Source organism: Schistocerca nitens, chromosome 1 (genome assembly GCF_023898315.1).
Source record: "Schistocerca nitens isolate TAMUIC-IGC-003100 chromosome 1, iqSchNite1.1, whole genome shotgun sequence".
Lineage (NCBI taxonomy): Eukaryota > Metazoa > Arthropoda > Insecta > Orthoptera > Acrididae > Schistocerca > Schistocerca nitens.
This window is the reverse complement of record NC_064614.1, coordinates 1,160,397,762-1,160,469,850: the sequence shown is the minus strand read 5'-3', so window position 1 is coordinate 1,160,469,850 and position 72,089 is coordinate 1,160,397,762.

Below are 72,089 nucleotides of genomic sequence, written 5' to 3'. Positions count from 1 at the left end.
TGCGTGTGATCATTGCTTGTACAGCCCTCTCGCAGTGTCCGGAGCAAGTATGGTGGGTCTGACACACCGGTGTCAATGTGTTATTTTTTCCATTTCCAGGAGTGTATTTCCCTAGCCTTGCACTCTCGAACAGCGCACGGAAAAAACTAACACTTAAGTAGATTAGAGAAGATAAACTTCTTTGGCAACATCACTAATAACAACCTTTGTTCTTGATAACCGGGATTAGCCGAGCGGTCTCAGGCGCTGAAGTCATAGACTGTGCGGCTGGTCCCGGCGGAGGTTCGAGTCCTCCCTCGGGCATTGGTGTGTGTGTTTGTCCTTAGGATAATTTAGGTTAAGTAGTGTGTAAGTTTAGGGACTGATTACCTTAGCAGTTAAGTCCCATAAGAATTCACACACATTTGAACATTTGACCAATCAATGTTTCCACCTTCAGATCTGGAAAGCATTAATACAGTGTAACTATGTACAGGGCATTTTATGTTTATAGAGTGAAAAGACGAATGAAAATTTGTACCAAGTTCGGTAATCGATCCGGATCTCCTTCTTACTAGATAGGTGTGTTACCTACTAAGCACCGGAAGGGAGTGGCAGTGAGAATTTGGATCGAGCAGGGAGGCGTAAGAGGGTAATCCGTGCCGTTGTGTGAATCGCTGTGCGAAAGAGGCTTAGTGGCTAATGCACCTGCCTAGTGAGCAGGAGACTGGGGTTCGATTCCTGGCCTTGGTACAAATTTTCGTTCCCAGCTTGAGGCTGTATACATAAAACCATAAATGTATGAGAGCAATAAAGTTTCTGAAATTGTGTTATTTCTTTTGTGTACAAAGAAACTATAATACACAGTATCAAGTACGATAGGAAAGAAAAAGCAGAAATACAATATGCCTCGACAGATAGGTTATTGCATATTTCTTAAAATAGCTGTAAGAGTACTCTTTCTCATGAAATGGCAGGTACATAACAGTCTAGAAAACTGATGCATCGGCATGTCAAAATTGAAACAATTATATAGTTATTCACCATATACACCTGTCTTATGCCACTCACGACACAGTACATCATTACAGCCGGGGCGCTGCTAGACTTGCAAGTGTAACCAGTAATGGTTAGAAGCTGACAAATGGGCCGACAGGTGTTGCTAGCGTAACACATATATTCTTTCTTAAAATAATGTTCGCAGAACGGACACTGAGGAGATATTGTTCGTAGTTCTTTGGTTCATCAGGGCGTTCAGCTGCTCAACAGTTGCACGTTTATTCGCCCATACACATCTGCACAGCCGTCGTTCACCCTTGTCATATATGGTCCACGGTGTGCCGTAATAACCTCGTCACCGATTTTGGATAGCACCATTTTTCCATGCATGGCATACCTTAACCACAGCGGGGCGGAAACAGTTTACAAATTTGGCCGTTTCGGATATGCTTCCAATGATCATGCACGTTGGACGTCAGATAAATCGCTCCATTTACGTCTTACGACAACATTGCACTGTTTTCCGCATCCCCCGATAAGTTTTATATAGCCTCCACCACTAGTGCAGCTACCTGCCGTCTGTGAGTGGTTATTGCATGTTGGCATCGAACACAGGCGGTGCTCACATTAATGTGACTTCCCAGTGTATCATCTCAACCCAAACACTGACCATTGATTTATACTTCCTCAGAGTGTGGATTCACTAAGGTCATTGTTTGTGGATAGAGCAATTCAACAATATCGTTAGTACACAATTGTATTCGACAAGTGCAGTTGTGGGTTTGGGCAAGTGTTGTATCCGTGTGGTGGCGGCGGCCGCGAGACGTCAGCGAGGACCTGCCGACCACGTGTGCAGCGCCCCACACGGCAAACAGCCGCTCTCTGCCGAGCTGACAGCATCGCAGATGAGTCGCGCCGCCCGGGGGAATTGGCCGCAGCGCCGACGCTCTGCCTCTAATGAGAAGCCTCGAGCCCGTAGCCTGTACAGCCGCTGCAGCGAACGGCGCACCGCCTCTAGGGGGGCCAGCACATCATCTCACTCCATTAGACGCCGGTGTACCCTCTACAGTCCCGGCACACAAGATTTGGCCAATTACAGTGGCAGACAATTGTTGAGGGTCAAACGTATATCCCCCTCAGATACGAAATATAAAAAATTTATAATTTTGGGTTTTCTTGTTTCCATTGGATTATTAGACATACAATGAAACAGAACAATGTGAAAAACAAGTGTTACACACATTAACTGAACATATATGAGGTGGTTTCAGTGGGAGCCACCGTGCATGAAATGTCGCTATCTCTTGCGATAAGGTAAAATGCAGTTCAAAAATGGTTCAAATGCCTCTGAGAATATGGTCATCAATCCCCTAGAACTTAGAACTACTTGAATCTAACTAACCTAGGGACATCACACACGTCCATGCCCGAGGCAGGATTCGAACCTGCGACCGTAGCAGCAGCGGTTCCGGGCTGAAGTGCCTAGAATCGCTCGGCCACAGCGGCCGGCAACATTGATCTGTCTATGTGTGAAACTTGTCAGCGCAAAAGGAGCATTAAGAAAAGGGAGCATGTTTCGAAACCTATACTTCATTCAGAAGTGAACAGTCGTTGCCAAGTTCATCTGATCGACATGCAAACTCAAGAAGAGCGTGGATTTAAATATAATGGTGTATCAGGACCACTAGACAAAATTTGTTTTGTTACGTGCACTGCAAGGCTAGAGAGCAGAGGAAGTGGCACATCATTTAGCAGATATATTTTTAACATTTGGTGCTCCTTGTGTAGACAACGGCAGAGAATTTGTTAATTCTCTCATAAACGATCTGAAATAGTGCAAGACAACACAGATTTTTTTTTTTTTTTTGTTGTTGTAAGACCGATATCACTGTCTTCAGCTAACATATCATCTCCACTTTCACTGCTACTGTCAATCTGAGTCGGCATCAAAAGAAATCTCTCCCAAAAGGAAAGCCAGAAATTCCTGGTCTTTTATTCTGAAGGAGCACATTGTGCGAAACTGGAAATACAACAACCTGTCACAAAAAATGGTTCAAATGGCTCTGATCACTATGGGACTTAACTTCTGAGGTCATCAGTCCCCTATAACTTAGAACTACTTAAACCTAACTAACTTAAGGACATCACACACATCCATGCCCGAGGCAGGATTCGAACCTGCGACCGTAGCGGTCGCGCGGTTCCAGACTGTAGCGCCTAGAACCGCTCGGCCACTCCGGCCGGCACAACCTGTCACAGCTGCTCATGTTGCTCTTAAAACTGCAGTGCTTTCAATAGAAACCACCAAAATAATTATGAAAATAAATATATAAATTTAATTAATATCGCAGTACACAGAGTATAAATTTGAACAATACAGTTAGTCGTGTCTAATCCTTGCACAAAACATGCCTTACAGAGATAAATTTAATCACAATTTGTAAACACTGACAATTGTGCATTGCATACAAAAATGGCTCCTGAATTTGCTTGTCTAACTGCTATGATTCGAAACATATGAAGTTGTTCAAGCTACAGGCTCAACAAGGCAGCATTTACTGGAGACGTAATGGGTGGCTACAGATGTATCTATTATCTACACTCCTGGAAATTGAAATAAGAACACCGTGAATTAATTGTCCCAGGAAGGGGAAACTTTATTGACACATTCCTGGGGTCAGATACATCAGGCCGGCCGAAGTGGCCGTGCGGTTCAAGGCGCTGCAGTCTGGAACCGCGCGACCGCTACGGTCGCAGGTTCGAATCCTGCCTCGGGCATGGATGTTTGTGATGTCCTTAGGTTAGTTAGGTTTAACTAGTTCTATGTTCTAGGGGACTAATGACCTCAGCAGTTGAGTCCCATAGTGCTCAGAGCCATTTGAACCATTTGAACCATTCAGATACATCACATGATCACACTGACAGAACCACAGGCACATAGACACAGGCAACAGAGCATGCACAATGTCGGCACTAGTACAGTGTATATCCACCTTTCGCAGCAATGCAGGCTGCTATTCTCCCATGGAGACGATCGTAGAGATGCTGGATGTAGTCCTGTGGAACGGCTTGCCATGCCATTTCCACCTGGCGCCTCAGTTGGACCAGCGTTCGTGCTGGACGTGCAGACCGCGTGAGACGACGCTTCATCCAGTCCCAAACATGCTCAATGGGGGACAGATCCGGAGATCTTGCTGGCCAGGGTAGTTGACTTACACCTTCTAGAGCACGTTGGGTGGCACGGGATACATGCGGACGTGCATTGTCCTGTTGGAACAGCAAGTTCCCTTGCCGGTCTAGGAATGGTAGAACGACGGGTTCGATGACGGTTTGGATGTACCGTGCACTATTCAGTGTCCCCTCGACGATCACCAGTGGTGTACGGCCAGTGTAGGAGATCGCTCCCCACACCATGATGCCGGGTGTTGGCCCTGTGTGCCTCGGTCGTATGCAGTCCTGATTGTGGCGCTCACCTGCACGGCGCCAAACACGCATACGACCATCATTGGCACCAAGGCAGAAGCGACTCTCATCGCTGAAGACGACACGTCTCCATTCGTCCCTCCATTCACGCCTGTCGCGACACCACTGGAGGCGGGCTGCACGATGTTGGGGCGTGAGCGGAAGACGGCCTAACGGTGTGCGGGACCGTAGCCCAGCTTCATGGAGACGGTTGCGAATGGTCCTCGCCGATACCCCAGGAGCAACAGTGTCCCTAATTTGCTGGGAAGTGGCGGTGTGGTCCCCTACGGCACTGCGTAGGATCCTACGGTCTTGGCGTGCATCCGTGCGTCGCTGCGGTCCGGTCCCAGGTCGACGGGCACGTGCACCTTCCGCCGACCACTGGCGACAACATCGATGTACTGTGGAGACCTCACGCCCCACGTGTTGAGCAATTCGGCGGTACGTCCACCCGGCCTCCCGCATGCCCACTATACGCCCTCGCTCAAAGTCCGTCAACTGCACATACGGTTCACGTCCACGCTGTCGCGGCATGCTACCAGTGTTAAAGACTGCTATGGAACTCCGTATGCCACGGCAAACTGGCTGACACTGACGGCGGCGTTGCACAAATGCTGCGCAGCTAGCGCCATTCGACGGCCAACACCGCGGTTCCTGGTGTGTCCGCTGTGCCGTGCGTGTGATCATTGCTTGTACAGCCCTCTCGCAGTGTCCGGAGAAAGTATGGTGGGTCTGACATACCGGTGTCAATGTGTTCTTTTTTCCATTTCCAGGAGTTTATATGCCACGAAAAAAGTAAAGAAAACCTAGGTGGCAGCCAACGGGACCACATCGTTGGAAAAGGATATCTTGTTACTTGTCACCTTTTTCATAGCAGTTATTGTTAATAACTTAGCGATCTTCTAATTCTCACAACAGCATTAAATAGACTTACACGGTACACCAATTTGAAAACCATGTTCTGCCGTTCCGAAGTTAAGCAATATCCCAATATTCTAATATTCCAAATGAGTCAACCCCAATTTCATACGAGGATTCATTTTCTGGAAGTAACTGAACGCTAAAACGGTCAAACGGGGCCATTTGAATGTTTTGCATCTAATATCTTTCAGGGCCAACAAAAATTGACTGTCAGTATTTCAGATAAATATGAACTGAATTAAAAAAGTGAAATACTGTCATAATCTACTAATTAAAATTGCACGATAATAGTTTGACACAATACTTGAAATATTGAAATTAGAAACTACAAGTAGAATAGCAGTGTACGTTGTGGTTCAGATGGGGAGACACAACACTTCCAGTGATAAAATAATGCTGCAACTGAAAAGTGGTTGTTGCCTAGTAGGCGTTCAGGTCAAGATAACGGTCTTATCTCAAGGTCAGAGGTCTGTAGGCTTACGTCATACATAATATTAATATTCACCCAGATTTTGTGGAATATACTGCGATGTCATTCCTTCTACCAATAGAATAACACACTCGTTTTAAGACATGCGCAATGATCTCACGAACACTAGTAATGTAGGGATGACTTAGCAAGATTTTATGTGCTTAAATATCGTGTTGTGGCATTAACTGAACGTTTAAAGTCTCAGCAATAGTGTACTGTGTGTTGACAATGCACTGCGGAAATTATGACTTCACACACATACACACACACACACACACACACACACACAAGCACATGCACAAACACGTGCACAGATGCACATACATTCTAGTAATGTAGGGATGACGTAGATTCGATATGCAGCAACAGTTTATTTGTTTAAATATCGTGTTGTTCATTCGTTTAAAATTTTAGAGGTTCAGCAATAGCATATTCGATATTAATAATTCGGTACAGAAATAGTTTAGATGGTACTTACATATATCTCAAGCTGGAGATGTAGGTGCATGGAAAATCGGTAAAGCTTCAGAAAATTACCTAAAACTGTGAAATAACAATAAAATTAAAAGAAGATAGGGTTAATTATATGTCTTCTCATTCTGCATGGGCTCAGTTGGTGCTTCCACTACGAGCACATATTTCGAAAGGCAAGTAAAGGTTCTTACTTGATAAATAATTCAGATTCTTTGGATACTTTTGAGCTAACATTGCATACTGATTGGCTGAGCACGTCGTGATGTGAGTGTAATGCGATACTGACGTGACACAATGTTGACATGACGCCAACATCGACGTGATATGAGGAGTAGTGGGAAGAAACTCACGTAACTGGAGTAATAATTCCAATGATCTGAAACAAATCTGATTCTCACCATACGGCACACATAACATTGCTGAAACCAAACACTGAATTGCTTTAGATGTAATAACATATAACTGTGGTGGGGAAGGGGGGGAAGGTAGTTTTGAATCCTCTTTTCTATGGAGATGGGGAGGGAGAGGTGTTTGTTCAGGACGGTGATTCCCTGGGGGGGGGGGGGCGGGGAGGGGAGGGGAGGTGACCTTGCCCACTTACCTCAGGTGTAACCTGATACTCAGGAGAGGGAACCCTGTTTCCTACTCCTGTGTATATCCCTTGAAACACTTTAATTCATAGCATACAATGCAGAATGAGAACACTTAGATACTTCCAACAAATCCTATACATAATTTGAAACCTTATCAAATCTTTTTTCCTACTGACAGCCCACAAAATTAATGAAAACAAAATGGTTGATCGTTTATTACATTTTCGCACTTCATGCTGTAAAAATTCTGCACCAGGCGTGACGTAATTTATTACTTGTTTAATGCGGTCTAGGGCGTGTGGCCACGGTTCGTGCGGCTCCCCCGCCAGAGGTTCGAGTTCTCCCTTGGGCATGTGTGTGGGTGTTGCCCTTATCGTAGGTTAGAAGTGTGTAAGCCTAGGGACCGACGACCTCTGCAATTTCGTCCCACAGCAACTTAAAACAAATAAAAAAAAAAAGATTAATGCTAATTTCGCAACATATTTTGCAGAGAATATTGACATGTACCAGTGGATGTATCTGCATAGTATATCATTATACAACACATATCGTTGTTCAGGGGTTAACCTGTCATGAACACTGAGGTTAGTGAAAAACTGGCAGTTCTTGAAATGTAGCGCAAATTAGCGAGACTATACTCATCCAGTGTTGTTAATAAGGGCGCTTAGAGCCGCCAAACTTTGAACATAATTTCAAGCCTCTTCTAAACCTTTATGTCGTTCACAGCAATACAGAATTATGGAAGGCAGTTCAGTTCTTTAGAGACGCAGGGTGGCTGTTATTGGCACCTCTCTAATCACGAAATATGACTCAGGACATTTAATACCATCAATCGTAATAAACAAGAAATACAAAAATAAAAATAATGTATTTAACCAGTAAGCAGATAATGAAATATGGCAAAATGCAACAAAAATATATTTGACATAATCAATAATTCGTACTAAATAGTTATTTACAAGACTATACTACATGAGAGAGTGTTAAGAATAAACACCGCGGGACTGCTACGGTCGCAGGTTCGAATCCTGCCTCGGGCATGGGTGTGTGTGATGTCCTTAGGTTAGTTAGGTTTAAGTAGTTCTAAGTTCTAGGGGACTTATGACCTAAGATGTTGAGTCCCATAGTGCTCAGAGCCATTTGAACCATTTTTTTAAGAATAAACAATAAACACCGCTAACTCCACACCAGTAACTAAGTCTGTGTTTCTTGTCTTATGATTTAACATAACCAGCTGATGAAATAACAGTTTGATTTACTATTAATATTAAGCTGTTGAGCATCGTCTCAGGAAAGGTGATTATTAGGCTCTTCATCAATAATATTGAGGAAAATTCTGCATAGTTAAAGATAGGTGTCTGAAAAATTAAACTGCTCTAAGTGAATCAATAGTGCGCTTCCGTTTTATCATAATTACAACACCGAAAATAGGAAAATTACCTGCTTGTCACGAACACACAAAAGTCACCGTTTATGGAATTTTGCTGGTATTTAATATTGGTACATTTGATGAACTTTAGTAAATATTTATTTTTAATTAACATCCACTCCCCTAATTTCAGTAACAACGAACCCATACCACAAGGGACATTAAACTACCCTTCTCATTTCTCATTCGCACTCCCTGTCGCCTTCCTTCGCTGCTGTACCGTCTTCGACCTCCATATCGATTTCTCGATAAGAAGAAGCCAGCCGTCTATAGTTTGCTGTCTGGTGCTCCCACCCAGCGACAAAATCGCAAATCATCCGAGCAACATACGGTCTTATTGTGTCTCACAGTATTTTCGTAAGAAATGACTGTGTAACTGCTAAGTGACTAAGACAGGCATTAGGTGACTGTCCGACGTTTTATTATTGTAATAAGAAACTGGTTCCTTACGATGACTCAGAAGAGTGGAAAACAGTACCTGTGATTGAAGCAGTTCTGAATAAAGTGTTTTCCCGAACAGCATTAACGCCCCCCCCCACTCAGTGGTGCAGTGTTTTCCGTGAGTGTCCAGTGTTGTTCGTCCCCCTTTCTAAGTGCTGCGAACAGAAACCAGGTTGTCACCACGTTTTTTTCAACTGCGCCTGTCTAATTATTATGTGTTTTAATCAACATCGGCCACCCTTTGTTTTTTATATTTTCTTCGCAACTTTTGAACATGTTCGTTTTAAGCAGTCATCGTTTTATCATCTGCTTTTATTGTTAAATCTCCACATTATATTTTTTAACTTTATCTGTAGGCTGCAGAGCGGCGTATTACCCTGCTTCCAGTCCGCCTAATACAACAATGAAAAAAAAACAGCATTTATGTTGCACGAATGTTTCGTCTACCCTGAAGCTACCATTAGTCGCACAAAATGGAAATTCTGTCCAAGTTGCCCTTAATCCGTGGGGAGTGACTCAACGACGACATTCTTCTCTACGCAGCAGTGTCATCAGAAAATAGTTTCAAATTGCAGCTCATGCTATCTGATCATTTATGTAGATGAACACGTTTGATCCTATAACAGTTCACTGTTCGTGGTAAAATTGCAATCTTAATTTTTGAAAGCGGTAAAGAAAGAGTAACCTCATAAATAAAATACAAAAGTCTTTGGTGTACTAGTGTACTAATTTATTTTATATTATGTTTTTACATTCCTTCAATATTACCTCCCTGTTCCAACATGTGGAAAGCGTTGCTATTCCAGTAATGCTCATTTGTCAGTTGGCTCTGCTAACAGCCACTGATGGTCCCGCTACAGAACGCAAACGATGTTCTCGCATAGGATGTTTCGATTTTGAGATAAAATCGAGGTTAGTTGGATTCTTTTCCGGTTTATAGGAGACATGAAGAAATTCTCTCCAGTCGAATTCATATTGTTTTTCAGTTACGACTTTTTCTATGTGTGTGAGAGAGTTATGGGTAGGTTGGTTGGTTGATCTGTTGAAGGTGACCAAACAGCCAGGTCGTGGGATTAGGGTAGGAGGTCGGCCGTGACCTTTCAAAGGAACGAATCCCAGTATTTCTCTGAATCGATTTAAAGAAATCACGGAAAACCTAAATCACGATGGCCGGACGTGGGTTTGAACAGTCGTCCTTCCGACTGCGAATCCAGTGTGCTAACCACTGCGCCACCCCGCTCGGTAGTTATGGATTAACAGAGTCTCAGTCTCGATCATTTTTCTCCAAACACTTTACATGAAATCACAAAAAAAGAACTGTGGTACAGCGATGGTATTCTTTTAAAGAATAGTGCCGAATCTTCATTTCAGGAAAATCATCGATGTCAAGACTTTTTCTTCGTGTGTTCAGCCATCGTGCAAATATTTTTGTCTTGATTAAATGATTTGTAATACGCTGATAACGTCCCAATGTTCTTAGAAAGATCCACGGTAAGTGCACGAAGATACTCTATCAGTAATTCATATTTCCAAGTGCGTCGCCCTTCCTGATTTTTACTAGTCATTTCAGCTCAGACTGCCAGCACTACATCGATTAAATTCATTTTCAAATTTATGTTAAAGCGCTGAGGATGTCTGTCATTTGAGTCTTATTCGCTGGCTCGTTGCAGATGTATAACGTAACTATTATTTATTCGATTTGTTATCTAAATTACCTTTGCGTCTGTGAAAATATTTTCATACAAGATGAAATGTCTGCAGTCTGAAAAACGTACAACACTCAACAACCCTACAGCGAAAGACGTACATTACGCAAGGAGACACAAGTCCTGACATCGGCCGTAGTCCGGCATTCAAAATGAATTCAGCAGCGACAAATGAAAACTTGCGTCGGACAGGGACTCGAAACCGGATTTATCGCTTTACGTGAGAGGTCGCCTTAAACGCTTCGGCTATCCGATCAAGCATCTGGTCGCACACTACTTTTCTAGCGCTTCTGTCCACCGTACTCCTTGCTCGCAGCCTTCCGCTGGTTCTAGGAAGGAGTTCGAGAGAGAGAGGCATGCGCATGAAAATCTTCTTAATGACCGTCAAGGCGAATATATTTACACACTGAAGCGCCAAACAAACTGGTATAGGCATGATTATTCAAATACAGAGATATGTAAACAGGCAGAAAACGGCGCTGCGGTAGGCAATGTCTGTATCAGACAACAAATGCCTGGAGCAGTTTGTGACCTCCCCTTCTCTCTTTGCTCCGTTTATTTCGCAGATTTTTCCTCTTCTTTCTTCCTTCTTAGTACCGCGCCTATATCTCAGGGTTTTCAATGCAAAAATGTATTGATAAGGGGGCACGTGTGTGTGGTGGTTCACGATATCGTAGTGCAGTGAAGGAGCGTCGCTAGTGCCTCTGGTTCGAGAAGACTGATGACTGAAGTACCAAAGTTTCTCAAAAGAAAAACAGGTATGTGCTCTCTTTTCTTTTAAAACTGTAAATAGTAGCGTAGCTAGTATTATATATCGTTCTACTAAATTGAATGAGCGAAACACCATTGATGAAGTTTCAACCTCTAAAGAAGTTTACCAGTTAGCTGAAATAAAAAGAAAATCATCCAATCCAGAAGTCACTCAGAGTAATTAGTTTGTGATGTGTGTTTAGTGGTCATTGATACATAAAAGATCGTTTCAGTAATTCTATCACTGTCCGTTTATGAGTTGCTAAGCAACGTATCAACAAGCTGACTATGCAATGATTAATATTTGTCGTACCCCGACAGTAAATCGCTTCTCGCTTGCCTTAAGAATCAAGACGATTACTATGCCGCTCATATAAGTCTTTGATAGTTATTATCAAGCTAATGTCCGTAAATTGCGGTTAATGTTACTGAATCCTACACGCGACGATAACGCCCGATATCCAGCTGCGTATCTTAAACTCCGCGCCGATGTTTGAGAATTCGCGCGCGATTTCTTTGCACCAAAGTCGGACCGTGGTTCTCTAGAACAACTTTTAAATCAACTCTGGGTTATAAATTAACAATTGTATGCCCCTTCATGAAAGTTACAGAAGATCCGCACTCGACGACTACTTGATCGCGCACTCGAGCAGCCCGGAAGATTTTTTTTTTCTTACAAAGAGAAAACATATCATGCATAATGCAACAAGGTGATTTGCTATTTCAAAAAATATTTATATCTATCTAATTAAAACTTGTTACCTGTTAAACGCTGTACATAATTAAAATTCTTTACTCTGCAAATAATCAATAAAATTTAGAAATGAATTACATGTATAAAAAAAATCTAAAGTTGTTATGACGTCACTCACGTGACGCAAAGTAGATCCGACTAAATTCGACATACTCACGTAATGCTACAAGTTGTTAGATCAGCTACTCCTGCTACAATGGCAGGTTATCAATATTTAAGTGAGTTTGAACTTGGTGTTACAATCGGTGCACTAGCGATAGGGCGCAGCATCTCCGAAGTAGTGATGAAGTAGGGATTTTCCCGTACGACCATTTGACGAGTGTGCCGAGAATCTCAGGAATCCGGTAAAACATCAAATCTTCGACATCGATGCGGCCAGGAAAAGATATGGTCAAACTGGGACCAACGACGACTGAAGAAAATCGTTCAACCCTTCCGCAAATCGCCACAGATTTCAGTGCTGAGCGATCAGCAAGCGTCAACGTGCGAACCATTCAACGAAACATCATACATATGGGCTTTGGAATCCGAAGGCCCACTCGTGTATCTTCGATGACTGCCTCGTCGGACGAGTCTCGTTTCTAACTGTGTCGAGCAGATGGACGTGTACGGATACAGAGACAACCTCATGAATCCATGGTCCCTGTATGTCAGCAGGGGACTAGTCAAGCTGGTCGAAGCTCTGTAATGGTGTGGGGGATGTGCAGTTGGAGTGATATGGGCCCCTGATGCGTCTAGATACGACTCTGACGGATGACATGTACGTATCCTGTCTGATCACTGCATCCATTCATGTCCATTGTGCATTCAGAAGAACTTGGGTTATTGGACAATGCGACACACTACACTTCCAAAATTGCTACAGTTGGCTCCAAGAAGACTCTTCTGTGTTTAAACACTTCCGCTGGCCGCCTAACTCCCCAGACATGAACATTATTGGGCAAACCGGGGATGCCTTGCAGAAGAGACCTCAGCCCCCTCGTGCTCTTACGGATTTATGGGCAGCCCTGCTGGATTCACGGTGTCAGTTCCCTTCAGACATTAGTCGAGTTCATGCCACGTCGTGTTGCGGCACTTCTCGGTGCTTGCAGGCCCCTACACGATATTAGGCAGGTGTATCACTTTCTTTGGCTCTTCAGCGTAGAACAAGGAAGAGAAGAGGAATGCACCTGCTGAATCTGGCACAACGACGAACAGTACAAACAGCAGGAGGATATTGTCATGTGTGTAAGGGTAATGGCTACTTTCCTTCTACGGGCTCTTGAGAGGCATGAATCCCGAAAGGGTCGCCAACAGGATGTGCACAGTGACAGGTGAAAGAAAAACTTCTGAACACAAGTATAGAGCATCGGTAAAGTCTGACATAGAACCTGAAGATTCCCAAAGGAGAAAAAACAATACCGAAAGTGATTCTGGCGAACCATCCGACATGTAGTTTTCCCAGTGCCCTTTACCAGTAAGACCACAGGAACCAAGTGGACGGAGCAGAGAAAGCTGGCTCACAACTAGAAAGTGAAAAGAAGAAAATATGTACCAAAGGGTACAGGGTGGTTACAAATGAACTGTCGTTAGTTGAGAGGGCCTCCATGACAGACGACTGATCGTAGGACAATGAAACTTTGCGGAAACACTTGTAAAGACATACAGAAGAGAAACAACGTATAAATCACTGAAAGAAACACATTGTAATTACCATATGAGTGAGTAACATTTGTTAGTTGCGTGCCATGTTTACGTTACACAGTAGAAAAATTGCTCAATGTGTCGACAATCGGCATGCACGACAGCCTGGAACCGCACTAAAGATGGCTTTGCTGCTGTTCGAAACAACGATGAGCCATAGAGTGTTCCACTTTCTTGATACAGTTAGTGCATTGCTAGGAGATAGTACGTTGCGTCCTGCATTCTCAGCCATGGCAACAGTAACTTCTTCAACAATGTGTCCCGCAACTGACGTCGGCCACTGTCACAAGGTAACCTCCCCATCGCACCCCCCTCAGATTTAGTTATAAGTTGGCTCAGTGGATAGGCCTTGAAAAACTGAACACAGATGACTCGAGAAAACAGGAAGAAGTTGTGTGGAACTAGGAAAAAAAATAAGCATAATATACAAACTGAGTAGTCCATGTGCAAGATAGGCAGCATTAAGGATAATATGAGCGCAGGAGCGCCATGCTCCCGTGGTTAGCGTGAGCAGCTGGCGGACGAGAGGTCCTTGGTTCAAGTCTTCCCTAGAGTGAAAATTTTAACTTTTTATTTTCAGACAATTATCAAAGTTCAGGCACTCACACAAAATCAATTTCGCTCTCCAAGATTCCAGGACATGTTCAGATTTGCTTGGACATATGCAGCATTTGACGGTCTACACACGGAAAAATTTGAAAACAAAAACATATGTTTTGACAGAGCACAGGGAAAACTGAGCGACTGTGAAACTGTTGCATTCATTTGTTGCAGTTTATGTGACAAACTCTTATGTTTTCATAACTTTTTTGGGAGTGATTATCACATCCACAAGAAAACCTAAATAGGGCAAGGTAGAAGAATCTTTTTACCCATTCGCCAAGTGTACAAGTTAGGTGGGTCGACAACGTATTCCTGTCATGTGACGCACATGCCGTCAACAGTGTCGTATAGAATATATCAGACGTGTTTTCCTGTGGATGAATAGGCTGACCTATGACCTTGCAATCAAATGTTTTCGGTTCCCATTGGAGAGGCACGTTCTTTCGTCTACTAATCGCACGGTTTTGCGGTGCGATCGCAAAACACAGACACTAAACTTATTATAGTGAACAGAGACGTCAATGAACGAACGGACAGATCATAACTTTGCGAAAATAAAGAAAGTAAAATATTCACTCGATGGAAGACTTGAATAAAGAACCTTTTGTTCCGCAGCTGCGCACGCTAACCTCGGGACCACGGCGATCCTGAGCTCACATTATCCTTGATCTTGCCTATCTTGGAGATGGACTACTCAGTTTGTATATTTTGCTTATTTTTTTCATAGTTCCATACAACTTCTTCCTGTTTTCTCGACTGATCTGTGTTCAGTGTTCCAAGGCCTATCCACTGTGCCAACTTATAACTAAATTTGAGGGGGGTGCGATGGGGAGGTTCCCTTGTCAGTAGCAATTCCAAAATCTTCAGTTAAATCGAACTTTAGAATTATGTTCTCCAACCCCGGTGCGAAAAGATTAATTCTCCGTTTCCTTTAATGTGTCAATACTCGAGAAGGGTAGCATCATGTTGTTTTGCTAAAACAACTTTATGACTAACTGCCGTACAATGCAGACTGACGTTTGTGTTTCCACCCTATGTTGCCATAGGAGGACCAGCACCTAACAGCAAGTCATGACACTGTGCTGCAGTGTACAGTGTGAGGATGCTTACGTACGTATCACCTGTCAAAGTCGTATCTAGACGTATCACGGGTCCCACATCACACCAGCTGCACACGCCCGATACAATTACCTATTGAACAGTCCCCTGTGACACGCAAGGTCCATGGATTCATGAGGTTGTCTCCATACCCTTAGACGTCCATCCGCTCGATACAATTTGAAACGAGACTCCGCCGACCAGGTAACATGTTTCCAGTCATCAACAGTCCAATGTCGATTTTGACGGGCCCAGGTAAGGCGTAAAGCTTTGCGTCATGCTGTCATCAAAGGTACATGAGTGGGCCTTCGGCTCTGAAAGCCCAAATCGATGATGTTTCGTTGAATGGTTCACACGCTGGCAGTTGATGACGACCCAGCAGTTTGCGGAAGGATTGCACTGCTGCCACGTTGAACGAGCCTCTTCAGTCGTAGTTGGTCCCGTTTTTGCAGGATCCATTTCCGGCCGCAGAGATGTCGGAGATTTGTTTTTACCGAATTCCTGATATTCACGACACACTCGTGAAATGGTCGTACTTCATCACTATCTCGGAAATGCTTCGTCCCATCGCTCGAACGCCGACTGTAACAACATGTTCATACTCACTTATATCTTGATAACCTGCCATTTTAGCAGCAGTAACCGATCTAACAATTGCGCCAGACACTTTTTGTCTCATATAGGTGTTGGCGACCGCAGCGCCGTATTCTGCCGCTGTTTCCGTCGTCCTCAGTGGAACCAAACGACGACGACGCAAAAGAACAAAGTCTGTAAAGAATCAGACGGTGGTTTTGTTCAGTGACTGTATAATCCGAACAATTCTACACGAGATCATATTTTTTACTAAGAAATTTATATCTAAAGGTGAGAAATTTTGGTATTCTTTATTTGTACTATTTTTGCCTAATGTTTCCAGAATGTGATAAAACTGGGGTTTTGTAGCAACTTAGCGTTGTTTGTGCAACGTTCTTGACTACTGACAAAGTAGTCACCGCATTACACAATGCAGTGTACGAATTACTGTGTTGCAGATCTACACCGACAAGTGCACTACCTTAACCCGATAACGTTACTAAATATCCGATATCACTACCTGATTGTCTACAGTATATGTCCTCGTGACATTTCAAAACAGGGCAGTTTCAGTCATTCATATGCAGGCTTAAGATGACCTTGTGCGCAAACTGAATTTCGAAGCAAGATCCACAGGCTTTGCAACAAATATGTGCTGTGATCGCCTCATCTCCACTGCAGCGCCTCCCCTGTTCCAATTTCCACTCCACTGGTTCACAGAGAGACCCTCTCCTGCAATCCACGCGGTGGACTGAGCTCCGCAGAGAGCGGACCGCACTGCAGTGCTTAATAGCTTACCTCTTTCTGCATCACAATGTGGAAACTCGTGTAAGTTGAAACCTCGATCGCGTACAAATACTGAGGTTATTACGGACTGGTGCAGAGCTAAAGGGGAACTTTCAGGCCCTGCTGAAAATATTGGCTTCTAACCTCGCTCTTATACGGCGCATGACCATTCACAGAATACTCGCTGCCGTTTGACTGTACTGCTGCGCTCATACTTCACAATTAAACTTTTATTAATATTATTAACAGATTTTTGAGAATTATTATATGTTCCAGCACATTAAATTTTTTCGAAACAAAGACAGTAAGTAAGTAATTGGCTTCATAAGAAGTTTCGTAAGGTCACATCTTGAATCAGGACCGGTAATTAACAAACATTACAGTAGAATATGTAAGTCTGCAGGCTTTCGTGGCCGTTGTCAATGAAGTTAACATCTTTTGGGTTATTAGGACGCGTCATGTTTCTTCTAAAGCGTTCGACGTTTCGACGCCTCTGCTGGGATCTTCCTCAGGATCTTTTGGTGTCCACTAATGTTCAGTGTTCTAGCAGTAGTGGGCCCTAATGTTCAGTGTTCTAGCAGTAGTGGGCACCCAAAGATCCTGAGGAAGATCCCAGCAGAGGGGTCGACACGTCGAACATTTTAGAAGAAACATGACGCGGAATAATAACCCAGAAGATTTTAATTTCACTGCAGTAGAATCTCTCCCTGTTTCTCAGTCACTCACTGAGTACTCTCTTCACTCATATTTCTAACCGTCCACAGATACAAACCCGTAAACCAATAAATCCAGAACCTTAGCCTTTTCATAGATAACTGATCATTCGAGAGTCAAACATCACTACACTCATGGTTAAAAAAAAAAGAAAAAAAATTATTTGCGTTGGAACCATATCGGCCCCGCGGGTTCAAGGTTAACATCGATATCGCGGCGCAGCACCACCTACGGGTAAAATGTGGCTGCATCCCTTGTCGCTGTAAACCGAACGTAATGGATCAGTGTGGCTTCAGCAGACATGCAAGATGCCCTGCAGACGTATGCACGAACCGTACCATCCACTCAGTGAGCTCGAAAGAAAAAAATGGCTCTGAGCACTATGCGACTTAACTTCTAAGGTCATCAGTCGCCTAGAACTTAGAACTAATGAAACCTAACTAACCTAAGGACATCACACACATCCATGCCCGAGGCAGGATTCGAACCTGCGACCGTAGCGGTCGCTCGGTTCCAGACTGTAGCGCCTAGAACCGCACGGCCACTCCGGCCGGCTGAGCTTGAAAGAGGTCGCATTATTGCCATGAGAGAATGTCATGCGTCCATCTGGGAAATTGCTGCTCGTGTGGGACGAAGTGTTACCGCAGTGCAACGGGTGTGTGCAGAATGGTTCTCGGAAGTCCGTAAAATACGACGAGATGGGTCAGGTCGCACCAACCAGACCATTCCCCAAGAATATCGACGCTTCGTCCGAAAGGCATTGCAGAACAGATCTGCGTCCTCCGGCTCTGGTGAAACAGTGGAACAGTGTAACACATCCTACTCTATCAGGGGTGGCAGTCCGTCGCCGTTATTACGACATGGGTTATGTGCACGTCATCGACCTCTCCGCGTACCTTTCACGAATGTGCAGAAACATGCTGCACGGGAATGGTGCGTCGAACGACGTCATTTGGGACAGGAATGGAATCAGATAGTTTTGGAAAAACCAAATTCTGTTTGTTTGAAAATTATGGCTGCATTTTGATTCGCCACAGAGAGGGGGAGCGGCATCTCATTGACTGCATTAGCACGAGACATACAGCGCCAGCTCGAGGCCTCTTAGTGTGGGGGTGCTATTAAGTGCAACCACAAATCACAGTTGGAGTATGTCCACCTACGTGAATGACATTCTGTGACCCGGACCCATATGCTTTCTGCACAACAACCAAGACACCATTTTTCAGCAAGAATGCACGAGCACATGTTGCTGCTCGAACACGTGCATTCTTGATGGCACAGATTGTTAGACTTTTTCCCTGAAACACCAGCTCCCCAGACTTGTCACCAATGTAAAATGTGTGGGATATGATGAAACGACGTGTGCAGCGCTGTGACCCGTGCCAACCACCACAGATGATCTTCGGATCCAGGCGAATGCAGCATGGATGGCAATACCATAGGACGCCAATCGCACCTAAGTGCGTCGTTGCCATCACGAATAGAATAAGCTATCAAGGCCGATCGTGGATCCTGTGCTTACCTGGCTTTACGATACGTGCTGTACCGAGGTGACTGAGATGCTTATCATTTCGGCAGAACATACTAATCTACATGTTCTGTGAATATGAACGTCCTGTCTCTAATCGTTCATGGTGTTCTCTTTCCTCGAAACATGAGTGTACAGTACCGCCTGCAGCGTAGCGGCACCAAAAATTCAACTTTCAGTATTTCTACTAATTATTTACAGAATTTAAAAATTTTAAATTCTGTGGTTGCTACCCATTAAGAGTTAACATCTCATGTTACAAGATTAACACTGTAATGGAAGCAGTACAGTTAGAAAGTGAGTGTTTCTGTTGAGGCAGCCGAACAGACGACATGCAAATACACGGACTTCGTTTATTTAGATTTTGACAATAAGAGCGGTTATTGGCTTCCTACAAAGTTGACACGTAATTTCAAACCTTTATAAAACTTTTTCTCGCTGACACCCGCATCAAATGGTGAAAGGGAAAAAGTTTATCGCGTACTACGTGTTCCCTGTTCAGCCAGTCAAGCTGTAGGATAAGGCAGGACGTTTCAATTTACTACTTCTATGCTAAGATGGCTATTCGAAACAAACTTTGCATACAGTATCTACATATATCAGTTAATGTACCTGTGTCATTGTAGCACCGATAGTTCAGGACATGACGTCGTGAACATTGAGATGCATGGAAAACTAGCTTTTTCTTAAAATGGAGTGCCGTAAATCTTCACCATCAGGAAAGAAGTTTTTAATTTATTACTTCTTTACTATTAAATCAATTGGCAACACACTTTCCACATAGTGTCATCATATGTCACTTAATGGACCTGGAAACTCACATCATTATACACTGGCGTCCAAATCAAAGCAACAAACGGAAATTTTTGAAGGTTGCGCATACTTTGTCCCAAGACAATATAAACAGATGGTAGTAAAGTGGAAACGATGTGAAGAATACAAAACGAAAACAACAACAAAAATGTTCTTCCTTTTTTCCAACTTAGCGTGTTTGCAGACTCATCCGGACAACTGGTTAACTTGCTCACCATTGGGTGTGACCACCTTTGGCAGCAATAGAGGCCCAAAAACGACGGGTCATGCCGTGAACGATGTCACCAATCTCACGTTGAGGTAATAACGCCCATTCTTCCTGCAGAGCTGTGCGCAAGTCTTTGGTTGGTGGATGCTGACGTGATGCAACCCGTCTCACTAGCGCATCTCATATATGCTGTGTGAGATTCAAATTGGGAGAATATGCCACGGAATGTATGCAATATTTTCCGTTTCCATGAAAACATCAACTACCCGTGCTCTATGAGGTCGAGCATTTTCGTACATCAGTACGAAGTCTCGGTCCACAGCACCTTGCAACAATCGCATATTAGGTCCCAAGATCTCGGCACGTTAGCTGACAGCAGTTAGACCTTGCCGATTCACCCATAAAATTACATGAAGAGGTTTTCGAGTGGTCAACATAACTCCCGCCCGTACCATCAGAAATCCTCCACGATATCAGTCTCATTCCACAATGTTTGGGTCCTGAAATCGTGTTCCACGTTCGCTCCAGATGCGAGTTCGTCGAGAGTCACTCTCCAGACCAAACTGGGACTCGACCGTGAAAAGAGCATTGGCCCATTGTTCCGTGGCATCTTGTCCGTCTGGCATGTTGACGACTCCACTCTAGACGTTCCCTTCTGTGAAGACGCGTCAGAGATACGCATACAGCAGGTCACAGACGATGAAGGCCAGTCTGCCGAGGCCTTCTGTACACCGTTTGCCTCGATAAAAGACGTCCTGGGAATGCTGCGATGTCAGCTGCCAGTTGCCAGGCAGTAGTAAGGCGGTACCGTCATGGCCTTACAGCCAAATAACGGTCCTCTCTTTCTGAAGTCACACGTGGTCAACCCTGTCCTGGTCTCCGAGATATAGTTTCGGTCCCCATAAACTGTCGCCACATCTGAGAAACAGTAGAATGAATCACATTAAGGCATCGAGCCACATGAGATTGCGGCTGTGCTGCTTCCATTCTTCCTAAGGCGTTTCACCCCAAAGAGTCTGGCAGGCTTCTGTGACTGTCTCCACAGCGATTGTGGATGCGAGACTACACAGCAAATACTACTCCGTTTGATAGGTGCCCCCACGTTATCGTTGGCGCGGTTGTTTGACCTGAAAGCCATCTTCCGTGCAGAACACGGTCGTACGGACATCTATTGACATTTTGTATGATTACATCGTGAATTAGAGATAGGACAGAGAAATATCGGTTTGTTGCATTAATTTTGGGGGCCACTGTACGAAGCATAGTTAAGGAGAGATAACGTCAACATTCAAATACCGGTACGTAAAAAAATTGCGTTTGTTTAAAATGGAGCCCAAATTACCCATTTTTTTTCCATCCAGGGTTTCATAATGAGAGCGAACAGCTTTGCCGCAGTGGTAACACGGGTTACGGTCAGATCACCTTAGTTAAACGCTTCGGGCTTGACGAGCACGGATGGGTCATCATCCGGTCTGAAGAGCACTTTTTTCGAGCGAGGTACACCCAACCCTTGTGAGGCCAATTGGGGAGCTACTTGATTGGGAAGTGGCGCCACCGGTGATGAAAACTAACAACGGCCGGAAGAGCGGTGTGCTGACCACATGCTTCTCGCGTTTCTACATCCAGTGATGGCTGTGGATAGTGGATAGCACGGCGGTCGATTGGTACCGTCAGCCTTCGTGGCCTGTTCGGACGGAGTTTAGTTTTTCATAATGAGAACGGTTAGTGAGTTCGCGAAAACTCTAAGCCTAATTTGAATTCTTTCCCAAACCTTTTCTCTCTTGCATGCTTCAAGCAAATATTTCCTACATTAAATGATTTGCAAAATAAACAGAATTTTGAGCTGTTCTATATATGTGAGTTCGATCCTTTAAACACTCCGGGATTTACTGCTTATGCTAGGAAAGTTAAACCGTTTAGAGCTTCATGTGCGAACAGAAGACACCGGACAAAGAATTAGTGACCTCCAATATAAATCACCTAAATGACGTCCAATACCGCCTTCTTTCCTTAGGAATGGCCTCAGTTCGGATACTCGGCGTGGAACTAAGTCACAACTTTCTTTACGTACGTCATATCCAGCTGAAGCCACTTATTGATGATTGGATTCCGTAGAGGTACCACACTGTAGAGATGTCGATTACAACGTTTCAGCCGGCCGGAGTGGCCGTACGGTTCTAGGCGCTGCAGTCTGGATCCGAGCGACCGCTACGGCCCCAGGTTCGAATCCTGCCTCAGGCATGGTTGTATGTGATGTCCTTAGGTTAGTTAGGTTTAATTAGTTCTAAGTTCTAGGCGACTGATGACCTTAGAAGTTAAGTCGCATAGTGCTCAGAGCCATTTGAACCATTTTGAACTACGTTTCACCCACCGTTCCAAATGGTCACACACATTTATTGAATTAAGATTGGGTGGTTTAGCGGATTAGTGCAGGTGCGATAGTATTAGTCAAACCAGGAACGAATGTGTGCGACCATGTGAATACAGCTGTTGTCATGCTGGAAGATGGAGCTTCTCACAACATATTCATCATGTACTACACCAAAAGAAGGCTAGAGGTGGGCACCGAAGATTCTTACATATTACAAAAATAAATGTGTGTGTGTGTGTGTTTGTGTGTATGTTCAATATCCGCTCCTGAGCCACTGAACCGATGTCTCTCACTGTCAGGCAAAAATCGCTATGAGCTAGGAAACACTTGCCTCTCATAGTTCAGGATATATAACTTTGTAAACATGGAGGTGTGTGATAAACTGGCGCATCATGCATGGCGTTTCAATTTATTACTTCTGTGCTACTGATTCTACTCGCAATAAATTTCGCGGACAGGACGTACACATGTCGCTAAATGTACTTACCGAATTATACCATAGTACCGCTCATAGATGATCAGACACGACGTCATAAACATTGAGATGTGTGAAGAAGTACCGCATTGTGTATGACGTTTGTTACTCCTTTGCAACTCTGTTCACAACGTATTTCGCCGAAAATATCTACACATGCCACTGACTGCATCTACACAAATATATCATCTACGACACATAGTTCAAAAGACATTACGTCATAAACATTGAGGTGCGTCAACATCTGGCAGCGCTTTTGACAACTTTCAATTGCGGAGCACAAACAGCTTTAGACGTAAACGATAGCCGTCCGTAGAGGTACGAAGAGACGTTGAAATAGAGAGGTTTACAAAATCACTTTGTAGACAGGCGACAGGGGACAGGCTGTACTTACGCATTGTACGACTGTTCCATAATTTCAGAAGCCCGCATCTCGTGGTCGTGCGGTAGCGTTCTCGCTTCCCACGCCCGGGTTCCCGGGTTCGATTCCCGGCGGGGTCAGGGATTTTCTCTGCCTCGTGATGGCTGGGTGTTGTGTGCTGTCCTTAGGTTAGTTAGGTTTAAGTAGTTCTAAGTTCTAGGGGACTTATGACCACAGCAGTTGAGTCCCATTGTGCTCAGAGCCATTTGAGCCAATTTCAGAAGTGTTTTACGAGTATTACAATACAAAAACAGATTTTTTTGCTCTTGTTTCTATTAGAAAATTAGCAAAATTGACAATGCAAGGTTTGTCAAGCAGTGTTGGAATAAATACCTCGGATCACGATCACAGTAATGTAAATGGAACTGCACCCTCCACACCCTGAGGGTTAACCGCGTCTGTCTCAGTGACAAGGCGTGACACTTTCCTTCGGTCCCTGTCAATATTTACGTCGTTCTGCTTGTCTGCGAGTGCTACAGTATTCCTTGTAGACACCTCAGACATATTGCGGCCCTGCGACCACGGAACTATTGTACAAGCAAATCTCTCTCTGCATGAAAGGCGATATCCTGAGTGATTGACTGACTGATCCATCATTTCCCATCCCAAACCGCTCAGGACAGAAATTTGAAAGTTGAAGATGTGAATCTTATACTTGAGGCGACGTTTAAGAAGGTATTTTTCTAAATTTCAACACTTAGAGGCTAAAATAGCAGAGGAAGTGCTTTTTTTCTAAAAAAAAAAAAAAAGAAAAAGTCACTATTACGGCAACAGATAGACCCACGAAAACTGGTATTTGATTTCTCGGTCAGAAATAAATAAATATGTGTTTCAACATTTATGGAAATTCAACACTATGGGGAAGAAATGGTGGGTGAAAGCTTTTGCTGGAAGTATATCATTATGAAAGACCTACTGAAGTATCTTTAAAGTTACATCTATGGAAATGGGTATTTGACTTCTGGATTAAAAATTAAAAAGTACGTGGTTCAGTGTTTTTGGAAAATTGAACTCCCAAAGGGGGTGAAAAAGGGGATGAGATTTTTATGAAAATGTCTTATTATGAGAGCATTTGTAAAGCTAAATCTATGAAAATTTAAATTTGGCTTCACCCTTAGAAATAAAAAAATACATTTTTCACTGGTTTTTGAACCTCTATGGGTGTGAAACGAGGGATGAAAAGTTTTATGGAAATATTGCACTATGCAAGCATTTTTGAAGCTAAATCTATGAAAATTTGTGTTTGGCTTTTCTATTAGAAATAAAACATACCCATGTCTCTGTTTTTGGAACTTCAGTCACTAAGGTGGTGTGAAACGTTATATGAAAATATTGCGAAAGCATTTTCAAACATAAATCTTTGAAAACTGGTGTTTGGGTTCTCGGTTGGAGATGAAAAAAATACGTGTTTCACTGTTTCTGGAAATTCACTCCCTAAGGGAATGAAATAGGGTCAGACTGATTCACTGACTCATCATTGTCTAGCCCAAACCGCTCACGATAGAAACCTGAAATTTGGAGAGGGTGTGAAAATTCCACACCTAAGGGAAGGGGGGGAGGGGGCAGGAATAGGGGATAAAACGTTTTTTGAAAGTATGTCGCCAATAAGAGAAATTTAAAACTAGGACTATAACTGATATTTAGTTAGTCAAAAAATACATGTTTCAGGATTTTTGAAAATTCGGACACAAAGAGGCTAAAATAGTGGGTGAAATTAAATAATTACTAAAGAACTACTAAAGGACTTTTAAGGCTACATCTATGAGAATTGCTATCTGACGTCTCGGTGAGAAATAAAAGACATACGTGTTTCAGTGTTCCTGGAAATTCAACCTCTAACGGAGTGCAATAGGGAATGAAAATTTTTAAGATAACATTTCATTACTAAATTTATGAAAGTTTGTATTTCGCTTCACCGCTAGATACAAGGAAATATTTTTTAGGGGATGATAGTTGCCGTGTAAATATCCCCACAAGAACGCGAAAGGTATAATCAACAAAAACTTTGGACTCTAGCTACCAGATTCGCTTTTTGGTCAGAAGTTCATTTGGAAAACACCATGCTTATGTGGCCTTAATTAGTGTGAAAAGCTTAGAAGTTGTTGCAATTTGTGAACGACATAAAAATTCGATTAAATAAAAAGAAAAACAAAAAGAAATCTTTGTTGACCATACAGTCCACGCGAGCGAAACAGCTGGCGCTAAGTAAGTAAAGAAAAGAATTAAGATAATGTAGCTGTGAACAGTTGGATATCCGCGATTCGTCATTATTTCCCAAAGTTTCTGTCCATTGACATTGTCAAAAGCTTTTTTAAAGTTAATAAAAGCAATAGGTGTTTCTTTATTGTACTCTCTCCGTTTTTCTATTATTTGCTGTAGAATAAAAACTGTGGAACGTCCTTTCAAAAATGGTTCAAATGGCTCTGAGCACTATGGGACTTAACATCAGTGGTCATCAGTCCCCTAGAACTTAGAACTACTTAAACCTAACTAACCTAAGGACATGACACACATCCATGCCCCAGGCAGGATTCGAACCTGCGACCGTAGCAGTCTCGCAGCTCCTGACTGAGCGCCTAGAACCGCGAGACCACCGCGGCCGGCTGGAGCGTCCTTTCCCAGAACCCATTAGTTCCTCATGCAGTACTGCTTCTACTATGATTTTCAGTCTTGTATTTATAATCTTAGCATACACCTTGCATGCTGAGTCTCCTCTGTAATTCCTGCATTTGCTTTTATCTCCTTTTTTTAAAAAAATTGATATCACTCCAGCTCTTTTCCAGTCTTTACGAATATTCTTCTTCTTCCAAAATTCGTTGAATAAATGTAGCAGTCGATGGTGTAGCATCATTCCTCAATATTCTAATAATTCAGCATTAATGCCGTCTTTTCCTGGGGGTTTTCTGTTCTTAAGTGATGTTAGTGCATTCTGATTTCATTCGGTATTTTCAGTAAGGCCTTCCTGTTGAACACTCCAAAGCCTAAATAGTAGACTAGACTGATAGCATTTCGTGTTTCATCCCCTTTGCGGATACACTGCATTTTGCCGGAATTCTTCCATTCCGCTTCCTTTCTACTAATGTTGCCAACGTTGTTTCAACTACGCTGCATAAGTTTCCACGGGAGCCCCTTACACACCCTCCCTACGCGATTTCCGTATTTTTGGAGCTCTGAACAAAGATATTCGTGGCCGTTGATCTGCTTCGGACTAATAGTTGCACGCCCGGGTACAATCGTGCTTCTGCAGACAACCGAAAACATGTTTCCGTGAGGCACTGACCGTCTCGTCTCACAGTAGTATAAGTGTTTCAACAGTTATCGCGATTATTTTTGAAATTTACCCTAAAGGCGGAAGAATCAGCAATGATCAACGACATGAGGATGCAGAAGGTAATGGAAACCACTGCATTAAAGACACGTAACGTGTAACCACAGGACATGTGGCCTATAACTGAAGAAGTGTCATGATGATCTCTCCATTGGCAAAAGATTCCGGAATAGTCCCCCATTCGGATCTCCGGGAGGGGACTGCCAAGGGGGAGGTTACCATGAGACAAAGATTGAATAATCAACGAAAGGATAACGTTCTACGAGTCGGGGCGTGGAATGTCAGAAGCTTGAACATGGTAGGGAAACTAGAAAATCTGAAAAGGGAAATGCAAAGGCTCAATCTAGATATAGTAGGGGTCAGTGAACTGAAGTGGAAGGAAGACAAGGATTTCTGGTCAGATGAGTATCGGGTAATATCAACAGCAGCAGAAAATGGTATAACAGGTGTAGGATTCGTTATGAGTAGGAAGGTAGGGCAGAGGGTGTGTTACTGTGAACAGTTCGGGTTGTTCTAATCAGAATCGACAGCAGACAAACACCGACAACGATAGTTCAGGTATACATGCCGACGTCGCAAGCTGGAGATGAACAGATAGAGAAAGTGTATGAGGATATTGAAAGGGTAATGCAGTATGTAAAGGGGGACGAAAATCTAATAGTCATGGGCGACTGGAATGCAGTTGTAGGGGAAGGAGTAGAAGTAAAGGTTACAGGGGAATATGGGCTTGGGACAAGGAATGAAAGAGGAGAAAGACTAATTGAGTTCTGTAACAAGTTTCAGCTAGTAATAGCGAATACCCTGTTCAAGAATCACAAGAGGAGGAGGTATACTTGGAAAAGGCCGGGAGATACGGGAAGATTTCAATTAGATTACATCATGGTCAGACAGAGATTCCGAAATCAGATACTGGATTGTAAGGCGTACCCAGGAGCAGATATAGACTCAGATCACAATATAGTAGTGATGAAGAGTAGGTTGAAGTTCAAGACATTAGTCAGGAAGAACCAATACGCAAAGAAATGGGATACGGAAGTACTAAGGAATGACGAGATACGTTTGAAGTTCTCTAACGCTATAGATACATCAATAAGGAATAGCGCAGTAGGCAGTACAGTTGAAGAGGAATGGACATCTCTAAAAAGGGCCATCACAGAAGTTGGGAAGGAAAACATAGGTACAAAGAAGGTAGCTGCGAAGAAACCATGGGTAACAGAAGAAATACTTCAGTTGATTGATGAAAGGAGGAAGTACATACATGTTCCGGGAAAATCAGGAATACAGAAATACAAGTCGCTGAGGAATGAAATAAATAGGAAGTGCAGGGAAGCTAAGACGAAATGGCTGCAGGAAAAATGTGAAGACATCGAAAAAGATATGATTGTCGGAAGGACAGACTCAGCATACAGGAAAGTCAAAACAACCTTTGGTGACGTTAAAAGCAACGGTGGTAACATTAAGAGTGCAACGGGAGTACCACTGTTAAATGCAGAGGAGAGAGCAGATAGGTGGAAAGAATACATTGAAAGCCTCTATGAGGGTGAAGATTTGTCTGATGTGATAGAAGAAGAAACAGAAGTCGATTTAGAAGAGATAGGGGATCCAGTATTAGAATCGGAATTTAAAAGAGCTTTGGAGGACTTACGGTGAAATAAGGCAGAAGGGATAGATAACATTCCATCAGAATTTCTAAAATCATTGGGGGAAGTGGCAACAAAACGACTATTCGCGTTGGTGTGTAGAATATATGAGTCTGGCGACATACCATCTGACTTTCGGAAAAGCATTATCCACACAATTCCGAGGCGGCAAGAGCTGACAAGTGCGAGAATTATCGCACAATCAGCTTAACAGTTCATCCATCGAAGCAGCTTACAAGAATAATATACAGAAGAATGGAAAAGAAAATTGAGAATACGCTAGGTGACGATCAGTTTGACTTTAGGAAAAGTAAAGGGACGAGAGAGGCAATTCTGACGTTACGGCTAATAATGGAAGCAAGGCTAAAGAAAAATCAAGACACTTTCATAGGATTTGTCGACCTGGAAAAAGCGTTCGACAATATAAAATGGTGCAAGATGTTCGAGATTCTGACAAAAGTAGGGGTAAGCTATAGGGAGAGACGGGTCATATACAATATGTACAACAACCAAGAGGGAATAATAAGAGTAGACGATCAGGAACGAAGTGCTCGTATTAAGAAGGGTGTAAGACAAGGCTGTAGCCTTTCGCCCCTACTCTTCAATCTGTACATCGAGGAAGCAATGATGGAAATAAAAGAAAGGTTCAGGAGTGGAATTCAAACACAAGGTGAAAGGATATCAATGATACGATTCGCTGATGACATTGCTATCCTGACTGAAAGTGAAGAAGAATTAAATGATCTGCTGAACGGAATGAATAGTCTAATGAGTACACAGTATGGTTTGAGAGTAAATCGGAGAAAGACGAAGGTAATGAGAAGTAGTAGAAATGAGAACAGCGAGAAACTTAACATCAGGATTGATGGTCACGAAGTCAATGAAGTTAAGGAATTCTGCTACCTAGGCAGTAAAATAACCAATGACGGACGGAGCAAGGAGGACATCAAAAGCAGACTCGCTATGGCAAAAAATGCATTTCTGGCCAAGAGAAGTCTACTAATATCAAATACCGGCCTTAATTTGAGGAAGAAATTTCTGAGGATGTACGTCTGGAGTACAGCATTGTATGGTAGTGAAACATGGACTGTGGGAAAACCGGAACAGAAGGGAATCGAAGCATTTGAGATGTGGTGCTATAGACGAATGTTGAAAATTAGGTGGACTGATAAGGTAAGGAATGAGGAGGTTCTATGCAGAATCGGAGAGGAAAGGAATATGTGGAAATCACTGATAAGAAGAAGGGACAGGATGATAGGACATCTGCTAAGACATGAGGGAATGACTTCCATGGAACTAGAGGGTTCTGTAGAGGGCAAAAACTGTAGAGGAAGACAGAGATTGGAATACGTCAAGCAAATAATTGAGGACGTAGGTTGCAAGAGCTACTCTGAGATGAAGAGGTTAGCACAGGAAAGGAATACGTGGCAGGCCGCATCAAACCAGTCAGTAGACTGATGACAAAAAAAAAAAGGTTACTTGCTTTTTTCAATCTGTTTTGTTTCGGTTTGTGTGACAGTGCGATTCTTGCGGGCAAAATGACTAAAATGCACATAGATTCACCAAGATATGTTCGCAGTGTATCGACCCAAATGCAATGTCACACCCAACCGTAGTGAAATACTGCAAATAATGATCAGGGCAACACCGGCGTGGTAGATGCTGATTGCGAAGATATACCATCGACTTCGACAACAGGCGACATAGTCCATGCTATCGGCAAGGTAAATGAGCATCTGGTAGCAAACAGAGTTTCCAGCTATGATGACGTTGACACATCGATTATCGAATGGCTCGGTGACTTAGGAGCGGATTTCTGTCATCGAGGAATTGAACAACTGGTAGGATGTGTCGAACGTTGTTCACATACACTTGGTGACTATGGTGAAAAACAGTGCCACGTATTTGTGTCAGGCTGTAGTGCAGCATTTGAGAAAAGCTACGTTGGCTAACATAACGATTTGCAACTTAAATTCTGAAGTACCTCTTCTATTAAACACAAACAGCAGAGTAATATTGAAACTTAAGGCGACTTTGGGATGATGCACCGCCAAAATACTTTCTGCGTTGATACTGCCCACCTGCTGGTCTGCGCCTCGTGTGCCGACATCGACATCAGGAGGAAGTGTGCAGACTCCTTCCGCATCTGGGGCCAACTCCCCAAACTCCTTTAGTGGCGCATAAGATATTCATGTTGTGATCTCGCGGGATGCTTCTCGTGGATAACATGTATGCTGTGTGTGATGAGGTCTGCATATAGCATATAGTTAGCTCACACACAGTGAAGACGCTCACCTCTCTTTTCACCAACCATACCTAATGACACAGCTATACCATTAACGAATCTATATGTTTTGTCCTCCAGCCAGAGCCAGTCATCATTACGTTTAAATTATCCAGTGCACCTTTTTTATTTCGGGTTCCTGATCGCTGTAGTAACTGCTTCTCGAGTGGCATCGAAGGAACTACATACAAAATATTTATGTTAGCAGTCATTTCTTAATTAATGGTTCATTCTGCTGTCACGCTCCTGACTATTTTGATACCAAAAGTCGATGTTCTGTAAGAGAAAATGTTTCCATTTTTCAACAAACAGTTTCGGAAAGATTAGCTGAAAAACTTAAAAAATGTAAAAACCACATGTAATGAGAATTTCTAATTATGCTAAACGAAATTAAAATTTTGAAAATATGTTCGTATTGTTACGAAGCCAACATTTTCTCAGGTGACGTTAATTAGTTGTTGTATAAACGGCTGTAAATGACTGTGATTTTATTGTATTTTCATCAGAGCCACTACTTTTTGCATCATTCCCTAAGTCAGCAACTTTTGTAGCACTTTTTCCTTATTCCGCACACGTGACTAATTTTTTACGGTGGATTTCATTTACCCTCATTTTAAGACCCGCTGCTGATTGCGTCAGGGCCTACAAAAGTGGAAGATGTGTGCTCAGTGGTTTGCCCAAAATTTTGATTTTTGAAAAATAGGAAGACGACAGATACGTGCAACTGAACTTCAAGTAGCTATTACACAGTAGAAACATTCAGAAAATTTGTGTTGCCTGAAATTTTGGAAATTTGTGGTAAGGTCTTATGGAACAAAGCTGCTGAGGTTATCGGTCCCTAAGCTTACACACTATTTAATCTAACTTAAACACACTTTGGCCAAGGAGGACATAGGCACCTATACGGACCGTGACAAGGCGCCTGAGACCGGGCGGCTTCCCCTCGCGGCTGTGTTCTGTGTTATCTGAAGTAAGTATATCTAACCAATGCTAACGAACTGCGAATATCAGCACTATTTCAGTCACTGACGTTCGTCATCTACATATACAATCTGGAAACCACCTTATGGTGAGTGACGGAGGGTACTTTGTGAACAGATGTCACTTTTCAGCTTCACTGTTCCAGTCCCGAATAGTGCGCGGGAAGTTAATGAGCGCTATTGTCGGTAGGCCTGAGTGTAATCTCAAATCTCTCTGACTGAACCCCTACGATTTTTTGGTAAGATGTAAGTAAGATTAAGCACTATAGTGGTTGACTGTTCTATGACAGTACACTCGCTGAATTTTAGGAGCAAACTGCAGCACAATGCAAAACGCCTCTATTACAAAGTCTGCCACTTGAGATGAATTAACACCTTTGTGAGGCTTTCATATGTAATAAACGAACACGTGATAAACCTCGATGCTCTTCTTGGAATATCCTCTGTTTCCCTTACCAATCAGTTCACTCGCCGAGTGTTAAGAGCAAACTGCAGCACAATGCACAACGCTTCTGTTGCAAAGTCTGCCACTTGAGATGAATTAACACCTTCGTGAGGCATTCACATGTAATAAACGAATACGCGATAAACCTCGATGCTCTTCTTGGAATATCCTCTATTTCCCTTACCAATCATTTCTGATCCTGGTCGATGACTGCGGAGTAATATTCAAGTATCTTTGGACTATCCGCATTTCCGACAATTAGCTTTATGTGGTCCTCCAACTTTAAATCGCTCTGTACACATAATCTTAGATATCTTACAGATGTTATTCTTTTCAGTGGCTGTGACTTATCGTGTAATCATATGATAATATTTCAACCTGCTTAGGTTAGATTTGTGTCAGCTATAAATCCCAGGACTGAGCGTCGATGCTCTGCAGATCTTCCAGCATTTCGCTTTAGTCTGCAGCTGTGTCCGTTTGTTCGAAGATCCTTCTCGAAGAACGGCAGTGACCTGCGCGTGCAACCAATGCCAACTCTCTGTCGCTTCCAGCTTTTAGAGGAGCAGCAACTCCTTCCACGCACTGTATGTATAACGGTATTGGTAACACTGCAAGTAGAGTCGCCTTTCGTCTGTCGAGTGATTTCGGTTGTTTTTCTCTATATTATTTTGACAATGTTCCTCAGTGAAACAGTTTCAGAAGTAGTAATTTAGAATTTAGGCCTTTGTCATCCTCCATTTCTAAATCAATATTCAGCAGTAAGAGTCTGGACAGATGTCTTTGATCCGCTTACCGATTTAACGAATCGCCAAATGTTTTTAAGATATTCTGCGAAGTCAGTAGACAGATCTTTACTTTTGATTTTGTTGAACACTTCGTGCGTGGCTTCCCTTATCTTAATTTTGGCTTCGTTCAAGTTCTTCAAATAATTTTTTTGAAGATTGTTGTAAAGCGCCAGATTTCTGCACGACCTCATTTCCAGTTGATTTTATCCCGTGCCTCCTTGCCTACTTTTCAGCGTTTCGTCCGAGTCTTCGTCATTCTCCGCTAGGGTTCATCAAAAGAATCATGCCCTGTCACTACACCCACCCTCTTCATCTGCTAACTCATTATCATTTTCAGAGAGAGAGGTAGGATACCAAGAATATTTTTATATACTTGGTGATGCGTTTACGTAGGAAACCTCACTGTTTGCATGTGAGCTGTTGATCTAACGGAAGTAGGAATTATACCATATTAGTTCCTATGGAAATGATTTGACATTTGTTATATAGTAAAGAAAAAAATGTGTGCTGGATAGAACTGTCACACCGTTATCAATAACAAATCAGTTTTAAAAAAAAACTGGAAATAATATATTCAGGAGAAACTAACAGAAAAGTGAAACAACAAAGTAATTCTCATTACTTACAAGAATCTCTCATTATTCACAAGAATAAATTTTGAAAATTACGAAAATTCCTGCAAGGTAGATTACTTTACGTCAATTCTAACAATGATTGTCACAATGACTATTCGCAAGGTACCGTTCTTATTAACGCTCCAGGAGCAGAACTAGTGTGAGATGCAGTGACGAAATAAATCTCGGGTGAACAGCCTGGTAAGAGTGTGCATAGGACACAATATTTCGGCAATCGACCACGTTGTTATCATCAGGTGCGCTGATGTACTGACCGGAGGTGGACCGGCGCCAAGTATATATAGGACAATCCTGCTCCCCCCTCAGGCGCTTTCTATGAGTCGGTGCGGTCCGCGCCCCGCGCGCGGTCCAGGTACAGAATCCATTCTCCCGCCGTCTGGGCGCTGCGTCCTAGGTCTTCTCGTTCAGGAGGGTCTGCCGGCACCGCTCTCGTTATTCTTCCCTCCTCCCCGAAGTCGGTACACTCGGAAAAATATCCTTTTTCTTCTTAATCTGGGTGATCGCGGGTTCCCTCTTCTTGTTAAGGATGTAACCGCTGTCACGATTTCGTTGTGGCTCTCTTACTCTAATCTCTATGGCTTCTTTGACGACACAGTCCCAGTGAATGAAATGAAATGATCGTATGGCATTGTTGGCCGGGAGGCCCCTTGCGGGGAAGTTCGGCCGCCGTATCGCAAGTCCTTTTTAGTTGACGCCACTGCGGCGACTTGCACGTCAATGATGATGAAATGATGATGATGAACACACAACACCCAGTCATCACGAGGTAGAGAAAATCTCTGACCCCGCCGGGAATCGAACCCGGGACCCCGTGCGCAGGAAGCGCGAACGCTACCGCAAGACCACGAGCTGCGGACACAGTCCCAGTATTTGGAAGTCTGTGTCAGGACTTTGGTTTGGTAACAATCCATGCTGTGGAGTTCCGACAAGCAATGCTTAGCGATTGCCGAGTTACTGGGCTGTTGCAGTGTGCCGTTGATGTTCTCGGGATCGGTCCTTGTACGAGGGAGGAGGGAGATTGTCCTATATACAGGGTGTTACCAAAAGGTACGGCCAAACCTTCAGGAAACATTCCTCACACACAAAGAAAGAAAATATGTTATGTGGACATGTGTCCGGAAACTCTTACTTTCCATGTTAGAGCTCATTTTATTACTTCTCTTCAAATCACATTAATCATGGAATGGAAACACACAGCAACAGAACGTACCAGCGTGACTTCAAACACTTTGTTACAGGAAATGTTCAAAATGTCCTCCGTTAGCGAGGATACGTGCATCCACCCTCCGTCGCATGGAATCCCTGATGCGCTGATGCAGCCCTGGAGAATGGCGTATTGTATCACAGCCGTTCACAATATGAGCACGAAGAGTCTCTACATTTGGTACCGGGGTTGCGTAGACACGAGCTTTCAAATGCCCCCGTAAATGAAAGTCAAGAGGATTGAGGTCAGGAGAGCGTGGAGACCATGAAATTGGTCCACCTCTACCAATCCATCGGTCACCGAATCTGTTGTTGAGAAGCGTACGAACACTTCGACTGAAATGTGCAGGAGCTCCATCGTGCATGAACCACATGTTGTGTCGTACTTGTAAAGGCACATGTTCTAGCAGCACAGGTAGAGTATCCCGTATGAAATCATGATAACGTCATCCATTGAGCGTAGGTGGAAGAACATGGGGCCAAATCAAGACATCACCAACAATGCCTGCCCAAACGTTCACAGAAAATCTGTGCTGATGACGTGATTGCACAATTGCGTGCGGATTCTCGTCAGCCCACACGTGTTGATTGTGATCACGATGGAATGAAGCCTCATCCGTAAAGAGAACATTTGCACTGAAATGAGGATTGACACATTGTTGGATGAACCATTCGCAGAAGTATACCCGTGGAGGCCAATCAGCTGCTGTTAGTGTCTGCACACGCTGTACATGGTACGGAAACAACTGGTTCTCCCGTAGCATTCTCCATACAGTGACGTGGTCAACGTTACCTAGTACAGCAGCAACTACTCTGACGCTGACATTAGGGTTATCGTCAACTGCACGAAGAATTGCCTCGTCCATTGCAGGTGTCCTCGTCGTTCTAGGTCTTCCCCAGTCGCGAGTCATAGGCTGGAATGTTCCGTGCTCCCTAAGACGCCGATCAATTGCTTCGAACGTCTTCCTGTCGAGACACCTTCGTTCTGGAAATCTGTCTCGATACAAACGTACCGCGCCACGGCTATTGCCCCGTGCTAATCCATACATCAAATGGGCATCTGCCAACTTCGCATTTGTAAACATTGCACTGACTGCAAAACCACGTTCGTGATGAACACTAACCTGTTGATGCTACGTACTGATGTGCTTGATACTAGTACTGTAGAGCAATGAGTCGCATGTCAACACAAGCACCGAAGTCAACATTACCTTCCTTCAATTGGGCCAACTGGTGGTGAATCGAGGAAGTACAGTACATACTGACGAAACTAAAATGAGCTCTAACATGGAAATTAAGCGTTTCCGGACACATGTCCACATAACATCTTTTCTTTATTTGTGTGTGACGAATGTTTCCTGAAAGTGTGGCCGTACCTTTTTGTAACACCCTGTATACCTGGTGCCACCGCCGGTTAGTACATCAGCGTACCTGGCGATGGCAACGTGGTCGATTGCATTATTCTTATCAATTAGAATCTTAATAATTTTACCATTTTATAATAAAACACCATTCCGAGGTATTCAATTCTATCCTATAAATCAGATTTTATTCTGAATTATAGTAGTTGTTGTATGCTTATTAACATGAATTATGCGAAGTATAGTGTCCTATGCACACTCATACCAGGCTGTTCACCCGAGATTTATTTCGTCATACAATAGGCCTGGAGAAATTGAAGAATCACAGGTGCAGTTACGATTACAGCTCGTGCGGCTTCTGGTTCTCTTTTGCTAGTTTGATCTTTGATTTTTTTTTTTTTCATTTCAGGAGGCGAAATCCCAACTGAGCACTGGGAGAAGAAATGATGTGGCATGTTCTTACACGGGATAACCCTTTCCGTAACTTTCATCCAATCAGTTTATGTAAGAATAAGTTTTGAAACACCAAAAAGCATTTTGGCGCAAACTGAAACACAACAGACATGAGCACTAAATTAGGGATCTCAGTACTACTATGCTGAAAAACAACGCTGTCGGGTCACACCAGTGAGGATTAGACACAGAGCCGCGCGGGATAGCCATGCGGTGTGAGGTGCCTTGCCGCGGTTCGCGCGGCTGCCCCCGTCGGAGGTTCGAGTCCACCTTCGGGCATGTTTGTGTGTGTGTGTTGTCCTTAGCGTAAGTTAAGTTTGAGTAAGTAGTGTGTAAGCTTAGGGACAGATGACCTCAGCAGTTTGGTCCCATAGACCTTCCCATAAAATTTCTAAATTTTCAAATTAGACACAGAGCAGCCATCCACAGACGCCCGCTATGTTTTTCCGTACTGCATGCGGGAAGTGGAACTAGGCAACATCTCAGTGTGTAATATGTCGCTTATCGGCTATAAAGAGACGTCGATCTGACAAGAGATATCAAAACAGCAGTTTCAGCTTCTTATTTGAGACGTGGCTAAAGCGAATACCTTTCCTTAATGGCTGAACGTTTAATTTGGCGTATACTGGTCACATGTGAAGTGATGTGCGCGTTACACGAACGCCAAGAATAAAATATTAGCCATTGATTACAAGTTATCTCGACGTTCAGGAAATAATGGGAATCGACCATATGAAGTTTCATTTACTTCGATTCTGATGTACTGAAGCTATTTCGGTTTTTCCTGTTGGGATATTCATCACTGTACTTGGTAGCCTCTGAGCTTTCAAATACCCTTTTATCATCCTTGTATAATGTATTTTCAATAAGTCTTTCCCTACCTAAAAGCTTCTCTTATAGTGGGGAACTCCAGATAACGTATTTATGCACAGACATTTAGAAAAACTGAAGCAGTTCAACAGTACTTGATTTTCGTAGACGAGACGTCTATATTATCAACATTGATACAAAAGCAGTAATGCACAACAGTTGTAGTTCCGGGTTTGCGCGGAGTGGGGTTTGTGCTGTCGGTTGAGCAAGTGTGGGCTTGTTTCAAACTAGGTGAAAAACCTGTCGTTGTCGGGATATTTTATGTATTTGCCCGAGACTTTGTATGCGTATGACTTATTTTTGACTTACAAAGCCTTTTGGCATACAACACTCGAAGTAGTATGATTGAGAATGTGAACTAAGACCTTGTTTGCTTCACTAACATGGGAGAGAGCTACATACAGCTGGCTGTGCGAAAACGCAGAATGTAACACGCAGCGTCTGACGTTGCGCTTTGTTTATGGTTATGGCGTAACATGAGCTCACCAGGAATTGTACATATTTAAAGCGGGATGGTAAAACGACGGGAATAACTGGGATTCTAGGTATAAAACTCGCTCGCCTACTCCAGTTTCTGTCAAAATTTTCAGTTTTGATGTTACGTTTCTCATTTCTGCTTCTCGCAACTTTCGTCTTCGGTTTGCTCTCAACCCATACTCCGTACTTATTAGACTGTTCATTCCATTCATTATTTCCTATAATTTTTTAATCATAGCAATTTCTTCTTGGTCTTCCAATCTTACTGAGCCGTCGGGGTTCTTGTACATATTGCATGACACCGAAAAAAATACTGCTAACGGAACACAAAGAAAGCTAATATGCCCCTGGTTCTTGTACATATTGTATGTCAGTGGAAAAATGCTGATAACGGAACACAAAGAAGGCTAATATGCCCCTGGTTCTTGTACATATTGTATGTCAGCGGAAAAATGCTGCTAACGGAACACAAAGAAGGCTAATATGCCCCTGTATGAAAGAACCCTAACTGAAAAGTACGATACCAGCTGCCTTATTCTACTTTCCTCAGCATGTTCAACGATTTTCGTTCTTTTCAACATTCAACTCACATCTCTCACCTACAAGTTCCCTCAACTGTAACAAGCTCACACCCACTCGGCCATAGCTGTAAATCGCTCATACCCATCCTCTCAAACCTACACACCTGACTCACTCATGTAACCCGGCTCATTGTCATTATCTCATTGTGTCTCTCTGTCATTGTCTCTTGTGCCACAGCCCAGACTTCTTCGTTCTGCACTACTACTACTGTCACGTCTCACTCTCACGGTCTATCTCTTGCTCTCTGTTATTGCTACTATCTCATTCATTCCTTCCTGCTGCTGCTGTCTCTTCTCAAACTAATTGTCTCTCTCTTCCTCATTGCCATTGCCTTAAAATCTCTCATTACCACTGGTTCGCAGCCACTTCTGTTTTCTACTTCTCTTTGTTTTTCACCCACTGGCACCGTCTCCTACACACGTTTCCTAGTATCGTTATATCGCTATCAACTATGTTCCACTCTACTATGTCTCTCTCTATCTCTCACACTGCCATTATCTTCTTGGCTCTTTCTATTAGATAACCACTGTCTCCTATCTTCCAGTATTTATTACTTTTACATCTCATTTCCAATAGCAATGCCTCATTTTCCTTATCATAAAAAAGCGCGGATACCTCCAAATAACAAATTTTTTTGAAAGATATTTAAAGCTGGTATCGCACATTTCAGTCATTCTTTTAAAACAGGGGTTTATTAGCCTTTTTATGTTCCGATGGACACATTCTTTCAGCTGGTTCTCTTCTTTTCTCTGCTACAGCAGGACATATCGCTTTATCCGTCAGTAAATTTTTCGTAGTTTACTTACGTGAAATTGAAATAATGCAAAAGTATATGATATTATCCTCAGACCGGGTTTATGTGAATAAAAATTCTGCATGTGCTTCAGAGTTACAACAACACAGCATTCTCAAAACCGTCCTGGTGATAATGGAGACACTTTACTGCATATTTCTCCGTGCTACGTCGCTTTATAAACTACGTTTTCACCGCATGCCGGATTTTACATGCGTATTTTCCGTGTACAAGTAGGCTAAATTTAAACCTCTGTATCTCGGACAAGACGAAAATTTTCATGTTCGTTCGACATCAAGATCTTAGAAATATAGCATAAAAATTTCAGCCAGATTAGAATCCGCGGCTTGATTCTGGTAACCAAAAACCATGCTTATCACGCACCATAGACCACATATAATGGAACAAGAACCCACCGATTTGCTCAGTTTTCCTAAGCTGGAGTATGATTCTGTAGGAGAGTTACAATAAGACGACCCTTCTGTTGGGTAGACAAATGGTTCCTAGCGCAAGTTCTATCCAGAAAACTATGCCTACCTTTCCATTGTCAACAGAATACGAGGTATGAGACCCGTAAAAGTGCCGTTTTTATGCGAGCCGTTTCTCAAATATCATGCCATCGCATGTGTGCCGATTCCACGTCATTATCTGTAGTTCTATTTTTATCATAATTTCGAACATCTTGCACCATCTCACACTGTTGAACACTTTTTCCATGTCGACAACACCTACGAACGTGTCTTGGTTTTTCTTCAGTCTTGCTGCCGTAATCAACCGTAACATCAGGACTGCCACGTAAGAGATCAGCAGTTTCCTTTTCCATCTTCTGTGTATTATTTTGTGATAGTTCCTGTCTTCCCAGAACATTTGTGCACTTTCTTCTTTCATCGATCAACTGAACTACTTCTTCCGTTCAGTTAACCGCCGTCAACACAAGATCCTGAAAAAGATCCCAGCAGAGGGGACTAAACGTCGATCTCTTGAAGATAATAGGCCTATTCTATATTACCATCTGAAATTTACTGTGGTACTCTATTAGTCTTTCTCTTCTTTCGTACCACATTCTCTCGTAACCCTTCCTTTTGTTCCTTCCACCAAACTGAATTCTAGTCCCGCGTTACCGTTATTTTTCGTTTAACTCGTTTTACAAACTGAATTACCCGTTCAGTATTCTCTTACACTTTCTCTATAGCTTCGTCTTGTAATGTATCCTTCGTCGGGCAGCAGTGGGGAAATATGAAAATGATAAAGTTAACTGAATCTGCTTAATAGTATGCCGTCGTGTGGAAACATTACGGAAGCGATTGCATGACGTTTTGGATTTATATCCATACATTTGAAAATAATAATTATCTTATTAAATATTAAAGTGAATTCCTGTAAGGAAAATGAAATCGCTGTCGCTTACTGACTGGTGGGTGTATCTGGTCTTGGATAGTTTTGAACGTACAACTGTTCGATAACATTGACAGTGGAAAGATAAGATTGATAGTAAAAAGTCTTCCTTTAATTCCTGCCGAAAATAAAGGTAGAAAAACTGAATCTGACTTCGTGTTTAAATGTGCAGGTTCTATTCGGCATACAATACTCAAACAACAATACGCGATCCGTGATAGGTCTGATTGCTATCGAACAACGTACGGTTCCATTCTTGACACACTATCTCTAATACAGAAAATATACATGGCACATATGTAGGCGTCTATAGACGACTAGATTAACACTTGACACTTTTGATAAACGTGGCAAGTTATCATTCAGAACAATATAAAGCACAAGATTTGCCAGTTACTTACACCCGCCTATGTTCTGTGAGTACGGGCATTGGAGAGTGATCAACGGAAATGATCTTCTTTCCTCAACAAAGTTCTACCGTTTAACAACTGACAGTTTTATCATACATCTATGCACTGCCTTTTTACTGTTACTGTATTGTCGTCTGTTTATCTTACGCTTGGACGGGTGTAAAATTTATTATGACACTATGGATAAACAGAAACGAATGTCACTATGTTTTATTTCTTACACTTGCGACGTCGGTATGTATATCCGAACTATCGTTGCCGGTGTTGGTTTGCTGTCGATTCTGATGACAATAACCACGTCATTGAAGAATACACAGTAACTCGCTCTCTGCCCACCTCCCTACTGATAACGAATCCTAGATCCTTTATGACATGTTTTGCTGCTATCGATATTATCCTACGTTCGTGTGAACTGATGGCTATTCGCTCTTCTTCCTTTGGTTACCTCCCCCTTGGCATTCACCTCCTGGAGACAGGAAAGGGGTCTAATCCGGAATATTTTGCCAATGGAGAGATCATCATAACACTTTTTTCAGTTACAGGCCACGTGCCCTATGGATGCACGTGTCTTTAATGCAGTGGTTTCCATAACCTTTTGCATCTTCATGTTGCTGATCATTGGTGATTCTTCCGCCTTTTAGGGGCAGCTTTCGACCCCAAAGGCAAATTAATGCCCGGAACCTCTGTCTGCTCCTCCGCCCTCTTTTATAGAACTGTTGGCAGAAAGCAGGTGATTTCTTATGGCACAAGCTTCGGCGGTCGTTTCAGATGATTTTTATTTAAAATTTAAGCCGTATTGAAGTTCGAACCCGGGACCCAGGACGTTATGATTACTGGTCAATAGAGCACCGGTCATAGGTCCAGATACATGTAGATGTACTTTACAATCTCCAGAAATTCTGGTTTCTGTCTGTGGCTGCCGTCTTCTTCTGGACACTAGGAGAAGGCTCTATACGCTCTCCAACTGGACGATGTGCACGTACAGCTTGGGCAGGCCTCATGTTAAACGTTGTAACTTCCCATATTGTGTCCAATCGTAAGGTACTCCTCGCTCCAGCCTGTTTCTGTTTCCGCCTCCTCTCTGATGCCACCAAAGAGCTCACTCTCGCTCCAGCTGCGGCCTCCGGCAGTTACTTAGGACAGAAATGTCGCAGCCAAAACAAATGCAGCCAATGCCTCATCACATCATGTCTTGTTACTCGCTGGATGCAGGCGGCTCCAGCAGTGGCTCAAGTTGTTGTTGTCTGCTCTGTAGTGTTGGCTGGACATCCAGGGCAAGCCCCTAATAGACAACTCCCGATATGACGACAATGCCTGGATCTTGGTGACGTGCCACAGGATTGTCAGCTGTCTGCTGGAGCGACGGCAACGTCTCCTACATGCCAGCACGCCTGGCTGGGCTAGTAGAAGGAGAATCATGCTATGAATATTTAGTTTCACTGCACACATGGTAATTGATTATTCATACTATACAGACAATCAAAAAAGGCCGTATTAGAATTATGTCCCTTGTCCTTCATTTTCAATAACCAATGATATTCTCTGCTAATGTCAATACATATCAGTTTAGAAAATATGTCTGTAAATAATTAGTATGTGGTCTGTAAATTGGATGTATTAATACAGACCTCTCTCACAAGAGGCAAAATAGATTTTTCGCATTAATAGGACACTACCACAGGTAAAGGAAGAAATCATGACAAAAATTGAAACTGGCTGAGTCTTGAATCCGATTCTTTTAATCTGTACTCAAGTACTATACTAATTAGACACGAAGACAAATACAAATGCATAGCAGTATACAGTGTGACTTTTTGCACCATGTACAAATTCTATGAATTGATCAATGAGAGGTTCAAATGGTTCAAATGGCTCTAAGAACTATGGGATTTACCATCTGTGGTCATCAGTCCCCTAGACTTAGATCTACTTAAACCTAACTAACCGAAGGACATCACACCCATGCCCGAGGCAGGATTCGAACGTGTGACCGGAGCAGCAGCGCGGTTCCGGACTGAAGCACCTAGAACAGCTCGGCCACAACGGCGGGGGATCGATGAGAGGATACTGAACAAAAAATGTGTAGTGAACTTATGTTCAGAACTGCAAGGTTTCCGTGCTAGAGACCATTCATTCAATCATACATTGTTAGAGAGTATGCGATCTAATACGCGCTGTACCATGCAGCCGCAGTTACGGTAGGCGTAATTTTCCTCCTAGAGGGCGGTACTGTTCCTCAAACTCTTTCCCTAGCGCCTTCTCCTGCCATAGTAATTGGCTGACTCCCTCGTAGTGGGTTTGACACAGAGTTGTAGGCAGTGGTTCCGTATTCGAATTGGAGCTTGCCGACATGGTGTTTACTTACGGGCGGCGGGCAGTAAGGTGTATCAGGAGACCTACCCCGCCGACAACAAACACAGCATTCAGTGTTTGGAACAGTGTTTCGCCGTTCGTCTGAGACAAGTTCATTAAGCAGAAAATCATAAAGGACGTACCCGAAATATTCGGACACCAGATTTGGAGGAAAATGTAACCAACATTGTGGAAGGCGACCGCCGAGTCAGCACCAAGCAGTTGGCCCGCCAGTACAGGGTAAGCCAGACGACCGTGTGGAACATTCTCTATGACAGTTGTTACTACCCTTATCACTTAAAAGCGAGTGCAGGGCTTACTAGCGACAGACGTTCCACATCGGGAGAAGGTTTGTCACTAGTCTCTTCACCAGGCAACCACGATTCCGGGATTTGTGTCATCCATCCCATTCACAGATGAGGCCACCTTTACGCAGAGTGGTATCTTCAACTTTCATAGCAGTCATCTGTGGGACTGTATGCAGAACCCTCATGGTATAGTGACAGCGAGTCATCAGTATCGGTGCAGCCGGAATGTATGGGCTGGGATAATTGGCGGGCGTATTTTAGGATCATTCTTCCCCATGTCGCGTAACAGGTCGGAACTATAGGCGTTTCTTGTAGGTGATTTTGCCGCCCATGATAGGAAAAGTGCCACTTATGATTCTAAAGGTGATGTGGCTCCTACATGATGGAGCTGCGGTTCACTCTGCCGTTAATTCTACTCAATCGTGTCTTCCCTGCTCGATGGATCGAACAGGGGGGGGGGGGGGGGGGGGGGTCCAGTTGGATGGCCTCCTCGTTGACCAAACGTCAACCCGTGCGATTTCTGGTTATAGGGCCGTTCCAAAAGTATCTCGTATGCAGAGTCCATTCCAGATGTGGAGATACTAGACAGCGTATTCACGCTGCCTTTGACACTGTTCGGATGCAGTCTGCCAAAGTGAACGTGTCAGACAGAACATTCTACGGCGCGTACACGCATGCCATGAGGCACATGGAAACCATTTTCAACACATACTGTAACTGTGGCCGCATGGTACAACGCTTATGTCCGGTGCATGATTGAATAAATAGTCTCTAGCATGGAAACCATGCATTTCCGGACGTAAGTCCATTAGACCCTTTTTGTGCCGTATCCACTCATCAATCACTAGAGTTTGCACACAGTGGAAAAAATCACCATATATAGTTTTTTTCCAGTGCTCGGGTTGAGGACTGAACTCACAACCTTAAGATCTGAGAATTGTGCACTTCCCACTGCATTGGTTCTTTTTTTTTTTTTTTTTTTTTTTCTAAGACATGGAGCAGTGTATTAAGAGAATAATTTTAATTATGTTTATGGGTCACTTCCTAAAATCGTCACATGACATATGTTTTGTAGAAATATGTGTTTTTTACTCGTTCTTGTGCTCGAAACATAGCAATTGTATACCACAGTGTCAAATAGTCTTCGTCCAGTAGTCGAGACAACAAAATGATATCGGTTAGACATTGCGAAAGGCATACCACAACACACCACAAAATACGTAATTCACACAGAAAAGAATGAGTTTTTAGTCTCCACAAACAGCCTTTACGTTTACTAACTCCCACATCACTTTTAACTGTTCGGTTGCGTCTTTCTTCATTTACTGGAAACACGGGAGTCGTAAAGTCACCTTCACTACAGAAGTGCACCAAGACGGACTGCATTTCTGCTAGAAACAGTTGTGTGACGGAATTGGTATTGGTAGCGTTAAAATCGGTCTACAACAGCCATGAACAATGTACTCCAGCCACAGCACACACAAAACAGGTAAAAACATGCCATCCTGACCTCCCCAGAAGTCAGCGTCGATACCACCCTTGGCCACACTGTATGCAGGTTACGCTGTAAGGGATTATTCATTCAACACACCCTCACAAACAACTGCACGACCACACTCAACTCTTGTCAGGGACTCACTGAAAACTTATGACCGACTTGTGGAGTCATTGTGTTACGAACTTTGCAGCAAAGAACACTGCCATACCCATTCTTCTTAGACACATGAGTTGTTTCAATGACAACTGCAGCTGCTTAATTCTCCCCTTTAGACTCTTGATAGACTTCATGAAATACTACAAACACTGAATCGGTGTGTTGCTTATCGTTTTAGACGTGTATTTACTGGCAAACCAACTCTAGTGACCACAAGCAAAGGATGTTTCCCTTATTTACTGTCAGCAGCTCGTGGTCGTGCGGTAGCGTTCTCATTTCCCTCGCCCGGGTTCCCGGGTTCGATTCCCGGCGGGGTCAGGGATTTTCTCTGCCTCGTGATGACTGGGTGTTGTGTGATGTCCTTAGCTTAGTTAGGTTTAAGTAGTTCTAAGTTCTAGGGGACTGATGACCATAGATGATAAGTCCCATACTGCTCAGAGCCATTTTTGAACCTTATTTACTTAACTTGGAAGCTGAGAGAGTAATAATTGCCGAAAAATTTATATTCGGGCTCCAAGCTTTCATGATGCCCTTCCACTGCTAATTCGTCAGCAGTAAAATTGAGCATTACATTTAGAACATTCCGATTTGTCTCAGCTTGCTCTTTATGTGTAGCTATAGAGTCTCTTCAACGAGTACTCAACTGTGATTCACTATTAATCTTACATAACGCTGACAAATTCATAACATTTCCTATCTCATCTGTTTCATTTAGTACTGTTTCACAGCAGAATAGCAATCATGTGTGGGAAGAAAATTTTGTTTGAAGTAGTTGATATGCAACGGTGGTGTAATCAATGTCAACACTCAGAAGAACTGAGACATCACATGTGATATGAATCTGTTCATAGTGCCAACGCCAATTACAGTTACAACTTGAATAAACACAATACTTAGCACAGTTTTTCTAACTGTGAAATTTATGTTAAAATATGATAACAGTGCTTTTTATCATGCTTTTATCACTTGAAGATAATAATTTTACATTTCTTCTAACATGAAACTGTCAATAGCTTTATGGAATGATGATGGTCAGTCGACCGAAACTGGATGAGCAATAAAAACTCACCGTTCAACTAATGACAGTAATATACCATTTCTGATATGTATACACGTTGTGGGGCAACACCTCCAGAAAACTGATGCCTTTATTATTGTTTAGAAGTCTCTGGAAGAGTTTAGTACTCGTTAAGTTCGAAAGAATGGAAAATCAATAGTAGCTGAACACCTGCACGCAACACACACAGAAGTTTCAGGCATTCTTCGTCTGATACTGACAATTGGGACACTTCCCATACCAATTTATCCATCACTGTTTTATACTCTTCTTGTGGCCCTCCTTGAACTATTGAGTTATTACCCATAGCACTTCAAAAAGTAGAAACAGTTCCTATTTAGTGCTCATAATGATGTATTTATTATACTCAAAGAAGACGATTAGCATTTTCAGTAGGATACTGGCACTAAAGTGACTATCTATCGACCCATGTATGAACCAGCCTGCATATTCTAATGTATTGTTGACGTGGAGGTGTATGTTCTGAGAGTCGACATGATTCACATTTTTTGTGTGGTCAAGCTCAGCAGCATTACGTTCATATCTTATTTCTTGAAACAGAAAGGCGAATGCATTGCATATAATTTGAAATTTTGCTTATGGCAGAGCTTCTCCAGTCTTCTTCATGACCATAAATCTTCCTACAAAACATAGCAAACCATTGCTTGGAGGTGTTAACTCATACTTTGCTGAATAATGGTGTTTATCTCAATGTTACTGTTAAATGTTGTTGAAGCAAAAGTGTTGTGGGAGAAATATTCACCTCTACAGTTTTGCAACCTGGACCCACTGTGGCCAAAAATCTGTGGATTATGTGAATTAATGTATCTTAAGGTATGAAATCGTTGTGATATTACAAACACAAATCCTCCTAACAGACAAAATACCGATTTGTTGATTCAACTTGTAAATTTAATTGGTATTATGTATCAATACTTGGCTCCTCAAGAAACCTAGTATCGATCCTGTTGAATTTTCGTGCTTAAAATCTATTGTCTGTTTTGTTGTTTTTATTGGTGCTCTAAAAGTATAAACATTTGCACATAACTCAAAGCCATGTACAAATCACTTTATATATGCATGTAAATCATGAATGTCATGTGAGCCAGGTGTTATTACCACAATATCACAAGTCCCTAGATGTAGTTTCTTATTCACCTCAGTAATGTTAGGTATCCAATAACCCAATTCCTCTTGTTTAAATCAATTGAGGGAAAGTAGTTCATTTTTAACAATGACGAGTGCTCTTTTGTGTACATTACACATAAGCTGCAACATACGTAGTAGTATTCATTCTACTAGTTTTTGTGCATTCGTTAGGAAAAACTTTAGGTAAGAATGGCCGCAGAGATATGTGATAAAGTTTTGGTAGCGTCGAAAATTGTAGATCACCTGGTTATTGTGAATAAAATAGTTGATCTATTTTTTAACATACGCAACCCAGTGAGTGCCACATCGTCCTGCAACATCTAAATTGATAATTCCACATGTCTCGTGTTGCCACATTATCTTTGGCAATGTCTCCCATATAAGTACTCCACGAAATCATGAGATTATGAGCTTCTTGGCTAATTAAGCATATTTGTCTTGGTAAGAGGTCTGTCCAGTAGTACAGACTTTCTTTTACAAACAGTCCAAGTCCTATCATGTATAAGTTTAAACATAGTTCATTACATTATTGATGCCTTCCATCACCCTATTATAGATTCCTGTAGTTGCTGATCTGCATTCTTTGCGATTTTATTGTTCATGGTGGTAGCAGTCCTCTGCCGGACGATATCTGAGAGTAAAGCCAGTGCTGGAATTAGAAACAGAACGAGTCCACCAGATGTGTTAAGTATTTGTAAAATACCGGGCATTTTAACGTCGTTTTTCCATCATTTCTGCTTGAAAACATTTAGCTACTGGCACCACTGACTGGAAGCATTTTTTTTTCAAACACCCCTCAGTTATTTCTTCTTTAGTGTACAATGGGCGGCGTTCATAATTTGATGGAAATTTATTCCAAGACACAATTGGAGACTGGGTTACATAGCTTTATCAATTATGAATTCTGCAGTACATTGTCCTATATCTATGTCCTTTCTTCAAGGTATTTGCTTGGCTTTATCAGCTTATTTGTGGTGCAAGCAAATAGTGTACTCCTTGGAATGTCACATAATATATTAACACTCTTATAGCAATGACCTAGACACTTTTTCAGCTTTGCTCCAGGAAGAGAGTAACTGTATCCAGGGAAATGCAATTCAAGTGGTAATTTATAGAGATTATCACTGCTTACTCTGATCTGCTTCCTAGCAATCATGTCCTACTACAGCTTTGTTTGAGGTTTACATATTCCATTTTCATACCATAATGTGACCCAATTGTCATACTTTGATTGAAAGCCTAACCACTTAACTAAAGCCTTGTTCTTTCTACATCTTATAACATGCTCTATGAGAAATGCATGTGGTTCAAGGCTTTTCTGATAACTCCTCTGTGTAAAAACGTGCACCAATTTCTTCATCATCACTGCCCTTTACAATGTATGTACTCAGATTTGTGTGTTACACTTTGATTATCTCATTGTGAATATTTCCATGGACCAATTCAGCTGGTAAGACTTCTCAGAAGAAATTTTGTGTTTTAAAATATATAACGAATTTCTCCTTACAGGGATCTATCTACAATAGCGTACTGTATTTAGAAATTCATTATCATGGACATAAATAGGTTTCATTTCGATTGTATGGTGTCTGCTTCGATTATACTGCTTAATTATTTGTGGCAGAATCTCTGGCTGTCTGTATGATTCTCAAAGATTACATTTCAACCTAAGACGGCTTTTTACCGTCCTATTAAAATGCTCAACAGTACTACCCTTCATGTGAGAGATGGTGATTAATGGTTTATTCAATATTGCTCCTTTTTTTGGGTTCTGATGCAGCCTACCACAAATTCTAGTCCTGTTCCAACCTTCACATCTCAGAGTAGCACTGCTAATCTATGACTTCAATTATTTGCTGCATGCATTCCAGTCTCTGTGTTCCTCTCCAACTTTTACTCTCTACAGCTCCCTCTAGTACCATGGAAGTTAATCAATGATGTCTTCACGCATGTCCTATCATTCTGTCCCTCCTTCTCGTCAGTGTTTTCCATACATTCCTTTCCTCACTAATTCTACCAAGAAACTCCTAATTCCTTACCTTGGGAGTCCATCTGATTCTTTTGTGGCAATTCATCTCAAAGGCTTCGACCCACTTCTGTTCCATTTTTCCCACAGTCAATGTTTCACTACCATACAATGTTCTGCTCCAAACGTACATTTTTAGAGGTTTATTTCTCAAATTAAGGCTTATGTTTGGTAGTAGTAGACATTTCTTTGTTACAAATGCAATTTCTGCCAGTGTTTGTCTAATTTTTATGACTTCTTTGCTCCATCCATCATGGGTTATTTTGCTGCCTAGGTAGCGAAATTTCTTAACTTTTTCTTCTTTGTGATCCTCAATTCTAATATTAAGTTTCTCACTTTTCTCATTTCTGCTACTTCTCATTACTTTTGTCTTTATTTGATTTACTCTCAGTCTATTTTCTACTCTCATTTTCTTAGACCTTTCATTCCATCACTGTACACTGCGGATAGAACTGTCATCAGGAAGTCTTATCACTGATTGTTTCATTACTGAATTGAAATGTCTACTGTAAAATAATCTTCCATTGTTAGACCGACAATTGTCAGTCCATCGGTCTATCCCCAACAGCATCTATTGCTCAAACACCTCTGCAGCTTCATTCCTTGTCTTTGCCTTCACTGGCAGGTCACATGCAAATATGTTATGTGTTATTGATCACTAAAGTATGTTCGAAGCTTTTGTTAGAATACAGATACTGATTCATATCAATGAGATTTACTTTCTATAAATACTGTCTGGATTGCTGTGGGGGCAGGTTTGCAAAGCTCATGAACGATTGTCTCCATAATCATTGGATGACAGGCATTTTTTGAAGTTTAAAAATTACTTATATGATTTCATTTGCATGAGCTGCATGTTCTGCTGTGGATGATGCTGAGAGTAATCATATCCATTCTATGATTTCATCTGGGTCAGTGTGATATATAACTGAATACTGCAGTGGTGTAGTGTTAAGACTTTTATATTGATTGACAATGCCTTCATTTGTACCATATCTGTCATTTAAACTGGGATCAATAATATTATTGTATTTCGTACTTTTCTTCATTTTTATGTGTACTTTGGGATTGTTGCCTTTTCTGTCTTCTGCATTTGGCTGACATAATAGTCACCAAATGTTTGCTTCTCCTTCGGCAGATAGTTGGGAGAACTTGAAGTTTTGAAGAATATTAGCTCTAATGAACCAGATGTTCTCTGAGATTTTCTATTTCTCACCTGTATTGCTTCCTTGTTTAAATGTATAGGATGGCAACCTAGCATATTTGGATTATCCTTGCTGACCCTCTCTGTCACTGAGTTCGTTGAGGTAAAGGGTTATAGTGTTCACTTCTTCTGTATCCTGTTTTTCTTCTTCTGCTCTTCTGCATCCATTGATTGTTTTTGAGATCCTTTTCAGACCTTTCATAACTGATTTAAATGTTTCTGACAGAGCCTATTGTCATTCTTATTGTCCTTATTTTATCAATCGTAATTTGTGTTGAATGGCTTCCCACTCTCCAATAACTTTACACTTTGTCACCAACATGCTGTTGCATATTAATCCAGTTTTGTGATGCGGTACAGTTTATACATACACTCTATGGCTACTAGTGGTGATGATATGCGACTTTCGTACCTATTACCTAGGTAAAATTAAATGCATCTGCTAGTACTGTGTTGACTTCTTCAATTTTGTTATTCAACATCTCAGCTTTTCTAGCTAATAACTCGACAAGACTTCCAGTTCTATTAATTTTGAGTCGATTTTCACGATTTTTCTGTCGATGTAAAGAGATATGTGCTCCATACCCTCTGAATAAGTACATGACATGCATGAAATGTTGTCCATAGTCTACAGTTTACTGATGTAGTTGTGACTGGTACACTGCCATTTATGTAGGAAGTACTGGCATTCAGATTCCTTGTTCCACCGGCCACTATGGCCGTGAGGTTCTAGGCGCTTCAGTCCGGAACCGTGCTGCTCCTATGGTCGCAGGTTCGAATGCTGGCTTGTACATGGATGTGTGTGATGTCCTTGGGTTAGTTAGGTTTAAGTAGTTCTAAGTCTAGGGCACTAATGACCTAAGTCCCATAGTGCTTAGAACCATTTGAATCTTGTTCCAACAATCAGTGCATATTCTAACAAATTCGTTGAACTTCATGACGCTTCCTACATGGCACTGGTAAATGTGTTTTACATTTATTCAGTCGACATAGTTGAATTGAGAGATTCAGCAACTGTATAAATATTTCAGATACTTCTCATTTTAAGTTTTGTCTCTGTCACACATCTTTAGTTAAATTAAATATTTTGATCACTTTGGATTATCTTCATATATAAGTAGTTGTGTCAACAACTTGTCTTAAATGTGATTTGAGACTTTCTCGGCGTATTCCATTCGTGAAATCTTCTCGGGTGATCAGCCGAGTAAAGGCGTCGTCTTCTCGCAACGTTTCGAATGGTTTCGTACCCATCATCTTCAAGCGAAGTGTCGAGATGCTGCTGCTGCTCACATCTATTACTTTCCCCTCTTTGGGGAAGTGTGAGGGGGAGTTTGTAGCCTTTCGGCTTTTACTCCCCTGTGAACGTGTGTGTGTGATTTTTCTATAGTTTTTTGGTGTCTGTGACTTGTGATGTTTGTTGTGAGTGAGTCTGGTACTTGCCTGGGGTAGGCGAAAAGATTGGTGTTATATGGGAAGGAACTGGATTAGGGATTGGGTATTGGGATTTTCTCTTCGACTTAATCGTCGAAGATCGTCATAGGGCGCTTATGCTTATCGCCGGACATGTCATACCGACCTAGGGAATGGATGAGCGCGTTTCCGGATCTGGAAGAACCCTCATAGAAGGCCCTTGCCAGGTCCTGGAAACGCTCTCTCAGGAGTGGGATTTCGGCTGCGGCGTGTAAGTCGTCTGTGGGGAATCCGAGAGGTAGGTGCAGTGCCCTTCTGAGGGCGCGGTTCTGCAGCCTCTGGAGTTTGTCCAGGTGCTGCTTTGCCGCGTATCCCCAGACAGGGCATGCATACTCCATTACTGGCCGGATCAGGGCCTGGTAAACATTTACTGCTACTGGGCAGGGAAGGGAGCTGGTTGCGTTCAGGATAGGGTATAGGATGGACATTCTGGCGCAGACCTTCCTATGGATCTCGTCTATGTGGGGTTTCCACGTAAGACGAGAGTCCAAGGTTACGCCAAGGTACTTGGCGGTTCTGCGCCAGGGGAGTTGGATTCCATTTAGGTGAAGGTGGAGGGGGGGACGTTGGGGAGGTTCGCGCCTTCCGAGCCTGCGGGTAATCAGCATTGCCTGCGTCTTCTCAGAGTTGATGGTGATGCGCCAGCGACGGGCCCAAGTTTCTGTGTCATCTAAAACCTTTTGTAGCCTACGGATGACCAGGTCCTTGTTCGCGTTTCTCGTGTAGAAGGCTGTATCGTCAGCGTACTGTGCAGTGTGCACCAGGGGGGCCGTTGGTGTGTCCGCAGTGTACAAACTGTACAATACGGGCCCCAGGACCGATCCCTGCGGCACCCCGGCACGAATACGCCTTCTGGTGGAGGTGGCAGTTTCTACTTTGACGGAGAAAGTCCTATTTGTGAGATAGCTCTTGATGAGCTGAACTATACTCCCAGGAAACCCTTGTGTGTACAACTTGTAGAGTAGCCCTCTATGCCATACTGAATCAAAGGCTTTGGCTACGTCTAGTAGCACTATCCCGCAGTAGCCTCTGTGGTTGAAGCCCTCTGTGGCTGCTTCGACCATTCTCATGACCTGTTGTGGGGCAGAGTGGTTCTGCCGGAACCCAAATTGGAAATCCGGCAGAATTTGCTCTCTGGTAATATGTTCTTGTATGGGTCTTAGCAGGAGGCGCTCATAGATCTTGCTGAGAGTTGGCAAGAGGCTAATCGGCCTGTAGTGCTGCGGGAATAGAGGGTCTTTCCCTGGTTTGTGTATCGCGACCACTTCCGCATGTTTCCAGCAAGCTGGGAAAACACGGGATCGAGTAATCTCGTTGAGGACGTTCGCGAGGTGTGTGATTGCTGTGGGTGGGAGATTTTTTACTAACTGATTAGTGACACTGTCGTGCCCTGGTGCCTTTTTTGTAGGGAGGGACCTGATTACTCTTGCCACGTCCTCGGGGGCAGAAACTGTGGGTTCGTCTTCTGGGTCCTCCTCAGCATTGAGGAAGACGGCCAGTTGACGACGGACCACTCTTTCATGCTCATCATCCTGGGGTTCTGCCGCTTGGAACTGCTTCTCGAAGGAGTCGGCGAGGGCGTTGGCCTTTCCAGCATGGCTGTAGACCAGTCCCCGCTCGCCATGCAGTGGCGGCATCCTAGCGCGTCGTTTTGTAAACTGTTTGGTCGCTTGCCATAGAGTATGATCGTCTACTTTGAGAGCTGTGAGGCGGTTTTGCCATTGCTGGTTTCTGTGCTCATTGAGCGCTACCTTCAGTTCTCTCTGTAGTCGATTGAGCAGCCTCCTGGTGGCCTGATTTCTGGTGATCTTCCACTCTTTTGCCACTCTGTTCTTATGTCGAATTTGAGCTAGCAAGTGTTCCGGGAGCTGTATTTGCGGCGGTGGGCCATCCCTTTGTGGAGGGGTGGCTTCTTCCGCTGCCTGCAAGATGGTGCCTGTTAGGTCTTGTAGCGCTTGTTCTACTGTTTCAGCAGTAGGTGGCGGAGCGCGAGCGATATCAGAGGCGACAGTTTCTTGGTATCGCTCCCAGTCTGTACGTTTGTACGACGTCTGGTATCGTGGGAGTGCTACCCATTCTCCCACATCGACCTCCAGAATCACTGGGTTGTGGTCGGAGGACATTCTGTTGATTGTCCTTGCGGTCACAAATCCTGCGATCCTCCTAGTGAGAGCTATGTCTAACACATCGGGCCTGCTTCCGTTTTTCGGAAATTGTGTGTGCTCGACTGGACCCCATGTTTCGAAGTGGTGGGTGTGCGCTAGTTGTTGCAGTTTGGCACCTGCTCTGGAGGTTACTCTAGAATTCCAATCAGGATGTTTGGCATTGAAGTCTCCCCCTATTTTGAGTTTGCCTTCAATTTGCCCTAGAGCAGCTATGTCTCCCTCATCTATCTGGTCATGTGGGGGTCGGTAGACTGCAACAATTGTTAGGGGTCCAGTGGCAGTGGTTACTTCCACTGCCACTGCTTCGATTTTGTTGGTAGCTGGTAAGAATACCTGGTGGTGAGGGATCCCTCTTTTTACATATATGGCCACTCCTCCGCCTTGGGTTGGCCTGTCTTTACGGTAGGTAACGTAGTTGGGAACTGTCGCTTTTATTCCCGGTTTTAGGTGGGTTTCCCCCATCATGCATATGTCGATGGAGAACTCCTTCATGAGTTCTCTGAACTCGACCTCTTGATTAACAATGCCGTCTGCGTTAAAGACGCACATTGTCAGGCCTTGAATATTCGGTCGTCTATTCATGATGGGGTTTTGGTACTACTGAGGAAGTCGCAGAGGGGAGCGACTGCTGGACTGTTGCCTGGAGGGCGACGAGGATCTGTGTGTTCTGCTTCTGGGCTTCCCTGAATTCCTTCATCATTTCCATGACGAGGTTCATGGTCTGCACCATTACGCCTAACAACTGATCCATGGGGGGGGGGGGGGAGTGTGTGTGGGGTTCCCTAGAGCTTCCTCCGTCATGGTGGACCTGGTCGTTGTTGCTGTGTGTTTCCCGGTGTTTCAGCAACACTTCTTTATCTCGTCACCGTTGTAAGAAGGCCAGTCTGCTAAGCAGCTTGCCCGTCTTGAGTCGTAGTTTCTGTAGCATCTGGTAGCTGCGATGGATATCCTCCCCGTAGAGGTATGTTAAATGTGATTTGAGACTTTCTCGGCGTATTCCATTTGCCAACTTGCGACACCCTGTTAGCACAACAAGATCCAGACGCATACTACAACGAGCCGGTGCGGCCCTGGTGCGCGAACACATACGGGTCACCAGGCAGGAGTTAGATAAGAACGCAAGGATGCTGCTTACTCAACACCTTCGATTGGCATCCTATCTCCCACCACACACATGGGAGTGGATCGACGGAAACACATATGCAAGCAGTGAGATCCACAAGAGAAAAGCCACGGAAAAACAATGTGGCAAGTTCACCAGACTGTCTGGAGCCCGGCAACATGCCGACCACACAACCAATGCCAAGACTGTCATCAATTTGGCAGGCAAAGAACTGGACGAGACCACAATATCAGTGCTGTCGAGAGGACTTAACTTTGCTCCAGTACCCAGGACACTACCTAACCGAGACATTATCAGCAGCATTGAGCAAGCCGTGCGCGGCCTCCCTACGGAGGCAGCTGAGGAAGTTAGGAGAGAGACGTGCAGGGTCCTGGAGAAGGCAAAAATGCCCAAGAACAACATAATGTCTGCTGAATGGAAGGCTCTTAAGGCCCTACGTGAGGATGAGGACACTGTCGTTCTAGCTGCTGACAAAGGCAATGCCACGGTGATACTGAGGAAAGAAGATTATTGGCAGAAGATAAACTCACTGCTACAAGATACTGCCTACAAGCAACTGGACAAGGACACGACAGCTTCCGTGACTCGCAAGACCATCGCCTTGCTCAATGACTCTGGACTGGAAAAGGACGTCATCAGGAAGCTGTACCCCAGAGCACCGGCACCACCACGGCTATATGGGCTCCCTAAGATCCACAAAGACGGAGTTCCATTGCGACCCATAGTGAGCACCATCAACTCACCGACATATGGTTTAGCCAAGTACCTAGCACAACTGCTCAAACCGATCGTGGGTCACTGTGAGCACCATGTCAAGAACTCGGCGGAGTTTGTGAAGGTACTACAAGGCTTTCGCCTGGATAAAGAAGATCTTCTTGTCAGCTTTGACGTCACCTCACTCTTCACACGAGTACCGCTGGAAGACTCCCTAGCGCTGCTCGAAACACGCTTTAGTGAGGACACAATAAAGCTGTTCCGGCATGTGTTAACAAACACCTACTTCAAGTGTGGAGGCAAATTTTATGAACAAGTGGATGGTGTAGCCATGGGGTCCCCCTTAGCTCCAGGCATCGCTAATCTTTACATGGAGCACTTTGAAGACATAGCCCTGGACACCGCCCCATTGAAACCTAAAGCCTTTTACAGATATGTGGATGACACTTTTGTCGTGTGGCCACATGGCAGAGAGAACCTGCAAGACTTCCTGCGACATCTCAACAGCATACACAGCAACATACAATTCACCATGGAGTTGGAAGAAAACGGAAGCTTGCCCTTCCTTGACATTCTAATCAAGAGGCACCCTGATGGCACCTTGGGTCACGCTGTGTATAGGAAGAAGACACATACGGATTTATACCTTCATGCACAGAGTTGCCACCACCCAGCACAACGCAACTCAGTGCTTAACACACTTGTGCATAGGGCCAAGTCTATCTGTGATGATGACAGCATACCTGCAGAGTTACAACACCTAAGGAAGACCTTCCGCAGCAACGGTTATAATGAGACGCAAATCTCGCGCGCCCTACACAAGAGCAGGAAGGTAGACACACCAGAAGAAGAAGATGAGACCAGATGCCTGGCATTTCTACCATACGCGGGACCGCCAACAGCCAAGATTGCCCGCATTCTGGAGAAACACAACATCAAGACTATTTTTCATGCCCCAAGTAAAATTAAGGACATACTTGGCTCAGTCAAAGACCACCTAGGACTGCAGACTCCGGGCGTATACAGTATTGAATGTGAATGTGGTACGAAATACATCGGACAAACGCAGCGCTGCATCACGCAGAGGCGCTCGGAACACATTAGAAATGCACGCCTTGGTCAGACAGAAAAATCGGCGGTAGCGGAACATAACCTTAACGAAGGACACACCTTCCTCTTTGAGGGTACGAAGAAGCTGTGTGACGCTAAAGGATTTTGGGATTCAGTTTTCAAAGAGGCTGTAGAAATTCGGTTGAACAGCAACATGATCAATCGAGACACTGGTTTCCAACTTAGTACAGCGTGGAATCCCGCAATAACTAAAATTAGAAGAGAACGCTCCGGCACGAAGACGGTAGCGGCCACAGACGTATTAGGAACCGGCAGGGACTCGACGCCCGGTCCGCGCCGCGAACCCCCCACCACTGGCGCGGCGGCCGATTCCGCAGGTACCTGATTGGTCGGCGCCCGGAATCAGTCACTGGTTCAGCAGCCTTTATAGGACCGCGCAACACAGCATCTCGACACTTCGCTTGAAGATGATGGGTACGAAACCCTTCGAAACGTTGCGAGAAGACGACGCCTTTACTCGGCTGATCACCCGAGAAGATTTCACGAACAACTTGTCTTGTTTATACAGAACCACGTAGTAGAGTACTCTGATATGTGATTGTGAATAGACAATACAGTTCTTAATGTAGTGAAGTCGATCTGAAGAAGATCCAGAGTAATCAAGCAATGTAATCTAATTAAAAATGTGCAACTGAGATGGAATATTAAATGCGAATTATCTTAAATTGGGTTGTCCTGTTTGAATGTGATATTGACCAACTACTGCAGAATCCTGGAATATGTCTGGCTCAAATAAAGGATACAGCTTTCATACAATGACCGCAACAAAAATATTTGTTTATCAGATCCTGGTTTTCCGCTAAAATGTCGTCAAATATGAATACACTGCTTTGTTTTATTTTCCCAGATGGTGAAATATCACCAATTTCCTGTGATAAAACTGACAGAAGACTCTGGTTCTACAAGTTCAACTGCCAGCACTTGATAAACAACATATGTGTGCTGTTACTGGTCGATAAGGTTGAAAATAAACAATTTTTAAAGGAATGTATTTATTTACAACCACGAATTACAGCAATACCCAGTCTTTGTCATGCTATATTCCTCCTAACTGAAGTAATGGTTCAGATGTATAAAGTTCGTGCTGTGAACACTCTATGTCGCCAAATGTACAATTGTCTGGTGTAGCTGTCATGGTAGTTCCAGCAATAGTAGTTCCCCCAGTGCTGTAATAATAATAACTAAGCCCTAAGTATAACTACATACATCCATCATAATAGTAATAAAAGGAGCACGAGGATGTAAAGAGCAGCTGATAATAGATGCGGAGGTGACATATCAAGCTAAAACTAAACAAAGGTCACTACACTATGTATACATTGATTACCAAAAAGCTTTTGATAGTGTACCCCACTCATGGTTACTACAAATATTGGAAATATACAAAGTAGATTCTAAATTGATACAGTTCCTAAACATAGTAATGCAAAATTGGAAAACCACACTTAATATCCAAACAAAATCAAATAATATCACATCATAGCCAATACAGATTAAGCGTGGAATTTACCAAGGAGACTCATTAAGTCCTTTCTGGTTCTGCCTTGCTCTGAACCCATTATCCAACATGCTAAACAATACAAATTATGGATATAAAATCACTGGAACATACCAACACAAAATCACACATTTGCTATACATGGATGATCTAAAACTACTGGCATCAACAAATCAACAACTCAACCAATTACTAAAGACAACAGAAGTATTCAGCAATGATATAAATATGGCTTTTGGAACAGACAAATGTAAGAAAAATAGTATAGTCAAGGGAAAACACACTAAACAAGAAGATTACATAACCACAGCGACTGCATAGAAGCGATGGAAAAAACAGATGCCTATAAATATCTAAGATATAAACAAAAAAATAGGAATAGATAATACAAATATTAAAGAAGAACGAAAAGAAAAATATAGACAAAGACTAACAAAAATACTGAAAACAGAACTGACAGCAAGAAACAAGACATAAGCTATAAATACTTATGCTATACCAATACTGACCTACTCATTTGGAGAAGTGAAATGAAGTAATACAGACCTAGAAGCACTCAATACACTTACATGATCACAATGCCACAAATATAGAATACATCACATACATTCAGCAACATAAAGATTCACATTAAGCAGAAGGGAAGGAGGAAGGGGATTTATCGACATAAAAAACCTACATTATGAACAGGTAGAAAATTTAAGAAAATTCTTTGTAGAACGAGCAGAAACTAGCAAAATACACAAAGCAATCACTCATAAATACATCGGCTACACCATCGCAATTTCATAACCACTTCTACAACCCTTTAGATCACGTAACATCAACAGATACGAAGAAAGTAAATTGGAAAAAGAAAACACTACATGGCAAGCACCCGTATCATCTAACACAGCCACACATCGATCAAGACGCATCCAACACATGGCTAAGAAAAGGCAGTATATACAGTGAGACGGAAGGATTCATGATTGCAATACAGGATCAAACAATGAACACCAGATATTACAGCAAGCATATTGTTAAAGATCACAATACCACAACAAATAAATGCAGACTTTGCAAACAACAAATTGAAACAGTACATCACATCACAAGCGGATGTACAATACTAACAAATACAGAATACACCAGAAGACATGACGATGCAGCAAAAATAATACATCAACAACTTGCCATACAACATAAACTAATAAAACAACACGTTCCCACGTACAAGTATGCACCACAAAATGTACTGGAAAATGATGAATACAAATTATACTGGAACAGAACCATTATAACAGATAAAACAACACCACATAACAAACCTGACATCATACCCACCAATAAAATGAAAAAAATAACACAACTGATCGAAATATCCATACCCAACACAACAAATATACAGAAGAAAACAGGAGAAAAAATTGAAAAATACATCCAACTGGCTGAGGAAGTCAAGGACATGTGGCATCAGGATAAAGTTGAGATTGTACCAATTATACTATCAACTACAGGTGTCATACCACACAATATCCACCATTACATCAACGCACTACAGCTACATCCAAACGTATATATACAACTACAGAAATCTGTAATTATTGATACATGTTCAATTACCCGAAAGTTCCTAAATGCAATGTAACATATACCGTACAGTTAAAAAGGAAGTCACGCTTGATCAAGGTCTGCGTTACTTTCCATTTCTAACCAGACATAACGTCTGAGAAAGGGAAGAAATAATAATATTTAGAGCTGCGTGGAACACTTTCTAACAGGTGTTTCTAGCACAGCTCACAACCGTCTCTTGTGTGGTGGGATACAGAACAGATACTTTAAAAATGGTAGATAATTCCAGCTAATGCGACACGTTGTGCCGACAGACCCAATAAGGTAATGCGTCTTTTTGCCACTCTGTTGCATTATCATTATTTGTTGAACAAAATTCCTCCTATCTGCAGTCTTATGCTCCTCTATTATCATGCCTTTCAGTTTATGATGCGAACTATGAGCACTTTCTCTGACAGAGGTTTACAAGTAGTAGACTTGTTAAAGAATTACAGTAATATCCAAACTCTGTCATGATATGTTTCTCCTAATTGAGGTAAGGATAATTCTTTGCTCAATACAAGATTGTCAGTTGAACACATGAGACTTAGATGAATGTAGATTCAGTGATAACATGACGGAGTTCACACAACGGAATTACAATGAATTAAAATTGTTCGAAGGGTAGGGGGCCGAGCTTACCTGCCACTGACAAACAGCACGGTGATATCGATGAGTGTTCCTGCGTTGGTAGCGGCGGCTTTCACAGGGCCTTGAGCGATTGTCCGGATGCGTTGATGTCAGAATTCAGGAAATGTTGATGCTCATGTTAGGGAAATAAACTGTAAGACCAAAAGAATAAACGACACACCACGAAAGAATTATGCGAATGGGACGGAAACCGGTATACGTGACGTACATCTGCCGACAAACAAATGATTACAATTTCAGAAAAATTTGATGCTTTAGTCAAAAGAAAGAGCTTCACAAACTCTGGAAGTGAATAAGGCGTAGGTTCATCTTCGGCCCATGCGCAAACAGTTATTCAGACTGGCTTCATTGATAGAGATGTTGGATGTGGATCTTCATGTTTCAGTGGCGCAATTCCACTTCTTCTTCCGATACAGAAATCAAAACACCTTTCAGCTGTCTAATTTACCAAATTATTATTTTATTGATCAACCAGTTTAGGCGATACACTACGCCATCTTCAGGCCTCCTGACCGACGAGTAGGAAAAATCACACTTCTGATTCAGTCAAAATAGTGGTCAGAGACGTTGATTGGCGGCATGCATAGTGGCGGTGTCCGCGAGTTTAAGAGGGCAGACTGAGTGCTGGACTGTTAGTCATTAGGCTCGCTCTTAAGACAACTGAATGATTCACCACTGTAACATGAAGAGAAGTGGAATCTTGTGGCTGCACTCCCGAATTTTAATATAGCAGTCATTGCGCCACGAACATATAAAGATGCACATCAGTTGCCTCTATGGAAACGAGGTGGTTTTAAGTGTACGACACTTAAGGGCGAGGTTATTGACCTATTTAAGCTTTCTACTAATGGCATAACTACGACGTTTGCCAGGTTTGTACATTTATAAGCTCGACTGCCATTAATAAGATTTTAAGAAAAACTGGTGCTTCTGTTGTTAAGGGGAGGATCCGGTTTACCTGTCGAATGTTGGATCTGATTTCTGAACAACTTTATCGCTTTCATTACAAGATGTGGAAAGTTGGACGTTAATACTCCTTTTCAAAGTTGACAAATGATTCCGTTGTGGTGTGTACACACCAACTCTTAGTCTGAGATATTATTATCCCGAGTAGTAGCGAGTGAATAGTTGTTGAGAGGAGTAGAAAGTGATCAGACGCAGTCTGCGATGGAGGGAAGCCGCGCAACGTGAGAGGTCGTAGCTTGCCGTGACCGTGCTAGTAGCACCAGAGGGAACTTTGGTATAAATTGAGTATTTTTGGTCATTTGCTTTTTTGTTGCATGCTGTTTTTGCTTGTTTGCGTACTGTAGGGATTTTGTGAGACTTGTGTAGGCATACATTGAGAGTAATATTCGTATCTTTGTTGTGCCAGAGACATGTTTATTGAGTATAGACATTGTAGAATAATGAAAATCTGTGTAAAGTATGTCAGTGTTTAAATAATATATTTTCCGAATATAGTAAATTAAAGTCTTTATTGGTTTCTTTCAGTTCCACACCGGTTAAAGCTATTTGACCAAACCCCTACTGATCATTCAAACTCTCTATATACAAAAAGAATATGGCGATAGTTGTTGCAATTATTATGACGATGCATTGCATTGTGCATGGATCGCAGTATTACTTCTGAAATACTCTTAGCATGTTGCTGATCACGTAGCTGCAGCGGAAAGACAACGTAGGTTGTCCGTTGTGTGCAAGAGCATTGCAGAACACTTATTAGGAGTTGTTAAGAATATTTTACAACTCGTTTTTATTTGTAATTATTGTTTGTTCTGCTGAAAGACGTGCCGAAATATGTGACGTAGCATCTCTGACAATAATAAAATTCTGGTTGACAACGAAATGAAACACAAATTAATTACTCTTCCTACAAATCCTAATGGAATCAGTTCTCAATTTTATGACTGCGAGTCTTAAAATATTCTCTAACAACTCCTAACAACCGTCCTGCAATGCTCCTATACAAAACGGACTACTTACCTCGTGTTACCGCTGCAACAGCGTCATCAGTAACATGTTACAAGTATTTCAAATGAAATACTACGATACATGCAGAGTGCAATGCATGGTCATAATAATTGCAATAACTACTGCCAATTTTTTTATATAGAGAGTTTGAATGATCAGGAGGGATTTAGTCAAGTAGCCTTAAATGCTGTGAAAGAAATGAAAGAAGGTAGTAAAGACTTAAATTTACTACATTCGCAAAATAGATTCTTTAAATACTGACAAACTTTACACAGACTTTAATTATTCTAAAATGTCTATACTCAATAGACACATCCCTGGTACAACCAAGTTAAGAATATTGCTCTCAATCTATGCATATACAAATATGACAAAACCCCTCTAGCACGCATACAAAAAGGCAAATTACGAAAAATGTTAAATTAATACCAAAATTTCCTCCGGCGCTACTAGCACGATCACGGTAAGCTGCAACTTCTCTTGTTGCGCAGTTAATCTCCACCACGGGCAGCGTCTGATCACTTCCGACTCTTCTCAACAACTGTTCTCTCGCTGTTACCCGTGATAATAATATCTCACACTCAGTGTTTGTGTATGCACATCACAGCAGAATCATTGGTCAGCTTTTCAAAGAAGTATTAACGTCCAACTTTCATAGCCCCCCACTCTCAGTTTTAAGAACTTTGTGAGGTGATACTTTGTAACATGTTGGTAAGGAGCAAGTGCAAAATTCTTATATGATAATATTGAGAAAAATAGCTTTAGATGTTTTACAGATGTGGTAGAATACATAAACAAATTCTTAAGATTACATAAGTTATATAAATAATAGGAAATTTATAATCTGTACAATGTAGTCAAAAAAATAATATACAAGTATCATCTCGCGCATATAAGTACTCTTCTCCCCTGACATTGATATTACTTCATTTGACAGGATAACTAAATGTTATTTATAGTTCTCCAAGAGTGTAGAAAATGTCTTGCAGTTGTGCAGGTATAAATATTACATAGAATTGCAAATAATGCAAAGAGAGAGAAAATAAATATACTAGTGTCATTGTTCAGGTAAGCACTCAGAACCACATGACATTGGCGGAAGTTTATTTGGCAATAAAAAAAAGTTATTAACAGTTCTTAAAGAATGTAAGAATTATCTGGTAAACAGAAAACCAGGAAAGAAACATGTTTTGGAGAAGCAGACTCGAGGACAACTCACACTATGTCCACGAACAACAACACCGAAATTTTAATGCTCATTTGTCGACACACAAGTCTGAAGTGTAAGCAGACTCAGGGACTCGTTACATATATTACATCCACTGACAACCACACGAAAATGATTTAGTTTTTCACTCCTTTTCATATTCAGATAAAGATACTGTACAGAATCAGTAGTAGTGTTGTAAGGCATAAGTATGCCTTGTTGAGTACCGAAGAACTCATGAAGATGAAAAGCTTTGTCCCCTTTGAGAGAACAGGTTCTCATAATTGACATACAAGATCAAAAGTCTCATGTATGACACAATAACAGGAACGAATCAATGTGAATAAATGAATAATAATAAGTTGTTGTTGTTGTGTTCAGTCCTGAGACGGTTTGATGCAGCTCTCCATGCTACTCTATCCTGTGCAAGCTTCTTCGTCTCCCAGTTCCTACTGCAACCTACATCCTTCTGAATCTGTTTAGTGTATTCACCTCTTGGTCTCCCTCTACGCTTTTTACCCTCCACGCTGCCCTCCAATACTAAACTGATGATCACTTGATGCCTAAGAATATGCCCCACCAACCGATCCCTTCTCCTAGTCAAGGTTTGTCACAAATTTCTCTACTCCCCAGTTCTATTCAATACCTCCTCATTAGTTATGTGATCTACCCCTCTAATCTTCAGCATTCTTCAGCCGGCCGAAGTGGCCGTGCGGTTAAAGGCGCTGCAGTCTGGAACCGCAAGACCGCTACGGTCGCAGGTTCGAATCCTGCCTCGGGCATGGATGTTTGTGATGTCCTTAGGTTAGTTAGGTTTAACTAGATCTAAGTTCTAGGGGACTAATGACCTCAACAGTTGAGTCCCATAGTGCTCAGAGCCATTTGAACCATTTTCAGCATTCTTCTGTAGCACCACATTTCGAAAGATTCTATTCTCTTCTTGTCCAAACTATTTATCGTCCACGTTTCACTTCCATACATGGCTAAACTTCATACCAATACTTTCAGAAACGACTTCCTGACACTTAAATCTATACTCGATGTTAACAAATTTCTGTTCTCCAGAAACGCTTTCCTTGCCATTGCCAGTCTACATTTTATATCCTCTATACTTTGACCACCATCAGTTATTTTGCTTCCCAAACAGCAAAACTCATTTACTACTTTAAGCGTCTCATTTCGTAATCTATATCCTCGGTATCACCCGATTTAATTCGACTACATTCCATTATCCTCGTTTTGCTTCTGTTGATGTTCACCTTATATCCTCCTTTCAAGACACTGTCCATTCCGTTCAGCTGCTCTTCCAGGTCCTTTGCTGTCTCTGACAATATTACAATGTCTTCGGCGAACCTCAAAGTTTTTATTTCTTCTCCATGGATTTTAATTCCTACTCCAAATTTTTCTTTTATTTCCTTTACTGCTTGCCCAATATACAGATTGAATAACATCGGTGATAGGCTACAACCCTGTCACACTCCCTTCCCAACCACTGCTTCGCCTTCATTTCCCTTGACTCTTATAACTGCAATCTGGTTCCTGAACAAATTTTAAATAGCCTTTCGCTCCCTGTATTTCACCCCTGCCACCTTCAGAATCTGAAAGAGAATATTCCAGTCAACATTGTCAAAAACTTTCTCTAAGTCTAAAAATGCTAGAAACGTAGGTTTGCCTTTTCTTAATCTACTTTGAAAGATAAGTAGGAGGGTCAGTACTGCCTCATGTGTTCTAAGATTTCTACGGAATCCAACCTGAATTTCCCAGTGGTCGGCTTCTACCAGTTTTTCCATTCGGCTGTAAAGAATTGGTGTTAGTATTTTGCAGCCGTAGTTTATTAAACTGATAGTTCAGTAATATTCACATCTGTCAACACTTGCTTTCTTTGGGATCGAAATTATTACATTCTTCTTGAAGTCTGAGGGTATTTCACCTGTCTCATACATCTTGCTCACTAGATGGTAGAGTTTTGTTAGGCCTAGCTCTCCCAAGGCTGTCAGTAGTTCTAATGGAATGTTGTCTACTCCCGGGGCCTTGTTTTGACGTAACTCTTTCAGTGATCTGTCAAACTCTTCTCGCAGTATCATTTCATCTTCATCTACATTCTCTTCCATTTCCATAATATAGTCTTCAAGAACATCGCCCTTGTATAGACTCTCTATATACTCCATCCATATTTCTGCTTTCCCTTCGTTGCTTAGAACTGGGTTTGCATCAAAACTCCTGATATTCATGCAAGTGGTTCTCCTATCTCCAAAGGTCTCTTTAACTTTCCTGTAGGCAGTATCTATCATATCCTTAGTGATATGCGCTTCTACATAATTACATTTGTCCTCTATCCATCCCTGCTTAGCCATTTTGCACTTCCTGTCGATCTAGTTTTTGAGACGTTTGTATTCATTTTTGCCTCCTTCGTTTACTGCATTTTTATATTTACTCCTTTCATCAATTAACTTCAATAATTCTGTTACCCAAGGATTTCTACTAGCCCTCGTCTTTTTACCTACTTGATCCTCTGCTACCTTCACTATTTCATCTCTCAATGCTACGCATTCTTCTTCTACTGTATTTCTTCCCCCATTCTTGACAATCGTTCTCTAATGCTCTCCTTGAAACTCTCTACAACCTCTGGTTCTTTCAATTTGTCAAGGTCCCATCTCCTCAAATTCCCACCTTTTTGCAGTTTCTTCAGTTTTAATCTACAGTCCATAAACAATATATTGTGGTCAGAGTCCACATCTGCCCCTGGAAATGCCTTAAAATCTAAAACCTGGTTCCTGAATCTAGGTCTTACAATTATATAATCTATCTGAGACCTTCCGGTATCTCCAGGCTTCTTCCATGTATACAACCTTCTTTTATGATTCTTGAAGCAAGTGTTATCTATGATTAAGTTATGGTCTGTGCAAAATTCTACCAGGCGGCTTCCTCTTTCATTCCTTAATCCCATTCCATATTCACCTACTACGTTTTCTTCTCTTCCTTTTCCTACTATCGAGTTACAGTCACCCATTACAATTAAATTTTCGTTTCCCTTCAATATCTGAATAATTTCTTTTATCTTATCATACGTTTCATCAATGTCTTCGTCATCTCCAGACCTGGTTGGCATATAAACTTGTACTGCTGTGGTAGGCGTGGGCTTCGTATCTTACCTTGGCCACAATAATGCGTTCACTATGCTGTTTGTAGTAGCTTACGGGCATTCCTATTTTCCTATTCATTATTAAACCTAATCCTGCATTACGCCTATTTGATTTTGTGTTTATAACCTTGTAGTCACCTGACCACCGAACTTCACTAATTCCCACTATATCTAACTTTAACCTATCCATTTCCCTTTTAAAATTTTCTAACCTACCTGCCCCATTAAGGGATCTGACATTCCACGCTCCAATCCAGTTTTCTTTCTCCTGATAACAACGTCCTCCTGAGTAGTCCCCTCCCGGAGATCCGAATGGGGGACTATTTTACCTCCGGAATATTTTACCTAAGAGGACGCCATCGTCATTTAACCATACAGTAAAACTGCATGCCCTCTGGAAAAATAAGGCTGTAGTTTCCCATTGGTTTCAGCCGTTCGCAGTACCAGCACAGCAGGGCCGTTTTGGTTAGTGTTACAAGGTCAGATCAGTCAGTCATCCAGACTGTTGCCCCTGCAACTACTACCGAGCGAGGTGGCGCAGTGGTTAGCACACTGGACTCGCATTCGGGAGGACGTCAGTTCAATCCCGCGTCCGGCCATCCTGATTTAGGTTTTCCGTGATTTCCCTAAATCGCTCCAGGCAAATGCCGGGATGGTTCCTTTCAAAGGGCACGGCCGACTTCCTTCAACACCCTTCCCTAATTCGATGAGACCCATGACCTCGGTGTCTGGTCTCCTCCCCCTAAACAACCGAACCGAACCTGCAACTACTGAACAGGCTGCTGACCCTCTTCAGGAACCACACGTTTGTCTGGCATTTCAACAGATACCCCTCTGTTGTGGTTGTACCTACGGTACGGCTATCTGTATCGCTCAGGCACGCAAGCCTCCCCACCAACGTCAAGGTCCATGGTTCATGGAGGGGGGGGGGGGGGGAGGGGGAATAATAAGTTATACACACATCAATATAAAATTCAACATTATGTGAGTAGGAACATAAGCTCAGTGCTCAGTAAATATCTCAAAATATACACACCCAAAGATAATTACATAAGTGTGCCAGATTTATTGACGTACAGCTGTGAAAATGAAGCCTGGACCAACGACATAGTGTCAACCTTGTTCTATAGTAATTCAGTTTCTGATCGTACAATACACACCATGCCATAAAGTGCACCTTTTTTTTATAAAGTACATGCAAAGTGTGTGACATATAACATCAATGAATGACATTCAGATTTGTCTAAAGACATTAATTGTGGCATAGTTAAAAAATGTTACAATTAGCTATAGGTCTCAGAGGTGATATATACATAGTAATTACATGTGATTTAAGTCATGATACAAGGGAATATCCCCCCATGAACCATGGACTTTGCCGTTGGTGGGGAGGCTTGCGTGCCTCAGCGATACAGATATCCGTACCGTAGGTACAACCACAACGGAGGGGTATCTGTTGAGAGGCCAGACAAACGTGTGGTTCCTGAAGAGGGGCAGCAACCTTTTCAGTAGTTGCAGGGGCAACAGTCTGGATGATTGACTGATCTGGCCTTGTAACAATAACCAAAACGGCCTTGCTGTGCTGGTACTGCGAACGGCTGAAAGCAAGGGGAAACTACGGCCGTAATTTTTCCCGAGGGCATGCAGCTTTACTGTATGATTAAATGATGATGGCGTCCTCTTGGGTAAAATATTCCGGAGGTAAAATAGTCCCCCATTCGGATCTCCGGGCGGGGACTACTCAAGAAGATGTCGTTATCAGGAGAAAGAAAACTGGCGTTCTACGGATCGGAGCGTGGAATGTCAGATCCCTTAATCGAGCAGATGGGTTAGAAAATTTAAAAAGGGAAATGGATAGGTTAAAGTTAGATATTGTGGGAATTAGTGAAGTTCGGTGGCAGGATGAACAAGACTTCTGGTCAGGTGACTACAGGGTTATAAACACAAAATCAAATAGGGGTAATGCAGGATTAGGTTTAATAATGAATAGGAAAATAGGAATGCGGGTAAGCTACTACAAACAGCATATTGAACGCATTATTGTGGTCAAGATAAATGCGAAGCCCACACCTACTACAGTAGTACAAGTTTATATGCCAACTAGCTCTGCAGATGACGAAGAAATTGAAGAAATGTATGATGAAATAAAAGAAATTATTCAGGTAGTGAAGGGAGACGAAAATTTAATAGTCATGGGTGACTGGAATTCGAGTATAGGAAAATGGAGAGAAGGATACGTAGTAGGTGAATATGGATTGGGGCTAAGAAATGAAAGAGGAAGCCGCCAGGTAGAATTTTGCACAGAGCACAACTTAATCATAGCTAACACTTGGTTTAAGAATCATGAAAGAAGGTTGTATACATGGAAGAACCCTGGAAATACTAAAAGGTATCAGATAGATTATATAATGGTAAGACAGAGATTTAGGAATCAGGTTTTAAATTGTAAGACATTTCCAGGGGCAGATGTGGACTCTGACCACAATCTATTGGTTATGAACTGTAGATCAAAAGTGAAGAAAGTACAAAAAGGTGGGAATTTAAGGAGGTGGGACCTGGATAAACTGAAAGAACCAGAGCTTGTACAGAGTTTCAGGGAGCGCGTAAGGGAACAATTGACAGGAATGGGGGAAAGAAATACTACTGCGTACAGGAAAATTAAAGAGACCTTTGGAGATAAGAGAACCACTTGGTTGAACATCAAGAGCTCAGATGGAAACCCAGTTCTAAGCAAAGAAGGGAAAGCAGAAAGGTGGAAGGAGTATATAGAGGGTGTATACAAGGGTGATGTACTTGAGGACAATATTATGGAAATGGAAGAGGATGTACATGAAGATGAAATGGGAGATACGATACTGCGTGAAGAGTTTGACAGAGCACTGAAAGACCTGAGTCGAAACAAGGCCCCCGGATTAGACAACATTCCATTGGAACTACTGACGGCCTTGGGCGAGCCAGTCCTGACAAAACTCTACCATCTGGTGAGCAAGATGTATGAAACAGGCGAAATACCCTCAGACTTCAAGAAGAATATAATAATTCCAATCCCAAAGAAAGCAGGCGTTGACAGATGTGAAAATTACCGAACAATCAGTTTAATAAGGCACAGGTGCAAAATACTAACACGAATTCTTTACAGACGAATGGAAAAACTAGTAGAAGCCGACCTCGGGAAAGATCAGTTTGGATTCCGTAGAAATACTGGAATACGTGAGGCAATACTGACCTTACGACTTATCTTAGAAGAAAGATTAAGGAAAGGCAAACCTACGTTTCTAGCATTTGTAGACTTAGAGAAAGCTTTTGACAGTGTTGACTGGTATTGTCTCTTTCAAATTCTAAAGGTGGCAGGGGTAAAATACAGGGAGCGAAAGGCTGTTTACAATTTGTACAGAAACCAGATGGCAGTTATAAGAGTAGAGGGACATGAAAGGGAAGCAGTGGTTGGGAAGGGAGTGAGACAGGGTTGTAGCCTGTCCCCGATGTTATTCAATCTGTATATTGAGCAAGCACTAAAGGAAACAAATGGAAAATTCGGATTAGGTATTAAAATCCATGGAGAAGAAATAAAAACTTTATGGTTCGCCGATGACATTGTAATTCTGTCAGAGACAACAAAGAACTTGGAAGAGCAGTTGAATGGAATGGAAAGTGTCTTGAAAGGAGGATATAAGACGAATATCAACAAAAGCAAAACGAGGATAATGGAATGTAGTCGAATTAAGTCGGGTGATGCTGAGGGAATTAGATTAGGAAATGAGACACTTAAAGTAGTAAAGGAGTTTTGCTATTTGGGGAGTAAAATAACTGATGATGGTCGAAGTAGAGAGGATATAAAATGTAGACTGGCAATGGCAAGGAAAGCGTTTCTGAAGAAGAGAAATTTGTTAACATCGAGTATAGATTTAAGTGTCAGGAAGTTGTTTCTGAAAGTATTTGTATGGAGTGTAGCCATGTATGGAAGTGAAACATGGACGATAAATAGTTTGACAAGAAGAGAATAGAAGCTTTCGAAATTTGGTGCTACAGAAAAATGCTGAAGATTAGAGGGGTAGATCACATAACTAATGAGGAAGTATTGAATAGGATTGGGGAGAAGAGGAGTTTGTGGCACAACTTGACCAGAAGAAGGGATCGGTTTGTAGGACATGTTCTGAGGCATCAAGGGATCACCAATTTAGTATTAGAGGGCAGCGTGGAGGGTAAAAATCGTAGAGGGAGACCAAGAGATGAATACACTAAGCAGATTCAGAAGAATGTAGGTTGCAGTAGGTACTGGAGATGAAGAAGCTTGCACAGGATAGAGTAGCACGGAGAGCTGTATCAAACCAGTCTCAGGACTGAAGACCACAACAACAACAACAAGGGAAAATGAGCATTGCTCAAAGATACATTCACACATACAGTACAATTATAGCCAAGCAATCAAAAGGTGAATTCATATAATCGAGTTTGTGTGGTATATTTAAGAAAAAATATATGCGAATATACATTCAATTTTTTCCTATACTGTTTAAGCGATATGAGTTCCAACCCATGTAAGTCAGTAAGGTAGGTCTCTTCGAATGAGTGCATACTCAGTTTGGTCCTCATAACTTATTACACCTTCAGTTATTGAGTAATGTGTCTGTGAGTATCACAAGTACGTCCTTATTATTACAATATAATTATTTCATTTTTTAAAAATCATAGTACTGTTTACATGACGATCGTCGAATAGGAAATAGTAAGTAGCATCAGATGATCAGTATCGTAACATGTTAAATGTCAACTAACCTGT